Here is a 72,089-nt window from a genome sequence, read left to right on the forward strand (position 1 = left end):
TTAGATTTGAATAAGTGTTGTTATTCGCCAGGAATGGCAAGAAATATTATTTCCTTTCATGCTTTGTACAAACAAGGGTTTACCTTTTCATTTAATAATGAAGTTGGTTCTATAGATGTTTTCTATAATAATGTCTTTTATTTTAAAGCATTACCTTGTGATGGTGTGTATGAAGCTGTATCTGTTGTAGATAACTTGGGAAATAATGTTTTGTGTATTGATTCTACTAATAATAACTTGGATAAAGCATCTTTATGGCATTGTCGTCTTGGACATATAAGCAAGAAACGCATAGGCCAACTCCAAAAGGATGGAGTCTTGGAGTCGTTTGACCTAAAGTCAGATGATAGTTGTGAATCATGCTTACTTGGAAAAATGACAAAGTCACCCTTCACAGGTTCATGTGAGAGGGGTGAAGGTTTGTTGGACCTTATACACACGGATGTGTGTGGACCATTCAAACATGCCACAAGGGATGCTAATCGTTATTATTTGACTTTTACTGATGATTATAGTAGATATGGATATGTCTACTTGATCAAGCATAAGTCAGAGACTTTCGAGAGGTTTAAGGAATTTAAACAGGAAGTCGAGAATCAATTGGGCAGGAATATTAAGATGCTTCGATCCGATCGTGGTGGTGAGTATCTTAGTTCAGAGTTCCTCGACTATCTAAGGGAATGTGGGATAGTCTCACAATTGACACCTCCCAGGACACCACAGTTGAATGGTGTGGCTGAGAGGCGTAATCGAACCTTGTTGAATATGGTTCGTTCCATGATGAGTCGAGCTTCGCTACCAATCTCATTCTGGGGGTATGCCTTAGAGACTGCCGCCCATATTCTTAATCTAGTCCCTACAAAGAAAGTTGCCAAAACTCCTCACGAGATGTGGACTGGTAAAGTACCTAAACTAGACCACATCAAGATTTGGGGTTGCGAGGCTTTCGTGAGACGCGAGACTCATGATAAGCTCGAACCTCGAAGTGAGAGGTGTATTTTCATCGGTTACCCACAACGATCCTTTGGTTACCTCTTCTACAGACCTAGTGACAACCGAGCCCTTGATTCGATGCATCGCAATAGACTACGAAGTCTTCTATTCCTTCGGGGAGGGATAGTATTGGTGCGGTGCATAAGGCTCGCTTGAGCGTTTGGAACACTCTCTCATGTTTCTCTTCCCAGTCGAAGGACATGCCTTTCTGGGTCAGTGTGTAAGAGGTTTCGCAATTCGGGAGAAGTTCTATATGAACATGCGGTAGTAGCCAGGGAGACTAGAAACTGTCGAATTTCTATAGGCGTCTTCGGTGCTGACCAGTTCTCAATGGCCTTAATTTTGGATGGGTCCACGTGGATTCCCTCTTCACATACCACGTGTCCTAAGAATTCGACTCTTCGGATCCAAAATTCACATTTAGAGAACTTTGCATACAGCTTCTCCGCTCGTAAAGTTCCTAGAACTTGTCGCAAATGATTGCCATGCTCTTCCTTACTTCGGGAGTAGATCAGGATGTCATCAATGAATACAATGACGAACTGATCCAAGAAAGGTCGACATACTCTATTCATCAGATCCATGAAGACTGCGGGCGCATTGGTCAATCTGAATGGCATCACTACGAACTCGTAGTGTCCGTAACGAGTTCGGAAGGCTGTCTTCGGAACATCCTCCTCTAGCACTCGTAACTGGTGATATCCGGATCTCAGATCAATTTTGGAAAAGTAGTTCGCCCCTTGCAGTTGGTCAAATAGATCGTCTATGCAAGGCAGAGGGTAACAATTTTTGACCGTTAGTTTGTTGAGTTCTCTGTAGTCGATACACATACGGAATGATCCGTCTTTCTTCTTAACGAACAAGACCGGTGCTCCCCAAGGTGAGAAACTTGGTCTTGTAAAGCCCTTGCTGAGTAGTTTGTTAAGTTAACCAGATAGTTCCTGCATCTCTACTGGTGCTAATCGGTAGGGCGACTTGGCTACTGGGGTAGCTCCTGGGAGTAGGTCGATTCTGAACTCGACCTGTCGTTGCGGAGGTAATCCTGGTAGCTCTTCTAGGAAGATGTCGGGAAAGTCGCTCACTACTGGAATGCTCTTTAGTTCCTTCGTTTCGAGGCTCGTATCGACGACGTGAGAAAGGAATGCGTGGTATTCTTTACGCAGATACTTATGTGCTTGAATACTTGATATAATGCGAAGACTCGCACCGGGTTTGTCACCGTAGACGATAAGAGTTTCGTTAGATGGGAGGTTTAGACGGACTGCTTTCTCGTAGCATATGATGTCGGCGCGATGAAGACTTAACTAATCCATGCCGATGATAACGTCGAAGCTTTTTATTGAGACCGGCATAAGGTCGATTGGGAATGAATGGTTATCTAGAGTTAGGGTACAACCTAAGTATATACTATTCGTGCTTTCAGTTTTTCCATTAGCCATTTCTACTACGAATTGTTCTTTAAGTGTGTGTGGTTGTTGCTTAAGCATGCGAGCAAAATTATGGTTCACAAAGCTTCGCTCCGCTCCACTATCGAACAGAATGCATGCATAGGAGTTATCGAGGAGGAACGTACCAGTCACCACCGTCGGTTCAACAACTGCTTCCCCATGGCCTATTGCTAGTACCCTCCCTGCTCCTCCAACAATCTTTGCTTTGGGGTAGTCCCTCTTATAGTGGCCTACTTCACCACATCCATAGCAGGTCGGGCTCGCGCCAGAGCCGGGGACTTGGGTGATCGTCCTCGCTGGGGATTTACAGAAACGGACGGTGTGTCCTTTCCTGTTGCAGTTAGAGCACTGCATTTCACGGCAGGGGCCGTTGTGGTGGAAGTTGCATTTGTTGCACTTAGGCAAACTTCCAGAATACTGCCTCACCGGAGCAGTAGCAGCAGCAGGGGTTATTGCGGCATGCACAGCCACAACTTGCTACTTTTTGGCAGCTCGTTGTTTCTTCTTCTCTTCCCAAAACTTCCGCTTAGTGTCAGCGGGTTTGGAGGGTTCCGGGATGGCTAGGGTGGTTGTTGTTGTTGCAGGGGTTTTGACTCCATGGTCAATGAGTCGCTGTTCCAGTCGCTTGGCATTGTCAAAGGTAGCGGGGTTTGATGATAGGACATTCCCCTGATACGGAGGCACTATCCCCATACGTACCTTTCAATCTTTTTCCCTTCAATTGGAACCATATTGGGGCAGAGGGCCACCAGTTCGCTGAATCTGGCGGTATAAGCGACTACGTTGGTTCCCTTCATGGTTAGGCTCCAAAGCTCCTGCTCCAATTTCTGGATTTCCCCCCTCGGGCAGTATTCCTCAATCTTGAGGTCCTTCATGGTTTCCCAGCCCATATCATTCGCCACTACAAGAGTCAGCGCTTTAACGTGGCCGTTCCACCACGTCAGGGCCTTTCCTTCAAAGGTGCTTGCGGCATATTTGACTTTGCTCGCAGCAGGGCATGAATAGATTTCGAAGATTGATTCAGTCTTCTCGAACCATTGCGAAAGGGCAATGACTCCGCCGGTGCCATGGAAGGACATCAGCTTACAGTTTGTGAAATCCTTGTAGGAGCACTCTCTCGAGCGCACAGGGGTTTCAACCGGAATGGAGTTAACATGGGTTCCACCTCTGCTGGCATCAGTAGAGTGATATTGTGCAATGGCGGTTGCCACTGCTGCAGCTACGGCAGAATTCAGGGCTGCAATATCGATGACCGGAGGCGGAGGAGGTGGTGGAGGTGCAGGGTTATTCCGGGGAGATTTGCAAGGAGGCATCTTTCAGCTATAAGTTTATGAAGATAAACAAAGTGGTAAGAATCAATTGTAAGTGGGGCGAGAGTGACACATGGACTAACTAACCATAGCCCAACAGTTGAATGAGTGTTTGAGATCGCAACAAAGAATATTAGTAGGAAAATACAAGTGTACAGATTTTTCCCACAGATTAGGTAAATGTCAATAATACTGGTAATACCGATGTAATGAGTTCATGGAAAATCAACCTAACAGTAGGTCTTACATCATACCATACGGAAAAGTTTGACAGTTCCTAGATTCCTAATTAGATTACTGAAAGTTAGGAATATTTTACAGACAAGTGCTACATAGAGCACATATATTAAAGGCTATTCCTTAACCAAAAGACAAAGATGTACTAGACATCTTCTAACGGCGATGGGAAATCCTCGGGCGAACCCTGAGGTCTGCCACTTGACGAAACACCTCTTGAAGGTGCCGCTCCTGAGCCCTCTGACGGGCTCGAAGTTCCAAGGCTTCAGCTCGGGAGGCAGCCAGCTGTTGCTGCAGGGTTTCATTGGTTCTCTAGGTCCGTTTCATGTCTTCTTCAATACGGCGGATGCGGACTGTGTTGACACCAAAGTTGGCATCAATCTCCATGACCAGGTCGATGGCTGCTCGACCCTGCTCAACATTACGAGCTATTCTGCGGATAATGACGGGCAGAGCTTGGTCAGCAGAACCACCTTCGCTGACGTTGTAAAAGCTTTGGTCCCCAAAGTAAGGTAAGGGTTGACCCTGTTCATCACTCCAGCGATTCAAGTTGGTTGCCCACAAGGGTGTAGGACCTGGAAAAGCTGGTCGAGGGTTGTTGTTCGAGGCTTGACCTACTAGCGGTAGGTTGTTGACTTCAGGCTCAGAGTCGGATCCTTCAGAAAAGCCTTCTGCGAGGTGATCATCCAAAGGGATTGGATGCTCATCTTCGGGCTCTTCTTCGATCCACCCGGCATTGCCTTCATTTGGAAAGTACGGGTCGCCGTGATGGAATCCGGCCATTTAAATCTACACGAGAAGAGAGGTATAAGAATATAGTATATATGTAGCTAGTAGTAGTATGACATACACCTATAGTATTTTAAGTTTAGGTTCTACTAATCTCCTTGTGGTATTGTTGGTAAGTTTTTAGACTTGTTAACATATCACAACCATTCTAGGGCATATGCTAATCACTCCTCGGACCAGCATAGTTGATCAGGCTATGCCATTCCCAGGACTGACCATACATCCCCGAGCTCACTTGTGATATTTAACAATCGTAATACTTTTGTTCTTGTCATTGTGACACTGATTTTAGTATGAAAGCAAACTAGTATACTTAATTAAATATTTTAATATTTAAAGTATAGACTCTTGGTCAGAGTGCTTTAATACCAAATGGGTTTATAGTTTAGTATATCTTTTATGGGTTGATATACTCAATTCACTATAAACAATGCTCTGATACCAATCTGTCACACCCCAAAACCAAGAACGGCGGAAATCGTTCTGGGGCGGAGGATGTCATGTAAAGTATCACAACACAATATAACAGTAAATAAGCAAACAACATCATCCATTGCATTAAATATATAGTTTTAATACAAGTGTGTTCTGAACAGTTATAGACACCAAAAATTAAATCAAAATAATTAGATGAGTCTTGGATGCGCTCCATCTTCTCAAAAGTTGGCCTCGGTACCTGTCTACTGTCGACCTGAGACTACAAGTTATTTTGAAAGAGTTTATCAGCATTAAGCTGGTGAGTTCATAAGTATTTAGTGTCGGTGTTTGTTATCAAAACGTTTGAACATGTCTTAAGTATAAGTTTGTAAAATGTATGTAAATGTTTGTAAAAGTTTGAATCTCTCAGAAAAACCTATATTTTCTATTAAAGTAGCCTTCTACCAAGGCTTAAGTGTTTCGTATGTTCGTTTGTTGTAAAAGTGTGTAATTTCCCAAGTGTAACTATCATTAACAAAATATAGTTTGTACATTAATTTTTAAGTGAAATAATCACTAAATATATGTAAGGGGTAAATTATTGTAGTACTGTAGTGTTGTATTATAGGAACTACTGCTGTACTAACTACCTTAAACCGGATTTATATTAAGGTATCATGTGATTAATTGTACCATACTGTCGACTGGATAAACAACGACAAATGTAGGTCGTAAAAAGAAATGACGTTTGGCACCCGCAGACCTGCAGGTCCGGCTGTAGCTAGCAGTAAGGTGTAGGATAGTCAATCCAGTATAGATCTATACGCAAACTCATGCTCTCCCTTCAAGAGACTCTGGCTACAACTCGGGCCATGACATTTAAGTCATGCTCCGATTCATATCACAATAATTAACATATTCATGTATATGTAATGCAATGAACTGTTCTAGTATAGTTGTATGTGTTCTCCTTCTAGTATAGTTGTATATGTTCTCTTTCTAGTATAGTTGTATATGTCCTCTCTCTAGTATAGTTGTATGTGTTCTCCTTCTAGTATAGTTGTATATGTTCTCTTTCTAGTATAGTTGTATATGTTCTCTTTCTAGTATCGTTGTATATGTTCTCTTAGTAATAAGTATTGACTCATGAATGAACTGACTCATTGATCTAGCAATAGTATAAGTATGATCTTGTGTTACCCCGATGGTAACTTTCTAATGATGTAACTAGTACGCAATGAATATGGAAGCACTTTTATGTCGATATATGTACACATGATATATAATCAATATTTAAACGACCTTCGGACGAGTACCCGATATCCTATCAGACCCCATCCAAATCGAGGAAAAGGAAACAAGGTGGATAGCCTTCCTAAGTCTTTTAAACATTGCTAATATAACTATACATATACGGGCATGCAATTTATAATAAGTGTAACAAAGTTTAAGTAAAAGTATTTTGATAAGTAAAAGAGTTTGTAAAATAGTTTGAAGTAAAACAGTTTGAACAGTAATAAAATCATTGGTTTTGTAGTTATTAATCACATGTGATTGATGTAATAACCATAAATATTCAACTTGTATTCCCCCCCCCCCCCTAAAAGCATTTAAAACATTTAGAAGTATTTCAAAGGTTAATTAAAGGGGTATGTGTTGGATAAGGTGTCTAAGTCCATAACTATTTCGGGCTTGTACTTGACCCGACCCGGCATGGTCCATTTGGGTTGCATGGCACCATGCAATTGGATAGACTAAATGAGAGAAATAACACTTGGAGATTATTAATATATTATAAGTTCTAATATATTAATAATATTATTTGATTAGTTGATCAAAGAATTAATTTGGAATTAATTAAGTGATCAAAGGATAACTAATTAAATATATGGGTTGATTATGTAAATCATCCATATCTTGTATAGTGGGCTAAGAGGCTCCATGGATTATCAAGTTGGGCTCTACCCATAGGATACTCCATGGATGCTCCATGGGAGTTACAAACCCATGGGTCATGGAAATGAAGAGTCATGACACATTAGGGTTTATATGGTGTAACCCTAGATGTGTCAACACTATATAAGAAGCATATTCTCCACCAAAAATTGGCACTACTAAGGAACTAGAGGGCTTGGCCGATTTTGAGAAGTGTGTGTTATCTCAAGAGTCTTTCCAAGAGCATTTGGTGTTGTGTGAAGCATTTGAGGCATCACACTTGGGGTGCTAGGCTCACAAGGTTTCAAGGAACACAAGCAACAACAAGGTAAGTTATTCTATCTATGATTCAAGTTAAAATTGTTCCCCATGTATGCTAGATAGGAATATAACCTTGGAATTCAACTTTGCATGATAATTAGACAAACATAGATCCAAGGTTATTAGGGTTGCATGTACACTTAGGAAGTGTTAGAATGCTCAAAACCCTTCAGTGGTATCAGAGCCTAGGCTTGTTTGTTTATTATTTGTGCTTAAAAGTTGAAGAAAGTCGAAAATAATTATAAAAAAAAAAAAAAAAAAAAAAAAAAAAAAAACCGGAATTTCGACTTTCGTTGCTGGAAAATGGATTGGAAACATTATTCTAAACTGTTTTGGTACTTGAAAACTTGTTTTAGATGGAGTAATGTTTTTGCTAATTCATTTACAACAACTAGTTATCAAAATTACAAAGTTTTATGTGATTTTGATTCTTGAAAGTGTTCATATTCATATTCTTGTTCTTATGATGTTTAGATGATCATAGGAATTATTTGTAACCTATGTGGTAATTTAATTCTTGATCATAATGTGTTTTAATGGAGTCCATAACTTGTCCTCAAGTTATGGAAAACCAAAAGTCTCTTGGATTAAAAACCATTAAAAGAACATAAGAGTTAGAAAAATGAAGAGTCTTCATTTTATTACTCTATTAAACTCATAAGTTACAAGAAATGAAAAGTTTTGAAAGTTTACAAAACTTGCCCTCAAGTTTTGGAACAAGTAAAGTTAAGTTAAAACTTTAGTTCCAACCCCTAGAATTTTAAAAGTTAAAATTCAACCCTTATACTTATATTATTATGATTTAATAATTATATATATATATATGTATAAGAACAAAGTCGTCTTACCGCTAGTACGCCTCATTCACGAAGCCGGTCTATAAGGTGGGTATAAGGTTGTTGCCTATAAAATGGTGACTTAATGGGTGTCCACTCTCACCCACCGCTTGCTTGATCGGTGGAGGGTCGTTAGCCGAACGGGTAAGACAAGGACTTATTAATTCTCATTCAAAGTATGATGAATATTATAAAGTAACTAAATGTTTTATTAAATTCCCAATCTTAGTTACTTTAGGAAAAATGTGAATAAGGTGCTATTCCATGAAATTACACTTTACACTTTGATTAAGTCGTTGGTGGAGCGTGTGTGGTTAACCGGCACACTAACTTGGACTTAACAAGGTAGGTAAAGGGTGACTTAGGGTTTATTATAGTATCGATGGAGCGTGTGTGGTTAACCGTCACATCGATTGAGTGATAAACTTTAAGGGTACCAAGTGATTTGCATGGTTACTTCACACCTCGTTTTGTGATCCTCGGTATCCCAGTCACAAAACTTGGAGGGCACACTCGAGATTGAAACATGCCTTTGAAAAGTTCATTGAATCTCAAAGAATCTAGGAATTTCTAAGAACCATTCAAAAAAAAAACCTAATACTAAAATATTGCGGTTTTCGTGGTGGAAATTGGTGAATCGTCATTCACCTACCTTTCAAATATGATATAGCTTAGATTACGGCATACCTCTTCTAAGTTATATTATATTGTGATTGGATCCTAGCCTTAATATTACATTTGGGTGTTTTATTAAGGACTCTCTTATATCTAAACTAATCTTGTTCTCTTCTCTTCAGATGTCTTCCAACAATGCTTCTGGCTCTAATCCTAATGGCTCCTTCACCCTTATGAACTTGTGTGGGAAAGTCACCTTTGATGGATCCAACTTCAATGAGTGGATCAGAAACATCAGGATGATTACCCGCTACGAGGACAAAGAATATGTCCTTGACAAGGAGCTTAAGGAGATTGATGAGTCCACTGCAACTCCTCAGGAGATCGCTGAATTTCGGGCACATGAAAGGGATGCTACGAAAGTGGCTTGCATCATGATGGCCACGATGACAGCGGAACTCCAAAAGTCTTACGAGGATTTCTACCCTTATGAAATGCACCAAGATTTGATGGAAAGATACCATCAAAGTGCAAGACAAGAGAGGTATGAAATCATCTGCTCCATGATAACAACCATGATGAAGGACGGGGAATCCGTCACGAGCCACATGCAGAAAATGCAAAGGTATGTGGATCGTTTGCTGAAGCTTAATGTGAACTTCCCGGAGGATGTTGCAATAGATATTATTTTGCATTCCTTACCATCGTGCTATGATCAATTCCGCATGACATATCACATGAACAAGGAAGAAGTCACCCTCAGCAAACTTCAGGGACTTCTCAAGACCGCAGAAACAGGTCTTAAGGGGAAGTCGGTTGCTATCACTCCTACTCAAAACTCTACTCCGGTTTTGGCAATCGGGAAAAGTCGAGGGAGGAAGAGAAAGAGCTCTTCTAAGGGTACCAAGGTTCGGACCCTTGATGGCTCTTCTTCAAGTGGAACCAAGAAAGGTTTCATTACTCCTTCTTCTGACCCAAAAGAGGCTGAATGCTTCTATTGCCATGAAAAAGCTCATTGGAAGCGGAACTGCCCAAAATACCAGCAAGATGTGAAGGATGGGAAAGTTAAACCCAACCATGCAGGTATTTACACTATCATTTCTAATAACTCACCCCATTCTAATTCTTGGGTCCTTGATACCGGTTGTGGTATTCATATTTGTTGTGACTTGCAGGGACTAAGAAGAAGTGAGGATGTGGAGCAAGGAAGGATAAACTTGATCATGGGGAATAGGAAAGCTATACCTGTTACCAAGATTGGAGTTTATACTTTATCGCTAAGTAGTGGGTTTAGTTTAGATTTGAATAAGTGTTGTTATTCGCCAGGAATGGCAAGAAATATTATTTCCTTTCATGCTTTGTACAAACAAGGGTTTACCTTTTCATTTAATAATGAAGTTGGTTCTATAGATGTTTTCTATAATAATGTCTTTTATTTTAAAGCATTACCTTGTGATGGTGTGTATGAAGCTGTATCTGTTGTAGATAACTTGGGAAATAATGTTTTGTGTATTGATTCTACTAATAATAACTTGGATAAAGCATCTTTATGGCATTGTCGTCTTGGACATATAAGCAAGAAACGCATAGGCCAACTCCAAAAGGATGGAGTCTTGGAGTCGTTTGACCTAAAGTCAGATGATAGTTGTGAATCATGCTTACTTGGAGAAATGACAAAGTCACCCTTCACAGGTTCATGTGAGAGGGGTGAAGGTTTGTTGGACCTTATACACACGGATGTGTGTGGACCATTCAAACATGCCACAAGGGATGCTAATCGTTATTATTTGACTTTTACTGATGATTATAGTAGATATGGATATGTCTACTTGATCAAGCATAAGTCAGAGACTTTCGAGAGGTTTAAGGAATTTAAACAGGAAGTCGAGAATCAATTGGGCAGGAATATTAAGATGCTTCGATCCGATCGTGGTGGTGAGTATCTTAGTTCAGAGTTCCTCGACTATCTAAGGGAATGTGGGATAGTCTCACAATTGACACCTCCCAGGACACCACAGTTGAATGGTGTGGCTGAGAGGCGTAATCGAACCTTGTTGAATATGGTTCGTTCCATGATGAGTCGAGCTTCGCTACCAATCTCATTCTGGGGGTATGCCTTAGAGACTGCCGCCCATATTCTTAATCTAGTCCCTACAAAGAAAGTTGCCAAAACTCCTCACGAGATGTGGACTGGTAAAGTACCTAAACTAGACCACATCAAGATTTGGGGTTGCGAGGCTTTCGTGAGACGCGAGACTCATGATAAGCTCGAACCTCGAAGCGAGAGGTGTATTTTCATCGGTTACCCACAGCGATCCTTTGGTTACCTCTTCTACAGACCTAGTGACAATGTGGTCTTTGTAGCAAGAAGAGGTGTCTTTCGAGAAAGAGAGTTTATAAGCCAAGGAGACAGTGGGAGACAAATTGATCTTGAAGAAATTCAAGAATCAAGCGGTGAAGGAACTTCAAACTCTAGCCCTCAACTTGAGGAGGAAACTCCTGTTGAGCCAATTGACAAATCTGTACCTCTGAGACGTTCCACGAGAGTTAGGAGTGCACCTGAGCATTACTATGGATTCCATATTACTGCAGAAGGTGAGACACTTATTAGTGATGAAACACTAGTAAGTCAAGATGACCCTAACAGCTACGAGGAAGCCATGGCAGGCCCCGAGTCTGCTAAATGGAAAGAGGCTATGGATAGCGAGATACAATCCATGTATGACAATCAAGTTTGGAACTTGGTTGAAAATGTACCAGGTCGTAAGACAGTAGGGTGCAAATGGGTCTTCAAGAAGAAGACTGACATGGATGGTAAAGTACACACTTATAAGGCTAGACTGGTTGCAAAGGGCTTCTCTCAACTTCCTGGAGTGGATTATGATGAGACCTTTTCTCCGGTAGCCAAGATTAAGTCTATTCGGGTTCTGTTAGCCATAGCTGCATTTCATGACTATGAAATATGGCAGATGGATGTCAAAACCGCTTTCCTTAATGGAAAGTTGGCTGAAGATGTTTACATGAGTCAGCCAGAGGGTTTTGTCAGCAACGAGTACCCTAATAGAGTGTGTAAGCTTGAGAAATCCATTTATGGATTGAAGCAAGCACCTCGCAGATGGAATCTTTGCTTTGATGAAAAGGTCAAGGAATTTGGCTTTTCTAGGAGTGAAGATGAATCTTGTGTGTATGTCAAGGCTAGTGGGAGTATAGTTAGCTTTTTGGTATTGTATGTGGATGACATACTACTCATAGGAAACGACATTCCAACTCTGCAGGAAGTAAAGTCCTGGCTTGGGAAGTGTTTCGCTATGAAGGACCTTGGTGAAGCTGCCTATATTTTAGGGATAAGGATCATGAGAGATCGGAGTAAAAGACTAATTGGACTTAGTCAGAGTACCTACTTGGATAAAGTGCTGAAGCGATTCAGCATGCAGGATTCCAAGAAAGGAGAGTTACCCATCCAGAGTAACACCAGATTGAGTAAGACACAAAGCCCTAGCACTGAGGCTGAGATAGCAGAAATGAGTCGAACACCTTACGCTTCGGCTGTAGGATCGATCATGTATGCTATGACGTGTACTCGACCCGATGTAGCTTTTGCCTTGAGCATGGTTAGCAGGTATCAGGCGAACCCTGGCAAGGCACACTGGACTGCGGTAAAGAATATCCTCAAGTACCTACGGAGGACTAAGGACTGGGTTCTTACCCTCGGTGGGAGTGATAACTTGAGAGTTGTAGGGTATAGTGATGCTAGCTTCCAGACTGATAGGGATAATTTCCGCTCTCAGTCGGGCTGGGTCTTTACCCTAAACGGAGGAGCAATTTCTTGGAAGAGTTCCAAGCAAGAGACAGTGGCAGATTCTACTTGTGAATCAGAGTATATTGCAGCTAGCGAAGCAGCAAAGGAAGCGATATGGCTGAAGAACTTCATTGGAGACCTTGGAGTTGTACCAGCTATTAAAGAGCCAATGGAAATTTTCTGTGATAGTGAAAGTGCTGTTGCCTTAGCTAAGGAACCAAGGGATCACGGGAGATCCAGACACATCGACAGAAAATACCATTTCATCAGACATCGGATCGAAGAAGGACTCCTCGTGGCAAAGAGGGTATCATCGGATGAGAACCCAGCAGATCCCCTCACGAAGGGACTGACTCGGGTTGAGCATCTTCAGCATGCTCGGAGCATAAGGCTGAAGGATGATATTAGATTTAGTAGTTAGATAACCCAGAAATTTGTAAAGTGTAATTGACATTAGATGATGAATAAAAGGAGTTTTATTTATGAGTAAAGTGTTGCTATCTCTTGTCGATCGTTTACTATATTTCTTTTGCATGTTTTGACTTCCAGAATAATTTTGTTTGGTATAACATATTATTCAAACCTCCACAGTCGGTCATATGTTGGAAGTAGATATGAATCAAGACTGTCATGTTTGGTTGTAGAGGTCTTGGACAAGGCTACAACAATCATGAGTGCTCATAAGTTCTGAGCATTGGACTCAACCCACGCTCACTGGAATCACTTCATGGAATTCTATCTCGAGTGATCGTGAGACGGTAATATCATATAAGTCTTCAAACCTAGAGATATGATTTGTTACTTACGAGTTGGTTATGCATTGACTGTACGAAACCGCATTGGTAACTCGATGTTATAAAACGTACTTTTGTGTGTAATTCAATAAGTGGTAGAACAAACATATGAGTCAAAGTTTATCTGTTCCTTCTTAGATTAGAAGCTGATATCTGGGCCCCTCGATGATTTTGTTTTGACCCATGTACCGGGCCCGGTCAGAACTAAGTTGATGTGTTCAATTAAGTTCTATGTCAAACAAATCGGAAATCGGGAAACAAATGCTGGACAATAAGCAAGACAATGTTCCATGTATTTGTCCGGCTGATATCTAGAACGGAGGATTATATGATCACTTATCTTAAATGGCGTACTATCATCTTCTCAGTTCCGAGAAACCTTGAAAGAGCTACGATTGCCGGTCGGGTCCTGAAGTACTAGAGATATAGTTATTAGACTTATCCAAGTGGGAGACTGTTGGATAAGGTGTCTAAGTCCATAACTATTTCGGGCTTGTACTTGACCCGACCCGGCATGGTCCATTTGGGTTGCATGGCACCATGCAATTGGATAGACTAAATGAGAGAAATAACACTTGGAGATTATTAATATATTATAAGTTCTAATATATTAATAATATTATTTGATTAGTTGATCAAAGAATTAATTTGGAATTAATTAAGTGATCAAAGGATAACTAATTAAATATATGGGTTGATTATGTAAATCATCCATATCTTGTATAGTGGGCTAAGAGGCTCCATGGATTATCAAGTTGGGCTCTACCCATAGGATACTCCATGGATGCTCCATGGGAGTTACAAACCCATGGGTCATGGAAATGAAGAGTCATGACACATTAGGGTTTACATGGTGTAACCCTAGATGTGTCAACACTATATAAGAAGCATATTCTCCACCAAAAATTGGCACTACTAAGGAACTAGAGGGCTTGGCCGATTTTGAGAAGTGTGTGTTATCTCAAGAGTCTTTCCAAGAGCATTTGGTGTTGTGTGAAGCATTTGAGGCATCACACTTGGGGTGCTAGGCTCACAAGGTTTCAAGGAACACAAGCAACAACAAGGTAAGTTATTCTATCTATGATTCAAGTTAAAATTGTTCCCCATGTATGCTAGATAGGAATATAACCTTGGAATTCAACTTTGCATGATAATTAGACAAACATAGATCCAAGGTTATTAGGGTTGCATGTACACTTAGGAAGTGTTAGAATGCTCAAAACCCTTCAGTATGAACTCACTTGTGGTGAGTGGATTGGATTGAAGTGTCGAATACTGTGCTAGGTGGCAAACGGAGACTTGTTCACACGCACGAGCCTAGTTATCATATAATGAGCATATATATAAATAATTAGCCAAATAATAACTAATAAATTAAGTTGGGACACTTTAGAACATGAAAACACTTTGTATAAGTGTTATAAGTCCTAAGGGTTGCCTCTAAGTTGTTGTGGGACAAGGCTAAAGGGGTTTAGGGTTCCAAAGGCCCTTATATATGTCTTTACTCTTCAATAAACTCCATAGAAGGAGTTTACGGTCGTAAAACCTTGAGTTTACGGCCGTAAGCTCTCAAACATAATGACATTATTTGTTTTGAAGTGTTACTTGATTTCTAGAAGAAGTTCTACTTGGTGGTTTAATCCTTGGACTAGTTTAGGGATTTAAAACACTCCTTTTAGGAGTTTACGGCCCTAAGACCATTTCCTTTTGAGTTTACTGTCGTAAACTCATATGGAAGTGGGTATTTTTATGGTTTCAAGTCCCATACTCATTTAGGATAGGTTCTAGACAATTATATATGGCTAATGAAGGCATTAGGCACACTATTGTACCCTTCCTTGATGTTCACGGCCCATGAACCTTTTCCCTTAGAGATTATGGCCGTAATCTCTCATGGGGATAGGTTTTGATGTTTTAAGGTCCATAAATTAGCTAGGAATAATTCTAGGCTAATGTCCAAGGCTTTAGGAGTGCTTTAGGCACTCTTTAGCCTTTGTTTTTGGAGTTCACGGTCCAAGAACTTCTTGGGCCGTGAACACCCTAATCTTGGTGTTCTTGTTTGTTTTCTAGTCTTAAATACACTTATATACAAGCCTAAGTTCATTACTTAACATGGGGAAAAGACTAGGTAGCATTTAAGTCTCATATAGGAGTTTACTCTCCAAGAACGTTCTTGGGCGGTAAACTCCCGAATCTCACAGATTTGCTATGTAATCTAAGTTATTAAGCACATTATAAGAATTATAAGACAACTAGAGAAGTGTACTCATGATTTGGGATAAAAACCTGAAGATCCGTGAGAGAGAAAATGACTTTTCTCTAGCTGGAAATGTAACTAATGACATAATTTGGTTAAGAATTTTATTTATAGTCCTGGGATTTTTGGCCGAAAATATTATTATTCCTGAAATGAACTCTAATATTATGAAGTTTTGAAATACTCGAGTTTCACGAACCCATGTGCATCCACTCTCCTGATATCTCCTTAAATGTAAACCCTGAAATACTCAAACTTATTCGGAAAAGTCTGAAATTCATTGTAACTGGTCTAGTTTCTATTGACTTGATAATGTTCGTACAAAATGGAAATTTCGGGTTGTCACATCATCCCCTACTTAAAAGGAATTTCGTCCCGAAATTAGAATTTAAGCAAATAAGTATTTACAAACAACTAAGTAAAAAGACGAGGACATTTCAGTTTCATCTGATCCTCACGCTCCCAAGTGAATTCCGGCCCTCGCTTGGTGTTCCAGCGAATGACGGGAGACTCCAAGGTAAAAGTTTCGATGGCTTTTGGAACGAAACTCACACCATCATTGGAGAAACCAGCAGCTAACACAACGCTTTATCGACAGATGATCAGGTCTTTAATGTATCTCACAGCCAGTAGACCTGATATCATGTTCTCTGTCTGTTATTGTGCTCGATTTCAGGCCAACCCACGAGAACCTCATCTTCAAGCAGTGAAGAACATCTTTCGCTATCTAAAGCGAACTTCCTCTCTAGGTTTATGGTATCCAGCCAACTATGGATTCTTCGTGCAAGCATTTTCAGATGCTGATCTGGGTGGCTGTGGATTGGATCGAAAAAGCACCACAGGAGGATGTTAGTTTCTGGATGGCAAATTAGTCAGTTGACAATCAAAGAAACAAACTTGTGTTTCGTTATCCACTGCAGAAGCCGAATACATTGCTGCGGCATCTTGTACATCTCAAGTCGTATGGATACAAAGTCAACTTCGGGATTATGGCTTGAACATGAAGAAAATCCCCCTATACTGTGACTCTAAAAGCGCAATCAGAATTTGTCACAACCCAGTGCAACACTCGAAGACAAAGCATATCGCACTGAGGTACCATTTCATCAAGGATCACGTCGAAGATGGCAACGTTGAAATTCACTTCGTAAGAACAACTGATCAACTAGCAGACATATTCACAAAGGCTTTACCTGAAGCAAGCTTCAATAAGATCTTACAAGACCTAGGAATGATGCAAGCCGAGTCAGTACCGAAATCACCTTCGCTCTCATAAAGGTAACAAGCGAAATAGAGCGAACCTATATGAACCGAAATGAACCGAGCGTTCGGTCTATTTCGGGTTCGGTCCATTTCGGGTTCGGTCTATTTCGGGTGAAGTTGGTCCATGAACCGAAATGAACCGAGCGTTCTGTCTATTTCGAGTTCGGTCCTTCTGAACTTGCTAAATTTTTTAAAGGCGTTTCAAGTGTATTCTTTTGTATATTTTTTATATATATTTTTTTTACTAATAAAATCCCAAAAATGTTTTTTTTGTTTGTTTTCTTTAATTATTCAACTCTCACAAAAACACAAAAATATTTTTCTTTGTTTTATTTATTTCCCTATTTCTAACGTTTTTATGTTTGTCTAAGTGTGATTCTCAATGACGCATCTACGGCAGGTAAATTTTTTTCGTTAGTTAGGTGTCCCTTGAAGCATGCTGTTGTATGTAGACTAAATCCTCAACTGATTCTGAGTGAAGCCTTAATAACATGATCACACCAATCATGTTTTCCCAATCCAGGCTATCAAGATCACTCTAATCATGAGCTACCTTACTCTACTCAAACTGAGTTTAGAGTTGTCTGCTTGGACCCTCTTTTCTTTAATAAGCAGAGGTACATTCAATTCTTACAACATCTCCATCCTCTTTCTCCATTATATTTCGCATCATCAATATAACCCCTAAGACTCTCAGTTTTAACCACTGAGGTTTATGGTTATACAAAATCTGCGTTCATGATCTAAGTTTCATGCCACTATGTACTAAGTGAAACCCAAATTCAACACCACTAATGAATTGACGGTGAATTAAATAATTCAAGATATTACTTGTTACCCACTGAAATCTCTTTTTCTTTTTGAGTAATCTTTATGTGATTGCCTTTCACCAAGGTATCTCTAACCCTAAAAGATTCAGTTTATTTATTTATTTATTTTTGATATTTCTTAAACTCTCTTGTCACTATAAATTATTTCTCACCTACTCGTTCAACAGATCACAATGATCTCACAAGTACTTCATTCTATTTTGATCTTATGTTAAGTATCGAAATTCTGAATTGAAGCGAAAGCCACCCACTTTATCCTTTAAAAGATGCCTTTCAAAACTTCTGAACAAGTTATTGATCGTTATTTCATGGGAAACCAAGAAAGCACTTCAATGTCTCTCTTGACTTTGAAGGAAGTGATTTTTTGTCACACCCCAAAACCAAGAATGGCGGAAATCGTTCTGGGGCGGAGGACGTCATGTAAAGTATCACAACACAGTATAACAGTAAATAAGCAAACAACATCATCCATTGCATTAAATATATAATTTTAATACAAGTGTGTTTTGAACAGTTATAGACACCAAAAAGTAAATCAAAATAATTAGATGAGTCTTGGATGCGCTCCATCTTCTCAAAAGCTTGCCTCGGTACCTGTCTACTGTCGACCTGAGATTACAAGTTATTTTGAAAAAGTTTATCAGCATTAAGCTGGTGAGTTCATAAGTATTTAGTGTTGGTGTTTGTTATCAAAACTTTTGAACATGTCTTAAGTATAAGTTTGTAAAATGTATGTAAATGTTTGTAAGTGTTTGTAAAAGTTTGAATCTCTTAGAAAAACCTATATTTTCTATTAAAGTAGCTTTCTACCAAGGCTTAACTGTTCTGCATGTTCGTTTTTTGTAAAAGTGTGTAATTTCCCAAGTGTAACTATCATTAACAAAATATAGTTTCTACATTAATGTTTAAGTGAAATAATCACTAAATATATGTAAGGGGTAAATTATTGTAGTACTGTAGTGTTGTATTATAGGAACTATTGCTGTACTAACTACCTTAAACCGAATTTATATTAAGGTATCATGTGATTAATTGTACCATACTATCGACTGGATAAACAACGACAAATGTAGTTTGTAAAAAGAAATGACGTTTGGCACCCGCGGACCTGCTGGTCCGGCTGTAGCTAGCAGCAAGGTGTAGGATAGTCAATCCAGTATAGATCTATACGCAAACTCATGCTCTCCCTTCAAGAGACTCTAGCTACAACTCGGGCCATGACATTTAAGTCATGCTCCGATTCATATCACAATAATTAACGTATTTATGTATATGTAATGTAATGAACTGTTCTAGTATAGTTGTATGTGTTCTCCTTCTAGTATAGTTGTATATGTTCTCTTTCTAGTATAGTTGTATATGTTCTCTCTCTAGTATTGTTGTATGTGTTCTCCTTCTAGTATAGTTGTATATGTTCTCTTTCTAGTATACTTGTATATGTTCTCTTTCTAGTATAGTTGTATATGTTCTCTTAGTAATAAGTATTGACTCATGAATGAACTGACTCATTGATCTAGCAATAGTATAAGTATGATCCTGTGTTACTCCGATGGTAACTTTCTAATGATGTAACTAGTACGCAATGAATATGGAAGCACTTTTATGTCGATATATGTACACATGATATATAATCAATATTTAAACGACCTTCGGACAAGTACCCGATATCCTATCAGACCACATCCAAATCGAGGAAAAGGAAACAAGGTGGATAACCTTCCTAAGTCTTTTAAACATTGCTAATATAACTATACATATACGGGCATGCAATTTATAATAAGTGTAACAAAGTTTAAGTAAAAGTATTTTGATAAGTAAAAGAGTTTGTAAAACAGTTTGAACAGTAATAAAATCATTGGTTTTGTACTTATTAATCACATGTGATTGATGTAATAACCATAAATATTCAACTTGTATCCCCCCCCCCCATAAAAGCATTTAAAACATTTAGAAGTATTTCAAAGGTTAATTAAAGGGGTATGAACTCACTTGTGGTGAGTGGATTGGATTGAAGTGTCGAATACTGTGCTAGGTGGCAAACGGAGACTTGTTCACACGCACGAGCCTAGTTATCATATAATGAGCATATATATAACTAATTAGCCAAATAATAACTAATAAATTAAGTTGGGACACTTTAGAACATGAAAACACTTTGTATAAGTGTTATAAGTCCTAAGGGTTGCCTCTAAGTTGTTGTGGGACAAGGCTAAAGGGGTTTATGGTTCCAAAGGCCCTTATATATGTGTTTACTCTTCAATAAACTCCACACAAGGAGTTTACGGTCGTAAACCCTTGAGTTTCCAGCCGTAAGCTCTCAAACATAATGACATTATTTGTTTTGAAGTGTTACTTGATTTCTAGAAGAAGTTCTACTTGGTGGTTTAATCCTTGGACTAGTTTAGGGCTTTAGAACACTCCTTTTAGTAGTTTACAGTCCTAAGGCCATTTCCTTTTGAGTTTACTAACGTAAACTCATATGGAAGTGGGTGTTTTTATGTTTTCAAGTCCCATACTCATTTAGGATAGGTTCTAGACAATTATCTATGGCTAATGAATGCATTAGGAACACTATGGTACCCTTCCTTGATGTTCACGGCCCATGAACCTTTTCCCTTAGAGATTACGGCCGTAATATCTCATGGGGATGGGTTTTTGATGTTTTAAGGTCCAAAAATTAGCTAGGAATAATTCTAGGCTAATGTCCAAGGCTTTAGGAGTGCTTTAGGCACTCTTTAGCCTTTGTTTTTGGAGTTCACGGTCCAAGAACTTATTGGGCCGTGAACACCCTAATCTTGGTGTTCTTGTTTGTTTTGTAGTCTTAAATACACTTATATACAAGCCTAAGTTTGTTACTTGACATGGGGAAAAGACTAGGTAGCATTTAAGCCTCATATAGGAGTTTACTCTCCAAGAACGTTCTTGGGCGGTAAACTCCCGAATCTCACAGATTTGCTATGTAATCTAAGTTATTAAGCACATTATAAGCATTATAAGACAACTAGAGAAGTGTACTCATGATTTGGGATAAAAACCCGAAGATCCGTGAGAGAGAAAATGGCTTTTCTCTAGTTGGAAATGTAACTAATGACATAATTTGGTTAAGAATTTTATTTATAGTCCTGGGATTTTTGGCCGAAAATATTATTATTCCGGAAATGAACTCTAATATTATGAAGTTTTGAAATACTCGAGTTTCACGAACCCATGTACATCCACTCTCCTGATATCTCTTTAAATGTAAACCCTGAAATACTCAAACTTATTCGGAAAAGTCTGAAATTCACTGTAACTGGTGTAGTTTCTATTGACTTGATAATGTTCGTACAAAATGGAAATTTCGGGTTGTCACATTTTTGCCCAGAATCAATTGTTTCATGTCTACATATGATATCACAGAAACTCCCAAAATAATAGTTTTATTTCTTTATCTTTTACACCCTTTGCACGAAAATTTTAATTTTCCAAAACTCTAAGTTTTACACAGATTATCAAGGTACAAACACTCAAGTCTCATCAGGTGAAACGATTGGGTTGAAAAGGTTGCTAACTCAGCAGAAATTCAAACGGTTTGGCGATTTGAAAAAGGGTGATTTTTATCAAAAGGCGTGAAAAAGGGGGAATGTTTTTCTCTCTCCTGCGTCATCTTCGGCATGCCCACTGTTCCCACATCAATTTAGGCGCGATTTTAGAGATAATCCAAGATTTCAGCCGGATTATTCTCTCTCATCCCTGTACGTATAAAAGGGATTGGAACGGTACTCTCTCAACATTTATCACTTCCAAAAAGCTCTCAAAGAAACCCGGGTATTTTTCTGCAACTGTTCATTATCATTCTCAAGCTCCTACAATGGCCGAATCTTCATCTGTTCATGATACCTCAGTTCGTCAACCCCTACTCACCATAAAACCACAACAAAACCTAATCATCGATCTCACTCCCTTGGTTTATGAGTCGTATATGTTATATGTGGTTGAGTGTCTCAAATACTCACCACTTGTCGATGCACTGACAAAGGTTGAAATTGTGCCTATGTCGTTCTTATCCCATGTCTACTCTAAGGCATTCTACGACAAAGCCAATGAGCGTATCCACTTCGAGCTTCACGATCAGAAGGTCTCTATCTCCAAGAGTCGATTATGTGCCCTAATCGGCCTCTCACAAGATCCGTCTCTGGTAAACCCTGACTCCATTACCACTGGCCAACTATTCACCATGTTTTATCAGATGGGGTATACTGAAACCCTAACAACCGTCACGAAGTTCAAGAAGTCTTGCCTTCCTCCTCAATGGAATGGCCTATTCACACTCTTATTCAAGGGTTTATCTGAGCAAAGTGCTAGTTCTGACGGTGCTAGCAAGGCCTTCATGACGGTGCTATATGGGTTGTACAGCGGGCTTAACCTTGACTATGGGTCTATAATTTGGTAGCAGCTGGTTCAAAGTCTACTTTCTTCGTCAAAGCACTGAGAAATTTCATGTGGCGGTTTCTGGACCATTATCACCAAGTGGGCAATGGATTGCAATCGCGTCCCAATAATGGCGGATTCCTTGCTTTCTTCAATCGCCACCTTTCATACGACAAAGATCATCGTCACTGACCCCACAAAGTTTCCGTACATCGGCTCCATTCCTGAAACAATGCTTGGTTCTGTCTCAGCATCAAGCAATCTTCTTCAGTAGTACAGGAAACGCAAGTCCGTTGGTCCGCGTGAGCTTACTCCTACAATGCTTCGTTCTATTGAAGAAGCTGATAAACCAGCCAAAAGGGGCAAGAAACCTGAATCGCAGACTTAGCTATAGAGAATGGGATTATGGAGAATGGGACTTAGCTATGGAGAATGGGATTATGGATGAGCTTGCCAGATGCACAAATCAGCTTAAATTGCAGACAAACAAGCTGCGATCTGCTCATGCTGAGATTGATCACCTTAAATCAAAGAGGGAAGTTATAAGGAGTTTTGTTGCAGACGTTCACTCCATTCTTCTTCATCTCATTGAAGGTCATGATCCTCTTGTCACTATCACCACCCGAAGGCATTTGGCAGACAAGCTCCGACCGGCACTAGACGTCCTCAGCCGTATCGAGGGTGTTCCGGTGACTGGGTTCCAACTGCAACAAGGGGGAGAGAAAGAGTTCAAGCAATAGAAACAAGAAACGAACCAACCTCCTCCATCTAGCTCCAAGCCAGTTGCTGAACCGAAGGGTAATGAAGCTTCGGTCAGTAACAAGGAAAAGAAAAAGAAGAAAATCGGTGAAGATGATACCGATAACGAAGATGATGTCTACGTTGAAGATTCCAGAAAACCTGTCCCAAATGTTGATTCTTCACAAAAACAAACTGAAGAAATTTCCATGAAGGAGCGAGCCAAGCTAGAACAGAAGCGAAAAGAGGCGGAGCTCCTAGAAAAGAAAAAGGCCATGTTCCCTGAATGGACTAAAAATTCGCTTCAGAGGTGTGCGATTGACGAGCCAGCTGTTCTATGGCTCGAGCCGATAATGTCATTCAGCCTTGAGAACTCCAAGGATGCACAGTTCGACATTCCAATCACTAGAAAGGCATTCGTCTTCCATTGTTTCAACTCAACCGCTGCCATTCCATCTCCAGACCCAAAGGTAGATAGGGATCTGTTAGAATTTTATTTGGAGTTTGCTCAACCTCAATACCAGACATGGAGTTTGAAGAAGATAACCACCGTCAAGGTGATGAAGCCCTATTCAGCAGGGAAATTCATCAATGTCAAGTTCATAGTGACTAGGGGAACCGAAGGCTCGGTTCACCACTTTTCCCTTGCTGATCTACCGAACCTCAACCCCCATGATTGGATACTCCTCAACAACATTCTTCTGTCAAATCCTCAGGAGTATCAGCCGATTATTGATCATGTCAAGCGTATGCTTGTTTGCTACATACACGAGGTAGCGAAGATGGACCAGGAAATTGCATCTTCCATACACAAGCGACCAACGATCAAACCGATGGGCAGAGTAGGAAATGTTAATTCCATGATCAAGGGGAAGATTGATTCCAAGTATCACACAGTAATGTTTCTCAGGGGCGAAGATCAAAAGTGCATGTTCGCTCTTATTGACAAACACCTTTTCTCGACGACTTGTCTCGAGCATATCTTGGAGATCATACAAAGGTGCGACCAGAACAGTGCTACTGATAAAAAGCTGTTCGTCGACATGCTGAGGTGGTACATTCTATTCCTACAGACTCTTCTCGCCATCATTCCTAAACTGTTTAAAGTTATAAAGACGGTGAGACCTGCTCAGAAGAAATAATCTCTCGCCTCATTTGACGCAAAGGGGGAGATTGTTGAGTCTAATGGATTGCGTCTTGGGCTCAGTCTATAGCCTAGTTTAGTTGCCGGTATTGGTCCTGTCCAGCCGTGAATTATTTTGCATTAGGGTTTAGTATATAAGCTGCATGCATGCAGACTTAGAAAGAGGCGCTTTCATTATTTTTGTATTCACTGTTTTGTAAACCCTAGCTCACCTCTATAGCGGAAGTTCTTCATCGAGCTCTGCTGAGGCGTGACTCAGTTTTGAATCATAAGCTCTTATTTGATTATGTTCTGTGTTCGTTCTTAAATTATTCTTAACTGTTAGAATTCTTTTATCGTACTTGTGAAAGATCTAAACGATCTAAGAGTTTTGAACTCATCACTCCCCCTAAATTTGTGCATAGGTGAGAATGAAAATAAAGGAAATAAGATGCGCAAATTTAAACTAACCTACCTACAAAAACAAAAATAAATTTAAAAATTAAGGAGAATTAAGAAAACTAAAGAATAAAATAAAAAAACTTAATCCTCAAAACGAATCATTTTCAGAAATCCCACAAGCACATCAAAGAGAGCTTTGTTAAAAGGCTTAGTGAACAGATCCGCCACATTATTAGCAGTGGGAACCTGTTCCAGCTGGATTAGTGAACGTTCATAACAATCTCTGATGAAACAAATTTTAATATCGATGTGCTTGGTTTTAGAATGTTGTACAGGATTTTTGGCAATTTGAATTGCGACCTCATTATCACAGTAAATGGGGGTTTCTAAGTAATTCAAACCATAATCCAACAGCTGATGTTGGATCCAGATAACTTGAGAACAACAAGCAGATGCATCAACGTATTCTTCCTTCGTTGTTGAGGTTGAGACAATGTGTTGCTTCTTGGACTGACATGACACTAGCCTGTCACCAAGATATTGACACCCTCCTGAAGTAGATTTCCTGGCAAGCTCACAGCCTCCATAATTACTATCAGCAAAAGCATATAAATCAAATTCAAAATTCTTTGGATACTAAAGACCAAATTTTGGGCTACCTTTTATATACCGAAAAATTCTTTTTACAGCAATAAGATGTGAAAGTTTAGGATTAGCCTGTTAACGTGCGCATTGACAAACTGCAAACATAATGTCTGGACGACTTGCAGTAAGATGCATCAACGATCCGATCATCGATTTGTAGAGAGTCTGATCTACGGAATCGCCATCAACATCTGGAGTCAGAAGAGCTCTTTCAGCCATTGGCGTCGATGCAGATTTAGCGTCGTGAAACCTGAACTTCTCAAGAATATCCTCCACATACTTGGCTTGATGTAGCAAGATTCCGGTTGAATTTTGTTTGACCTAAAGCCCCAAAAACATGGTCATTTCCCCCAACGAACTCATCTTGAACCTCTTTTTCATAATACCTTCGAATTCCCTGCAAAGCTGCGGACTGGTCGACCCAAAAATAATGTCGTCAACATAGATTTTAACTAGAATCTGATCGTTATCGACATGCTTGATAAACAAAGTTTGATTGATAGTGCCACGAGAGTATCCATGCTCGAGAAAGTGCTTTGTTAGAGTCACATACCACACTCGAGGAGCTTGATGTAACCCATACAATGCCTTGTCCAACTTGTAGGCATGATTAGGAAACTTCAAGTCAACGAACTCAAGGGGCTGATCAACGTAGATTTCTTCCTTCACCTTGCCATACAAGAAGGTTGTCTTGACGTCCATTTGGTAAACGGTGAAGTTCATGTAAGAGGCATATGCAAGGAAGATACGAATAGCCTCCAAGCGAGCTACTGGAGCATAAACTTCAGTGTAATCAAGACCCTCGACTTGGCGAAACTCGCGAACCACCGATCTAGCTTTATTTCGCACTATAACCCTTAAATCATCCTGCTTGTTTCGATAGACCCATCGTGTGTCAAGAGACTTTTTTTCCCTTTGGCAACTCAACCATCTTCCAAACCCCAAGTTTTTCAAATTGATGTAATTCATCATGCATTGCATCTACCCAGCTGGATTCATTCAGAGCCATTTCAACATTCTTGGGCTCTATTTGAGAGATAAAGCAAGAGTAAAGACAGGTATTGACATCTCCACTCTAACTTCTAGTTTTAACGCCATCGCCCGGCTGACCAATGATGTTTTCGATCGGATGATCATGTTGAATACTTGAGGGTATCTCTTGGCTGATATCATTAAGAGAGACAGGAAGATTGTGAATATTGACACCTCCTTCATTTGCTGATTGAGCTGTGCCAGACGACTCTGCTACAAACTCATTTGAAATGTTTTCAAGAAAGAGTAGTTCCATAAAGGTTGAAGTAACAGCGGAAGCATCTTTAGACATGAACTCTCTTTCTATAGGAGTGAGTGGTGTAATTTTAGCATCAAGAGTATCATTCTGAGCTGTAGATTTTGGACTATCAAGTTGTACAAATGACTCCCCCTCAGGCGAAGCAGAGGACTCCCCCTCTGGATACGAAGAGGATACAGTTGGGGGTCTGTAGACAACTTCTTCGTCTTCGTCTTCAAAAACATTATTCGAACCAGAGACAGATCCAGATGAGCTACCCAAAAACACATTTATGGATTTGAAAAGCAATGTGTAATCAAACAACCAATCCGGACCCACTCGAGCATCCGTCTCATTTTCTTACAACCAGCGCACGTCATAAGATTCCACAACCTGCTTTGACTTCTTATTGTGGACCCTATAAGCGGTGTGAGCAGCATACCCTACAAAGTAACAATCATCGGCTTTGGCAGTAAACTTTGGGTTGGTCTCTAGGTGAAGAACGGTGCAAGGGCAACGAAATACATGGAAATGACTGACTGAAGGCTTGTGACCATATAGAATCTCATACAGGATCTTCATCTGAGCTTTGTTGATCAACACATGATTCTGAACATAGAAAGCAGTGTTTATCGCCTCGGCCCAAAAGAAAACTGGTAGTTTGGAGTCACACAGCATCGTCCTTGCAACATCTTTTAAAGTCCTGTTTCTCCTCTCAGCAACACCATTTTGTTGAGGGGTGTGAGCGGAGCTGTATTGACGTATCATACCCTTTTCTATGCAAAAATGATCAAGAACATAATTCTTGAACTCCGTTTCGTTGTCGGTACGAAGCGCCTTCACCCGGTTGTTAGTTTGGTTCTCAATCAACACAATCAATTTCTTAATTAGATCAACAACTCCAACTTTGTCGGATAGAAAGAAAACCCACATAAAATGAGAGAAATCATCAATCACAACCAGATAGTATGAATTTATGTTAATACTGAGAACGTTGACTGGTCCAAATAGATCCATATGTAGCAATTGAAGCACCTGACTGATTGAGTTAACATGTTTTGGCAGGTGTGGTTTTCTATGATGCTTACCTTGGGCACATGACACACACTTTTCAAAAGTTATAAAGTCTTTGACAGGCAAACCATGGACCATCTCATTCTTTGCAAGACGATTCAAGTTCTTGGCATTAGCATGACCGAGTCTTCGGTGCCATAGCATTGCATTTTGTTCTGAAATCTTTGAAAAGAGGTACGTAACTTGTTGTGGAAGATTGCTATTCATATCAATGATGTAAGCATTCCCATGCCTTTTAGATTTTACAAGAATCCACTCTTCTGGGATGACAAATCCTGTCTTCAGTATCATGCATTCCTTATTAGTGAAATGTGTAGAATAGCCTTTGTTGCATATCTGAGACACACTCAACAAACTATGCTTCAATTCCGGAGCAAAGTTGACATTCTCGAAACTTAACACCCCATTTGTGACAGTTCCTCTTTGAGTGATCTTGCTACCTTCTCCACCCGCAAAGGAAATACATCCCCCATTAAAAAGATTGAATGTTATTCAGTTGGGCGATATCTCCTGTCATATGTCGGGAGCAGCCGTTATCGACGAACCAAGGTCTGACGACATTCCCCTGCGACTGTCCGTGCAAAATGTGCGGGTTCATTTAGATTTGGGAACCCAGGTCATTACTTTCTTGGGTTGTCCTGATGCCTTTTTAGATTTATCATTATTCAATAACTTTTCAGAGGACACAGATGATAGATTGGAGGCTATTTTGGGCAACCATTGATAATTAGGTTTTCTAACAGTCCTAGGTGGTTTTGAAATAGGATTTTTATCAGTTTGCTTGGAGCACTTGGGTTTCTACCAGAATTGGTTGAAGACCCATTGCTGCTTTTTGACAAAACCAACCTTGGCTTGGCCATGTTCGGTTCTGGCAAACTTCTTGGGACTTTGTTATGAATGACCTTTTTATGCTTTTGAAAAACAACCCGTTTTCTACTCCGATCGTCCTTCCAATCATCATTCCGAGAACGAGTTCTAGAGGACTTTCTAGTTAAAGACCTTCCTCTGAATTCGTTCTCTCCTCTTGGTGACTCAAAATGTACAAACATTCTATTAAGACATTTCCTAGCTATATTACCACCAATACCACAATTGTAACGAATCTGTTTGTTATTGTTAGAACTTGTACTGCATTTTTCAGATTTGTTTTCCATACCAACACCCTTGCTTTTCTCACATGAGCATGGACAATAATTAGGTTGTAAGACAAGTGAGGGTACATCGGATGGAGAAACTTGTGAAACAGGTGGTTTTTCATTATTATCATCACAAACATTAGAATTGCCAACCACATCATCAAACACTTTAAAACCATTTAAAACAGTATCAGAAGGTGCGGAAACATAACAAAAAACATTGTCACTTGCAACATCAGAAAAATTAAAATCTTTATTTAAAACTAAAACTTCAGGTTCGGACTCAGTTTTATTTTCAAAAACAGATCCTTCAACTTCGTGATTTGACTGATTTAAGGATTCATCTGCAGGAGAAGTAGAAATGTTAGTACTTTCAACATTAATAAATCCTCCTGAAACAAAACCAGATGGCTTTCCATAAACCATGGATGGTTCATTGACAATCTCCTCCTTGGACAAAGGTTGAAACTGATATGAATGATTGAAAGGAGGAGGCACTTTATTATACCCTAGACCCTTTGACTGATTATGTTTAAATTGCATGCAGTGGTCTATCATATTGGCAACTACCTCACTTGATACATCAAATTTGCGAAAATCAAAATCAGCAGTTTCAAATTTGACCTTTAATGTTTCAATTTCAGCCACTAACTCAGCGTTCTGTCTCTTTAAGTAGTCATAATTTTCACATTTATTACTATAGTCTTCCTGAAGTCTTCTAAATTCCTTTATTTTAGATTCTAACTGGGCCCTAAGATGTTTTTGTCATTTTCTAAGTTGGTAGCCCTCATACCTAAGGTCCTCTACTTCTCTACGTAGTGTTTCAATTTCCTCATGGAGAATTTTTAACATAATCAATACAAGCTTGAGAGCATGAGGGTAGACTTACCTCGTTTTTCTTTGGTTCAGGAGAAGAAGAGACCATCAGCGCAAACTGCAGCTCCATCATTTGATCTTCAGCTGCAACAATCTAAGCGGGAGCATCATCACCAACCTGAGCCAAATGAGCATTTTCAGGTCATGATATGTTTAGGGCCTGCATCTGATCCTCCCAGTCAAATGATTGCGCAACCATAACCTTCTCGCTGTTGACTTGAGCACCGCTCCGATTGTTTCCTACTGCAACTATTGTCCGATCATTGTTTAATCTTCTGTCTGGCTTCAGGCACTCACGATCAAAATGACCTGGCTCGTGGCAGTTGAAACAACATAGTTTTCCCTTGCTGAACCCTACCTTCTTGTTAGCACTCATCCCCCAATTGTTCTTCCCGGTCTTCTTTGCAAACTGTTTCGCCCTGAAAACCACCGTGGCAATTTGCCATGTGATATCCATTTCTTTTACGTCTTCAGGGTGAATTTGATCGAGATCAGCAAATGACAATTGGGGCGGAAGATCTCCAGCTACAAGTGCATTGTAGCAGTTAACAAGCCCTATAGCAAGAGCAAGATTTTCATCACCCTTCATTCCATTTGATGAGGAAGCCACATTAGAGGGAGAAGTAGCTTGAGTAGCCACGAATGATTGGTTCTGAGAGAATGGCATGGCTGATGCAGCAGGAAGTAAATAAGTTGATGGAGAGAAAAGAGACTAAATTTGAGCTTGTTGAGCAGCAAAGGGTTGACCTGTATAAGGAAAGGTAAAAGATGAAAGAGCATTGTTAGAAGAGATCCTAAGGTTTGTAGCTGAGTATGAATACACATGATTTATCTCCCGCTGTTTGTCATCAATATCACAAGCCTTGATGACCACCATCACTTCAGCAAGAGAGAGCCGGCTTAGATCCTTAGTTTTCTTAATAACACCTATATTCATGTCCCATGACTTTGGGAGAGCATTCAGTAGCTTCTTGTTTATTTCAGACTTGTTGTAAAAGATCCCGACTACAGTCATCTCAGTGGTAAGAGTTGTGAATCGCTCCAGCTGTGCTTCCAAAGTTTCTCCAGGAATGTAGTTAAACATGTTAAACCATTGTCGCAGCATATCTTGGTGACTCTCCTTCATGTCGTCATTCCCTTCATAAACCTCGATTAGGGCTTCCCACAAAGCCTTAGCAAAAGTGTACTCCATAAAACCCTGAGCTATATCAGGAGACAGAGCCATAGTCAGAGTGGCCAAAGCCCGTTCCTGATCCTCAACCTTTTCAAAGTCCTCATCAATGTAGTTTTCAACTGATTTATCAACCACTTGCCCTGCAACAATGGTGGTTATTCTAACAAGATCTTTGATGATACTTCTCCAGATTTTAAAGTCCTTCATTTTGATGTACTTCTCAATCCTGTACTTCCATTCAGGGAAACCTTCAGCTAACAGCAATCTTAGAATTCGAGTGGTTGTGCCCATTACAGAATCCAGCTCGTGGTGGTGTGTTTGACTTTGTGAATCCATTTAATATTAAATAGAAATTAGATTATTTAAAAAAAAAAGTTAGTTTCCGGTCAAACAATAGTTCACGGTCAAGGAGCTGTTTACGGCCATAAACTCAGTTTACGGTCATAAAAGTTTATAGTCGATGAATACTGTCAATGAGTTCAAGTTTTCGGTTGTTGACGATGCTTTATTTATGGCCTAAGAACCAAGCTTACGGTTCAAGAACAGACAAGAGTTTGCGGCCGTAATCTGTGTTTACGGTCGTAAGCTCTGGCCGTAATCTCCCAGAAGTTCGAGAAAAATGTGATTTTTGAGTTATTCTTGAAACCCTTTCGCAACAGAAACCAACTTCAATCATAAACAGTGAAGAATATGCTCAAAAACTCGATTGTATTCTGCTTTGACACCGTTCTTGCTCTGATACCAATTCTAAGGTCCTGAAACGGATCTTACCAGTGATCAAACAATAAACACAATTGATAATAATAAATAACAAAGTAAAAAACAAGAATCTAAACAAGCTTGCACACGCTTCTATTAGCAAAAACGTCTGGTACAACTTGTGGAATAGCAGCCGAAACTTTGTGGCATCAACAACCATTAAACGACCTATCACACCTCTATTTATAATGGACCTAGATCGGCCTTGGGTTTATGGCCATAAACAGGCTTACAGCCGTAAACTCACGGCTAGACTACTAAAAATGTGTATTTAAACAAAAGAACCTATTATAGTGAAAGCCTAGACCAAACCATTAATTAGACCCTTCAGTCAGACTTACATACGCTCAATGTACTAGAGTACGCAAAGCATACTCACGCGGAGCTCATTACGCTAAGTGTACAAGGATGTACGCTCCACATACATGAACAATGCCAAATTTCAAGATTTTAACTCCGGGGACCTAATTTGCAACAAAATCAAAACTCAGGTGTTCAAAAGCAAACCTGCTAATTTTAGATGTTACATATCAACATCCAATAGGATCTAAACCTTATATACTTAAAGTATGAGGCCTTTACTTGATCCATTTATTTTCCACAATACTTAAATAAGAAACTTCTCGAAAGAGGATGTTACAACTTACTTACTACTTTCGCCCGAAATATAAAAACGTTATACTATACCCGACTTCCAGATGGACAAAACCACTCGAACAACACCCATGATGACCACAATCCACAATCTGAGTCGATCAAAACCTCCATGACCTTACCATCCATATCGTCATCTTACAACACACCTACAACTGTCATGGGCCCACCCCATGATCCTGCTAACTGTCCACAAGAATACCCAACCAAAATCAACACGATCTGGAACCCTTTCCTACTCGACCCTTTCAGGTGTTCTTGTCGTGCTTCGAACCCAAAATCCTTTATCATACAAGAACAGTCACGGAGGCCCTCACACAACCCTGAACCTGAACCTAGTCATGAACCAAAAATGTGGCGCTGTCGATGCTTCATGTCTTCAGACGAGATGACTTTGACTCCTCAACTTCTACGTACCTAATTACATCTGGTTGATAAACATCCTTCCTTAAATAAGCTTCAATTCATGCCATAAGTAGAACTAGCTATCCCCTTATCCTTGATATGAAACTCTAGGTTGATTCGTTCATGGAAATATTTCCATTACTCTCAAGTGATTCTCTCCCACTTGAATTCAGCTCCACTCTGACATCTTCATAACTACTCAATTTCCAAGCCAACCCAAAACTTCACCACTTAGTTCATAACATCCACACTTGACATTACTGGGCATAAGAGAATCTAATGTCACCCTTGCTCAATGTCGCAGCAGCATCCGAACTTCATTATTCAAGACCACCACCAACCTAAGCTTGCAAGAACAAATATTCCCTGACCAGACAACCAAGATATGCACCGCACGTAACTTGACGAAAGATTGACACATCCATAACACCTACCGTTGATACAACTCAAAATCCTCGAACAATTTCAACTGATGACAATGAACGGATTAACCATTATAAAGAATGGATAGATAAGCAATCCAATGATCCACTCACTACTGTTCGACGTGTACATAAAAAGGACATTGCTTTTTTTACATCAAACGTTGACCACCTGAACATATAGCGACCTAAGCATGTAATTTTTTTAAAGTCAACGAACGAAAATTATTATATGTGACTCAACTCATAAATAGGAAACATACATAAGATTAAGCACGAAAAACGTAAAAAAAAATGTGTCAAAACATAGACAAACTCAAATATAATAAAGAAAATTTTAAGTTAACGAACGAAACTTATTATATGTGACCCGAATCATATGTAGGAAACTTATATAAAATTAAGTACGAAAACATTAAAAGAAATATATCGAAACATAGATAAACTCAAATTTAAACAAACACGTTCATAAAGAAAAAGCAAGTAAGTTTAAAAAAAAATTAACGGACGAAAGTTTTAAATTTACATCAAAACGTTGGTCATCTGGAATTTATACCGACACAATATAAAAATAAGCACGTGAAAATAGTTTTTTTTTGTCAACAAACGAAAGTTATTACAAAAAAAAAATTATAAATACTTTGGAAGATAAACACGAAAGTTTAAAAAATGAAGAATTAAAGTAATATTTTATAATGTTGAAAATGAATAGGGGTCAAAGTAACATTTTAAAAAGTAAAAGGTTGGAAAAGCCAAAAACTCATAAATATAAAATCTAAACAAAATTGCCTAAATGGCATGTATGGTTAGCAATGATCACAAACTCAGACCCTACCATCTAAAAAAGAAAAAAAAAAAAAAAGTAACGGTTTTATTAAAAAGAACAATTCATGCAGGTTTTGAAAACCACAAGGATGATGTTTGTCAAAAAAAAAAAAAATAACAAATACTCAATTTGTGACCTTTGATAGACCACAAAAACCATTTATGTAATTTTGTTTTACTTAATCTATACTAATAAAATTAATTAATATGAATTCACAAATGAAGATTACTATTTATATAAATATACATCAGTTAATATATATATATATATATATATATATATATATATATATATATATATATATATATATATATATATATATATATATATATATATATATATATGTTAATATACATTAAATAATATAATAGTAAATAATTAATATGAGCTGTCATTTAATAAGTAGAATTTAATTAAAAAATATATATATAAATGACACGTAAAAAAAGTAATTCTTTTTCGGAAGATAACATATATCAAATTCAATAAAAAAATTCACATTCGGCAAAAACAATATTTATTTATTAGGTTAGAAATTATATTAGGTTTGATTATAACGATTTGTATACTATTCAATGGATATAATGTTTTTTATTTTGGAAATGGCAACTTACATGAATTAGCAACGTTTGTTTAATTTTTATTACTAATATAAGTATTAAATAAATGTTTTATTATTACAGAAAAGTTGTTTTGGCACAAGTGTTGTGGACGAAGTTATAGCATATGGTCCAATCAAGTTTTGGTTTCTTGAGAGGACATTATTTTCATTTTGTAATTTCTAAACTCAATCGGCATCTTCTAGACTATGTTATGGTTTTCTTGAACTCTAACTCTAACTAATAATATGAAAATTGGTATATACTATAATGTTAAATTTTGTACAAAATATGAATTAAAACAAACATATATATATATATATATATATATATATATATATATATATATATATATATATATATATATATATATATATATATATATATATATATATATATATATATATATATATATATATAAAAGCTCAATCGGTATATGACGATGTGCAAGGCCGACCAAATAGGGGGCAGTCTGGGTGACTCCTAGGGATGGTAAAAAGCCTCATATCCAATGGGGAACCCGAAACCCGCACCCGTTTTGACTGGAGAATTCCCAAGTTGACCGAGGATAGGGAATACCCGAATAAAAAAGTGGGGATAGGGATGGGGATGGGGATACCCTTAATCCCCAACCCGGACCCGCCCCCGACATATATTAATATATAAAAATAATACATAACGTATATTTATAGTATAGTTTATCATACATAAAATTTGATCTAAGTAATCTAACTTATTTGTAATTACTTGGTTGAAATTATATCTTTTGCTTTTTCTTTTATCTAATTTAAACTCGTGTGTGTGTGTATATATATATATATATATATATATATATATATATATATATATATATATATATTATATATATATATATATATATATATATATATGTTTTTCTCTTTGGTTGATCTATTTTACCTTAAATATGAATCTGATAATTTTTTTTCTACTTGATTTTTCATGTATATATTTAAATTTAGTAGAAAACTTATTTATATTTTTATGCAATTTATGGATACTTATATATTTTATAAAATCTTTAAACTTATGTTGGTAAAACTAAAATATATAGTTTTTTTCTTACGTAAAAGTTTGCATGTTAAAAGAGATAAAGAAATCCTCATTTCCCCGTTGGGGATCCCCAGTCCCCGTTGGGGGTGGAGATGAGGGTTTATTTATATTCCCCGATGGGGATGGGGATGGGGATTGAAATGAGGATTTAAGGATGAGGATGGAGATTAGGGTCCCCTGTGTTCCCCGCCCTCGTTACCATCTCTAGTGACTCCCCAAGTCCTAAAGTTTCAATGGACCCCAAAAATTTTCTAACAAGTTTATTAGAAAACACACAAACGGAAGCAACATAGCATGAGAGGGAACTGTATATTAATCTTGAATCGACATCAAATTAGAAGAATAAAATCATTTTATGGTCCATACAAGTTTTGACACTCGTTTTACTATAATAAAAAGTTTTGTACAAAAATTATATAGAAAAAACTAATTATCTAGTTATTTATGTTATCACATTTTTATTTTGTAAAATTTATATTTTTCAACCTTTTTTAATCAATTTAACCCCCCATCGATTTTGAACTCTACAAAAGATAAAATATAGAAAAATATTACCATTTATCTACCAGCATTCAAAAAAAACCTTTATATTTTTTTATATAGATAAAAACCCTTATACTTTCATATTTATACAAATAACTATTTTTTTTTAAAATAAATTATGGGTTGGTTTGTGACATTGCATTCGTCTTGCTCAGTTTTTGATTGACATGGAAAACAACAAACAATGTCATTTATTTTTGTTTGAGTAAATGGTCGTTGAGTAAATGATCCGTTTCTTACGTTTTACTTTAGACAAGAGCAACGCCCTTTATTTTTGTTTCCATTTTAACCTAAAACTGAAAATGATAAATGTATGGTTACAAAACCACCAGTAATTTCTTTAAACAACCAAGATATTTGGGTTAATACGAAAGTTAATTGAAAATATAACGATTTATGTACATATAAACAAAATTTAAGGGTTTTTTTAAATGTTGATAAATAAATGGTTGTGTTTTTCTATATTTTGCGTCTTTATAAGATATCACTTTCACCATCTATATTTTCTATACTTCCGTATTTATGTATATAGAATTTGATATTCTTACTAACATAAATAAATGTTGCCAAAAACATTTGACAGGCATATATGTATGCATGTAGACATATATAGGTGAGACACATACAAGTTTAGAGTTATACTATTACTGTATATCAATCTTGAATCTACATCAAATTAAAAAAAAAATTAAATAATTTATTTGTCCATCCTGAAACGTTGTTTCCGATTATATAGAATTTTTAAAACTTACAAACGAAATACAAAAAGTCTAGCAAACCCGATCCCAATCCTTAATGGTATAATCGGCCCAATCTTAAATAGAGCCTGATGGGCTACCCTTATTTGATCCTGACAGGAAAAGCGCAATTCACTTGAGCCCATAAAAGTAATTTTTTAATACGAAAATTTTGATAAAGTAACGATACTTAGTGTCACTTTACTATTTAATTAGATTATAATCCGCTTTAAACGCATTAAATATATAAAAAAACATATAATCATCTATAATTATTCTATAATGATTATAAAAAAAAATATATGGTTATTATTATTAATTGAAATGTGTAGAAAATACATTAAAAACTATAAATATCTATAATCATTAAATGACCTCTTTGTAGACAACATTTTTTGTTTTATTAGTTAAACGACTTTCCTCGTCTCATATAGTTATGATATTGTTATATAATTATAAGCATTTTAATTAGACGTTCCTTACATAATAAGGTTACCTAATTTAAACATATATTGACAACCAATATACCGTTTTTTACAATGCATTAATTATTGACAACTATTTCATTTATTCAAATAAAGGTATATAATATAATTTATAGAATGTTAAATGTTATATAGATTTAATTTTAGTATATAATCAATAAAGATTCTTTTCTAAATCATGATTGATTTATTTTAAATTGATTATGAATATAAATGTTAGCTTTTATGTTAGTTCTTATTTATTTTGTGTTCGCAAGAACTTTGTATTAATTTTGTTGCAACTTTAAATAATTTTAGTATGTCATCAATGTAATTTGCTATATCTTTCAGTTATATGAAATATCAAATAATGACATTTCATTACTATTGTGATAATTTAGTTTATATATTGTATTTTTACTAATATTAACGGTCTTATTTTTTCTAATAACCGTAACGCTTTTACTAATTGTATTTTTTTTAAATCTCCTAATATATTATAATTTTTATTTTACTTTATAATTTCTTCATAACTATATATGTTATTTTCAAGATTAACTGCCTTAATAGTTTTTTTTTCTCAGTCTATTCAATTTTATATTCCATTATACAACATCATTGTTTGTATGTATTCTGAAATTTCACTTTAAAAATGCTTAATGTTTACACCTTAATATTATTTTTTTTAATAAACCCGTGTAATTATTATGGAATATATATATATATATATATATATATATATATATATATATATATATATATTATTTTAATTAACATTTACTTCCTCCATTATATAAAATTCCTCATTAAACATATATATTTTTGGAAAGTAATAGTTCTAATGGGACAACATTATCTAAAACGTAAATGTTTGATATATTTTTGGAGGAAAAAAATCAGGATCATTAAAAAAAATTATATAAAAAAAAATACAAATTTATATTTGGTGAAATTATGAATGAAATTACTGGCAAAAATTATTTTGGAAGGAGTTGTATTTTGTAAGGTATAATGATATTACAAAATTCAAAATATGTATATTTGTTGTGTAAATTTATAAAATTTATTGTTATTATATAAAAATAAAAAAGTAGGTTGATACCATATACAAAAACATAATAATTTCAATGATTTTTTAAAATCATGACAAAATTTACCGAATTCTTATGATATAAAAATTTTAAAAAAATCATAATCATCTCTAATATATAAAAGTAATATTTTCGTAATTAATATCAGTTCCCAAGATAGTTAATTTCGGTTTTGCTAAAGGTACATAATACCTTTTCTTATTTATTTGAAAAGTGTCAGAAAAGTAGTTAATCGACTTCATATAATTTGTGACAAAGAAAATCGAAATATATGAATACATATATTTGATATAGGAACAAAAAAATAATCGAAAAAAATATAAAAACCGAAAGAAGATACTGACCTTCTAGTGCACAAGAGCGAATGTTTGAAGCAGAGAATGATGATGCAAGTTATAAGCAATAATAATGATGTTGTAGGAGAAGGTTTGAAGAAAAGAAACGATTAAAAATAAGTGTGAGCCGCTGATTCAATGATGAATCGTATATGTATGTGATAATTTGAATATAATTTTTCGGTATTAATGATTTCCTAATAAAAATAGAGTTTATTAATATAAACGGATTTATATTAATGGTTGATATTAATTTCTTGATTGAAATTGTTTGTTAGTAATATGCTTTTAAAATTGACCATATTAAAATCTTCATAACCGGAAATTCAAGATTTAAAATATGGAAAGCTTTTATTGGAAATGAATACATACATTTCAACGAATGTAAGTTATTGTTTGACGATTGGAAAACATTTATTGGAATTAAATACATTCCATATGGGGAAGATGGTGTTAGCAATTTGATCTAAGAGTGAAATAAATAAGATTGAAATACAATCAAGGGTCCAGATTATTTAAGATGATGTCATAAGGTTTCTTTTTTAATAATATTTAGAGATTTTAAATTAAGGAGAATTTTATATATGTCATTTTTAAATATTAAAATATTATATTTATTTTTTATAAACCTTTAAAATATCATATTTTCTTAAAAAAATGCAATGCTTTTAATAGTTTATAATTATTAAAATAATTAAAAAATTTAACCATATTTATCCCTACGTCTATAATAATAAAACACTCACATTTAAATTTTTTAATGTCGCTCTCTTAAAAAACAAAACGCTTCATATTTTGTATGCATTGATTGTTTAGTTCTTAACTTTTTATTGTTATTGAATATTGTCATGTTATGGATGAAGGATATTTTAGATATTATCATTGATATTTTGATGTTTAAGGACATATATGATAGTTTGATATTTAAGATGAACATATATGATATTTTGATGTTTAAAAAAAGTATATATCATATTTTAAAGTTTTATGAGGGTAAATATGATATTTAGAAACTAAGTTGGACAAATATGTTATTTTGATGTTTAATAAGGGTATATACAAAATTCTCCCTTAAAATTAATTTTTGTTTGTAAAAAATGACAAAATACCGATTAAAACTTCAACATAATCATTTTTGCCGGTTTCGCAGATTTAGTCAGTATCCTTTTTTTTTATTGTTAATTTGGTCAAAAGATGAGGACTTTTCTGAAGATTACATTATTTTTAACCAATAACCAAATTATTGGGACTTTGTGAAGATTACCCTTGAACTAATGTATATTGTTATTAATAAATTATTTATAAACAAAACATATTTTTTATTATAAACAAAAGAAATACAATTGTTGCTAATTTCTAGGAATAGAAATGTAGACTACGTAAACCGTATCCCCATATTACTTCAAATTCTCTATGTTTCTCTTATTCATCGTTCTAGGTGTCATGGTAAGATGCACTTTATAAGTGTTCCTCTAATCTTCTTTAGCCTGACTACCACCCAATCTTCATACATTACCAAGTAGCAACCATCAAATAACACATATGCACCGAGTGAAAAGTCAACCTCAAATGAAAGTTTAAATGGAAACGAGTATATTATGATTATTTACTAGAAATGTCATTCAAGTTTCACTTTTCAATCTCGATAGATCTGTGTTAGATGATGGTAAGGTATGTGTAACACCCGACTATTCAACATAAATGACACCTAAAAAAATCACCACTTTAAAACATAACATGGTGTACATTTACATTAAGCCAAAAGTACAAGTAGTTATCATAAATCCAAACATACAAACAAGCATAAGGATCAAGTCGAGTTTACAGCGTCTTACAACCAAAAGCATAAATTCTAGTCTTAATCGTTGTCACTCCAAGTCACATTTCCCTTTATCAACATTACTAGGTCCTATAACTTGCTACTTCTTGTATTTAGCCCACTAATCTCATATCGGGTTATCAGCCCAAAGTAGAAAAGAACAAAATACAATAAATATTTATCATAACTCAAGGAGATTAAATATATAACCAACAATATTTTTGAAAGGGCATAAGTCCTGATGTGAGCAAGAGAACTCTTAAGTCAAACATGTCCATCAAGGTCATCAACATAACAAGACACTTTCTCCATGTTCAAAAGTTTCCACCAAAACCACAGGATGAACAAGTGGATACATAGGTTTTTGGAAAAGAAACATTTTTCCAACTCCTAAAATTATATATAAATCTACTCAAATGAGCAGCTTCCCTTACACGAACAACTTGGGACATAATAAAAACCGCATTTCATCCAATCTCAACCAATTAAGTGTAGGAATAAACTTCAACATCTTTGCAACCACATTTATAATCTCAAAATATATTCTAACTGATTCACCAACCCCCGAATGTCTAACTTTAACTGTAACTAATAAACGCTTGATAGGTTTCCCTTGGTATTTATATTTTAAAAAAGCTCGATGGATTTGTGCAATACTTCTTGATACAATTGGGATTTCCTCAAAATCATCAAAACCTTTGGAAATTTTATGACCAAGCGCTTTTTGAATTGTCTATTTTGTGTATGCAAAACTATGTTTAGGAGCCTTGATGTGAAGCTTAGAGAGCTCGGTGCATAAATTTGTGCGAAAAAGGTTGGGTCTTGTAGCTACCCATTGTCCCCATATTATAAACGTAGGACCTACAATTTCCAATGTACGGCGTACAAGGTGAAGCCATTTTTGTCTATTCGAAGCCCCAAAATGGTTTGTAAATTACGCCATTGCCATACTTGGTGAGAAAAAGATTGCAAGATATATAGCTCTGAAGAGAAGTATTAAACCTTCGAACACTAAAAGGAAAGATGAAACCAAAATGGCATGTCCGTTTTCAGCATGTGTGTAATGGGTGTTTCTTAGATGATGGTAATGAAGATTTAGCGACCCTTTATCGGCTAATGCTCTGTCCATATGCCTAGGTGAATATTCCAGGAAGAACAATATATGAATGTGTTAATGTAAAAACTAAATGCTTTAGCAGTTTTATTTACAAAGGAGATTTACAAATCTTGATATGAATTCTTGGAAAGCATTTTCCAAGAGATTTGGGGATGATGTGTTATCGTGTTATTGGATAGGATAATGGAATAGTTTCAAGAAAAAGTTTTCTTGATGGAAGCAAACCCTCTATTATAGAGCATGTTATGAGAGTATATCATGTGTTTGAAGTTGTGAAAACTAGATTTAATGATTGACCCATGTTTCCCATCTTCTGAATGAATTACTCGGTTGCTTGTTCGAAGTAATTGTGTTGTTCTTTTAATATTTTTTTTTATCTTGATACTCTGATTATTGTTTTGAAAAAATTGATTTTTATTAGATTTTTAGGATTAAATCGGAACAAATTCTTTTTATTTAATGAAAATTTTATTTTAAAAATTCGGATGTTACATAGGAAAATCCAGAGCATGATCTGATGTCATTTAATACATATATAAAATAGACTAAGTAACCTAACTGAATGTTTATTGTGAAATTATAAGATACATATAAAACTCACATCACATTCCAACCATCCGTTGTCAAATTCCCCATATATATGTATCTAAAACTCCATCATTAGTTTATAAATCAGACATATGTGATACAAAATTAGTGAAGCATAATGGTTTATATATAGACTATTAATGCTATTGTCTATATAATCATCTAACGTTGGTGGAGATATGTGTGTGGTGTCTTTCCTTTTCATATGTATCAACAAAGTCTTCAATCATATCGCACGATGTGTTGCTCGTTGCATATGCCTAAGTGCCTTGGGTGGCGTTTGGTAATCAGACGTAGGCACCTTAATGATATGCAGTGCCTATGTAGATGTGTGTATATATATATATATATATATATATATATATATATATATATATATATATATATATATATATGTATACTATCTATATATATTGCATATAATCAAATCCATCGTCTTGTAATAGGCTCTCATATCATGGTGTAGGCTGCTTTATAGGATTAATAGTGACACCTTACGTAAAGATAACATAAAATACAATTAATTATTCAACAATACAACAATTGGTAATAACACACACACACACACACACACATATATATATATATATATATATATATATATATATATATATATATATATATATATATATATATATAATTATGTACCTTAAATCCATGTGACCAAAATTCATCACATGATGTATCACGGTCATTTATGATAATCTTGTCTACGAAGGTAACCTTGTCACACTACAATAATATAACAGTTTCATACTAATAAATATCCATAACTAGTATATCATAATTTATAATATAAATGTACCTCAACCCTCGGTAAGGTACTGTCATTGTGTCTAGTACCCTTATTAGTGGCTTTACCATGTAGCCTATGACATCCCCAATTTTATCGGGCAACTAAAACTTTTTCTTTATGCTTATTTAAAACAAATTATCCTTTTAAAGAATATAATAATGCATAATTTATCCAAAAATATTTTCTTTTAAGATAAATCAGATTCAAAACTTCTTTAAAGAAATATAAAAATATTAAAAACTTTGTATGTCAACTTTGATATACAGACATAAGCATAAACTAGATATTATAGGCCATAACACTGTTTATTTCACTAATGGCCTTAAACTCCTAAAATCTATCGGCGGATATCACTATCCTTGTACCTTTGTATCGTTACCTATGATATAAAGAAACTGAGTAGGTCAGGCTTGGGAGCCTGGGGAGCACATAGGGTTTTCAACCCACAATAATATACTTAAATCTTTATATATATATATATATATATATATATATATATATATATATATATATATATATATATATATATATATATATATATATATATATATATATATATATAACTCCTGGATCTTGAGGTGCTCTATTCGTAATTACATTATCATTTTAAGGATTGCCATGATGTGGTGGGGGCACGCCCACGATGTGGCGTGACGAGAAGGGTTCGCATGTTTTATTTAAGCAACCACAACGTGACAATATTGGCCACAACATGGTGAACGATTGATGTGAAAACCCTGTTTTTCTGGGTTTGCTCCCTAATTAAAGGAATAAGTAGGCTAGGGTTTGCTCATCCTCAGCCTCCATCATCTCCCTCAAGCCCTAAAGAAAACCCTTATCAATTTCCTCCACTATTGAGCTAGTTTTGGTGTTCCTTGAAGCTAAAGAATGAAGAAGAAGGAAGAAGGAAGCGAAAATCAAGCAAGCAAGTCTCCATTCTTCACCATAACACTGTTTTCAACCTTTGTAAGTGTCCAAAAACATAATTTTTTTTTCATGCTAGGTTTCTAGATCTTGAGTTTTGTCCCACAAACTTCTTGTTTTTGCCTGTTGGGATGGTGAGATCTCTTAAAGTTTGCAATTTTATGAATCTCTAGGGAATTTGGTGTAATTTGTGCCTTGGATCTGGAGTTTGGCTGGGTTTTCAATCCATGCATGTGAATTAGATCATAAACCCTCATTTTCACCTAATATGTGTTCAAGACATGCATTGGACAGGCATATCTACAAAGCACGAACTATTAGGTTAGTTTTGGTGCTAGAATCACTTCTAGAAAGGATGGACTTCGAAATTTATGGAATAAGTGCTTATTGCTAAGTTCTTGAAATGTTAAGCGTTTTGGGACTTAGAGATTTCGGGTTTGGACCTTTTGGGTGCTGCTAATGGATAAATTTAGAATCTTTATCCTTCTAGATCACATGTTGGACCAGATCTAAGCTTTAGAGCTCTTGGAATCGAAGAAAACAACTTAATATATTAATCTGTTGGAACCTCGATTACCACGGCATGGTCATAGGTCACCACAACATGGCGGCTGGGAATTTCCTGACTGTTTGTTCATATGTGGGCCACGACGTGGCCATAGAAGACCACGTCGTCGCAGTCGGTTGGAGTCAAGATTGACTGTTGACTTTTACTATTGACCTTAAGGGTTGACTTTTGACTTGCAGATTTTTGTTCAACTATCAATGTCCTACTATGTAGATTAAGGTCTTGCCTTGTGTGATTATCTTAGTGGCGTTTAGCACCTGTTGTGAGATTTTGAGGGCATGTTGACTTTTGAGCTACTTTGCAAGGTGAGTCACCTCACAGTACTTGCGGGTCGAAGGCACCGATGTCGACCCATTAGATTATGTTATATTATACTAGCTATATTTTTTACTCGTGCATATATTGTATGTGTTTTTATGTATACCGAGCGGGGGTCAATGTCAGGCGGGGCCTGATGAGTGTGTTGGGTGAGGCCTGTCACAACTTACTGACACATATATTCTGGGCGGAGCCCAATGGTTTTTGGGCAAGGTCCATTGTGTGTAAGGTATTAGGTGTTTTGGGGAGCTCACTAAGCTTTGTGCTTACGGTTTTCAGTTTATGTTTTAGATACTTCCGGTTCGAAGGGGAAGAGCTCAGGATGATCGCATTGCACACACCATGATTTACTGCTTTATTGACTCTAATGTACTTTTGGGATTTTATTGATATACACCAAATACTTTATGGTTTTGGAAAACGTGTTTGGTTGATGGATTATTCAATATAAAAACAAATTTTTGGTTCTGAGTTTAGGGATGTTACAAGTTGGTATCAGAGCCTTGGTTTGAGGGATTCGAGCACACTTTCGGGTGTGTCAGAACTTAAACTGAGGGTGTGGTAGATATTTTTGGATTAGGTGTCTAAGCCCATAACTATAATTTATATATATATATATATATATATATATATATATATACTTGAACTGATAGTACCACAGCCCTTTTAGGTTGCCCTCAAAACTAGCAACTGGAGAGAGAAGTTGAATTTATTATTTGATTAATAATGAAATAAATAATTTATTAATGTATTATGAGAATAATAAATTAATAAGAAATTGTAATATTTAATTATATTTAATCAGAAATTAATTGGAATTAATTTTGGGATTAAAAGAATTAATTAAAAGTTCAGGTGCTAAAGTGAAATCGTTCAATAGTTGAGCAAGATGTTCTAGAACCTTCCTAGGGAAGGAGGTGGACGGTTTTATGGAATAATTATAGAGTTTGTAGAATATCCCATATGGATAATTAAGGAGGTGGATAAATACCAAATTTGAAATAATATTGTTATATTCAGATTAGGGTTATCCAGAGCATCGTTGGTTCACTATATAAATGCCTCTCCACCCTAGGATTTTCGTCCATTATAAACCCTCAAGTGATAGCCGAAAAATCTCATCTCCCCTCTCCTCTTTCTTCTCTCATCCTATTTCTAGTGTTGGGTGTGATCTATTAGAGACATGGCATTTATGGCGTTTGCTCTCTAAGCTTCAACAACACAAGGGCTACTTGTTATTCATCAATAACAATCAAAGGTATGTATTTTAACCCTAGTTACTATTTTCGAAATTATTATAGGTTTCGTAGGGTTTTACATTTGATGTTCAAAAGTTGTATGTTCAATTAGAGAAAACATAGATCAAGAAATTAGGGTTGCATGCACACATATGTTTTGTTTGTTATGCTCAAACCCATCAGTGGTATCAAAGCCTTGGTTTGTTTTCTATTTAATGGATCATAATTGTTCCATTTGATTAATTAGGGTTTATGGAACTTAAACCCTTTTGGACTAAGGGATTTTCAATTTAAGGGTTTCTTGAGCCCTAAGTTTCGAAAATAAGGAAAAGGTTTTAACCCTTTCCCTTACCATACATTTTCGAATTTAGGGTATCCTTAACCCTTAAGGTTTCGAAAATGGCAAGGATTGATATCCTTGCCTTCCTCCCCAAGATAAGGCTATTTCGAAAATCCAAGGGTTTTGGTAGGGTTTTCTTATTTTTGGTAATTATATGTTTACTTGATAAATTGCATAATTATAAAATTTGTTTTATCCCTCCCATGATTTTTGAAAATTAGACGAAGAGCATTAGGATTAAATCATATTGATTAATTTAATTAGATAATCCTCAATAGATTTAATAATTGATTAAATGTTTAATTAATAGATAATTATTAAATCATTTGGTTTAATTTTAAATTTGTATTAAATGTTTTTAATTTTGGAAGTATTTTGAAAAGTTTAAAATACACTATCACACCCCAAACCGAGACGGCAGAAACATTCGGGAATGGAGGACGTCATGTATAATATCACAAAAATTGCTTCATAGTAATCAAAGTAATCACAATAATTACATTGAATATATATATATATATATATATATATATATATATATATATATATATATATATATATATATATATATATATATATAAGGTATTTACATCTGTTCGATACTTAACTTCTGTAACAGTAAAAGTGTAACAAAAGTATAAAAGACACGACTCTATATGCTCTGTCTTCTCAAAAGCCTACGGGTGCACCTGTCTATTGGTTCCCAGAGAATACAAGCAATTTTGAAAGTGTATCAAAATTTAAGTTGGTGAGTTCATAAGAATGTCTTTGTAATGAAAATTTGTGTTTGAATCTATAAAAATGTTTGTATGTTTCTTAAGAAAATCCAGTAATTTCTTTAGTATTGAAAAGTAGTCTTAAACCCTATGACCAAAATGTATGTTCGTTATTGTGTTCTGTAGTAGTATATGAAAATGTTAGTTTGTATGCTTGGTTACCACCAGCTGTATTGTATAATGTTGTTTTATATGAAAAACCTTTGTATGAAAACCGTGGATACCACCAGTAATGTATAGTAGTTTTATTACTTAAAATAAAACCACATGTTGTATCCCCTGGAATCCTCCAGTGGTAGTGAATAGTAGTTCTATTAATTAAAATAAAACTAATGAAGAATGAAATCGAGTAAACAAATGGTTAGTTTATATTGTTGTGATTTTGGTATAACCATGCTTGATATGACCTATTAATTAAAGTTAATTTTAGGGTTGTTTGAAATCTAAATTAAAATGTTTAATATTTGAAATTTAAAATGTAAACCCTAAATTACATTCTCATGGATTTTGATGATAATTTAATTAAATGATTAATTAAAGGATAATTAATAAATCCATATATGGCTTAAATTTAAGTATATTAAAAGTTTAATTTATTAAAAGATTAAACCCTTGAAATTTTAAAATGTTTAAAATTCATCCTACACTATATATATATATATATATATATATATATATATATATATATATATATATATATATATATATATATATATATATATATATAATCAAGAATTTAATATATATTATATATGTATAAGAAAAGTCAGTCGAACCGTTAGTACGCCTCATTCATGAAGCCATATTGTAAGGGTAGTTTAAGGAAGTGACCTATAAAACGACTGTCATTAGGTATCCATTCTTACCCACCGCTCTCTTGTATGGTGGAGGGTCGTTAGCCGAACGGGTTCGATACGACAATTAATCCTCATTAGAAGTATAATGATAAAAGTAACTAAACCATTTTATAAAACCGCACTCTTAGTTACTTTAGGAAAAATATGAAGTTGATGCCAACCCATAAAATTGCACAATGCACCTTATTGGTCATTAGTGGGGCGTGTGTGGTTAATCGGCACACTAATGTGGGCCCAATATTGTTGGAAACATTATCATTGATTAATGGAACATCTGTGGTTAACCGACACATTAATTAGATGATAAACGACATCGATGGTACCAAGCTAATTTGCATGGTTATACATATCTCGTTTGTGAACCTCGACATCCCGGTCACAAAGTGAGAGCATAATCGATATTAAACATGTCACTGAATAGCTCAATGAATCTCAAAAGTTCTAGGAGTTTCACAAGATTGAAATTGGTAAATGCTTTACCTGCCTAAAATAGTTTTGAATTTGATTACGACATCCCTCTTCAGAATTCGAATAAAAAATATGGATCCTAGCCTTAATTTAAATTTTGGGTTAATAATTAAAGATTAAATAAATCAACTAACTTGAATACTTTTCTCCCTTTATAGATGTCAAGTTCAGACAACAATGGTCTTCCTCATCCTTCTGGAAATGTTTTTCCTTCTGAATATGATCTTCCACATGTACATCAAGGGGAAAGAATATTCCTTTCTTCAAATGGTGGAACTGGAAATCATGCTTCCCCAACTCTTCCTCCACCTCCTCCAATAATTCTCTCTGACCCACGTTTTCTTCAAGCTGAAAAGTACGAAGTCACTCAAGCCTTGTTGGCATGAAAACATCAAGAAAGAAAGTCTGTGTGTGCGCATGTTCTGAAAATAAAATTTCACATTGACAGATTGGAGATGTTTGGTGTCGTTTTCCTAAGGAAGCTAGCCATTGACTTGGTTCTAGTTTCGCTTCATGAATCATATAGTCAGTTCATAAAAGACTACTATGAAAGGGACCACGATGTGACCTTAATCGATCTGACATATATGTTGATTGTTGCTGAAGCAAAAATGCTTAAGAGCTCAAGTCAAGCAAATATTTTCGAAGGATTTGTCTCCCAAACTTCCAAGGACATTTACAATGACAATATTGGTAGTCCAGAAAAGTTTCTCTTCCCAATGGAAATGGATTGTCCAAGGTCAAACCATTTGACCATATGGTAAAGAGAAAGGCTAAATTTTAAGATAGTTCCATGCACTAATCCCAAAAGGTCCATATGTTTCTATTGCCAATTGAAGAGGCATTGGATGCAAAGCTACCCAGACTACCTAAAAGATCTTGAAGATAGTAAATTCAAGTTGTGTGACTCTACTTCAAGTACATCCACTATATAACTCCATTAAGTTCCTATTCATAGATTCTTAATACATGATTTGATCGTCACATTTTGATGTTTTTGCAGGATCTAAGAGAATGAAGGAAGCTTGAGAAGAGTAAGTTGAACTGATCGTGAGAGATGGATTCCGGTCTCATGCTTCGATGATCAGATTTTGGAAGCTGATGCACAGGAGTTATGATAGATTAATAGATTGCTTAGGAAATATCTAGAAACATAGTTTTCATATTTTTTACATTGTAAGGACAAATTTTTCCGCATATAATTAATAAAGAGATTTTTTGATTACTTTGTATTTCATTGCAATCGCATATATGAGAATTGGTGGTTATATTTCTATTATTAGCAATGTTAAATGTGGATTGATTCTTAATTATATGTTTATGGTAATGTCATGATTAATCACGTGAAAAGGAATTCTCATCACCCAAGTTTCAGTTGGATAGAAACTTGGAGTCATACAATTCGAATTGTGTGATGTATGATAATCTTGATCATTGAAAGATCATGACTAATTCATTGATCACATGTTTATGTGAGTCAAAGTGAAGGACTAAAGGATCTAGTACACATTGATGTGGACTATTTAGATCCACCACAAGGGATGATAAATCTATTCGTCATGGTTTACTGATGGTTCAGTAAAAATGGTTGTGTTTATAAGATTAAGCATAATTCTAACACCTTTGAAAAGTTTCAAAGAGTAGCTGAACGAATATGAAGAATCTATTAGGCAGAAAGATAAAAGTTTCTCAATCAGAAAGGAAAGGAGAGTACCTTAGTATCATGTTTTACGATCATCTTACTGATTATGGAACTATATCACAATTGATCCTCAAAAAATATCTTAGTGCAATTGTTTGACTAAGAAGAGGAATCAGATATTGGTGAAATGGTTTAATCGATATATGAGTCATACTTCGTTTCCAATCACGTTTTAGAGTTATACTCTAGTAACTACAAATCATATCTTGAAGCTTATTTCAAACTAAGTATGTTTACAACACCTCATGAAATGTGGAGTATAAATGTTTTCTTACTCTAGCACATTTGAAATTGGTAGTTGTGATGCTTTGGTTAAAACAACGGATAAACTAAGACCAATTATGTGAAGTGTTCTCTTGCCATTAATCCACACTAAATTTTGAATATTTATTTTTCTCGTCAAAGAATGTTCCTTGAAGAGATAAAACTTATATGTCAAGAATTCAGTAGGAGCCTTATTGATCTTGAAATGTTTCAAGAATCAATCAAGAATAATGTAACATCCTAAAAATACAAACGAAAATTTTCATTTTTGATATATCAATTTATAAAACAGTTTATAAAAAAACATAATCAAGTTATTTCATTTCATAAAAATCCATAGATCATATGTCTCAAAATCATGTCATAACATGGTAACAATGTCAGAGTATAAATCCCAAGAATCTCATATGCAGAAATCGTGTGTGTGATGCGCTGCTACCGTACCGACTCCTTTCCCTTCGAAGAAGAAGGGCCTGAAACAAAAACTGAAACTGTAAGCACAAAGCTTAGTGAGTTCCCCCATCATACCACATACCATACAACATATATACTTGTTAGGTCCAGTTTTGTGTTGCATCTTTGGGCTCGTTAGCTAGTCCAAGTTTTGTGTTGCGTCTTTAGGCTCGTTAGCTAGTCCAAGTTTTGTGTTGCATCTTTAGGCTCGTTAGCTAGTCCAAGTTTTGTCTCCGGTATGGGCCTGTCCATCCGTGAGTTTTATGTAGGGTTTATTATAAATAGATGCTTGCATGCATCCTAGAACGTAACGATTAGATAAGAATTGATAGAGATTTTCAAGCGTATTCATCGTTCTTATTTTTGTAACCCTAGAATCCTCTACAGCGGAAGTTCTTAATCGAGCTCTGCTGAGGATTGAGTTGATCTAATCATTCGACTCATTCAGATCCATACTTGTGTTTTATCTCACTGTTTTTTACGTTCTTTATTTACCTGTTACAAAGATCTAATCGATCAAAGAGTTTTCATAACTCATCAATTGGTATCAGAGTAGGAGGCTATGTAATTCATACGCATCTCTTCTGTGAAAGAAGCGATTATGGTTATTCCGCATTAACTGATATTTATTGAGCCGTCATTCCATAATTGACGTAACTCAGCATTTATTGATTTTTCCCTAATATTACATATTACAAGTCTGATCTTTCAAACAGGTTAAACGATCAAGCATGGACGATTCACAAACTAATCCTATCAACATCTCAAACAACATTGGATCGACAACAAAGATTCCTATTCTTTACACCCAGGATTACGAAGTTTGGGCGCATCATTTTGAAGATTATGTCATCGGATCTGAAGATAATGGGTATCTTATTTGGGAAGCCATTGTGTCTGGACCATTTGCTCACTCAGGAACATCCAAGATCATTATAACTCTGAAAGAATATAATGATCTGTTAAAAGATGTAAAAGACGTTGCTCAAGACGAAAAGGAGAAGTTTCAGTGCAATAAAAAAGCATTGAGACTGATCCGATTCGCTCTTCAATCTAATACATTTAGGTTGGTGAGTTCCTGCAGTACCGCTAAAGAAATCTAGGATAGGTTGCGAGAGCTATATTCCATAGATGAAGATTTGGAGCATTCCATTCAGACGTTGCTTTTGTCTAAGTTTGGTGAATTTAAGCAGAATTCTGATGAAACTGTCACTCAGACATTTGATTGCTTCAATCATCTTCATAGCAAGATGATCAAACATGATATAAAAAGGAAGTTGATTGAACAGAAGGTAACCTTTTTGAATGGCCTAAGATCTGAATGGAGAGCTGTCGTGTCTACAGTTAAAGCTCATGAGCAGTTCAAGTCATATTCATTGGCAAAGCTGGTGGGAATTCTGAAATCCCAAGAAAAGATTGTCATGCAAGAAAAGAATATGGTCTCAAGTTTGGGGTCCTTGGCCCTCCTATCAAAAGGCAAGAATGCAGTGGAAGATAAAGATCTAAACCTAGAGGACTATGATCTTACGTCAGAAGATTGTGCTATGATGGTATCCAATCCCAAGAGGTTCATCAAGAAGAGGCTTCCTATCAATAAAAACAGAAATTGGCAGGGGAGCTATAGTTCTGAAAAGGTAAGGGAGGAGCCGAAGACAGAGGAACCAAAGAAAGAGGTGAAAGTTGAAGGAGATTCTGGCGTTAGCTGCTATTACTGTGGAGGAAAGAACCAGTATGCTAAAGATTGTGTTCTGAAGAAAATGGCAGAGAAAGATGAGGAAAAAGATGAAGAGGCTGTCTTGATGAAAAAGCTGGAAGAGATCAAGAGGAAGAAAGCTGCTACTAACCCTTCTATGAATGCTCTTATTGTACAGGGTTCGGCAGAAGATTACGAGTTCGGTGGCGTGCAGGTATGGTCAACCAACTTAGAGGATGATGAGGTGAGAAAGCCTTCGCATGGAAAGGCGTATGTGGCAAGAGGTGGTGAAAGCGGCGGAAAGTGTTTGATGGTGACTGACATATCTCACATGAGGGGATACAATACTGATGGTGGAAAAGAGGACACCAAGGAGCGAGAGGACTTATGCTTCACAGGAAATACTCTCAGTGTGCAGATCAATGCTTGATGAATTGATCAAGAAGGTACAATCTCTTTTTATGTCATTCAAAGTCCCACAGAAATCATATGAAAAAGAATTAAATAGCTTAAATTCAAGAATCTCAAATCTGGATAGTTGTTTAACTCAAACACGGGTCACCAATTCTAACCTAACTGACCAAATAAGCAGGGTGTCATCCAAGAGTGAGGAGCGAAGGATGTGGATAGAGCAAAAAGAGTCGGAGTTGATAAAGTCTAAGGATGAAAACATTTATTTACAAAGAGACAATTTAAAACTTTTAAAACAGAGAAATGTTTTTTGTTTGATTGCTAAACGACTTTATGCTAACATCACTCAATTGCATCTGAATTGTGAAATAGGGCAGAAAATTCATCGCATGATTTTGCCCTTCCTTGAGTTTAAGGAGGATGAAATCGATGCTGAAGCATATAACTGCGAGAGTGTTGTATCGTCTGATGATGTGAATCCCACTTACATGTATGGTCTGGACACAATAGAATCTTTCATAAAGTCCGAGGACCATAAGGACATGCTGAAAAACCTTTTGGATGAAAATGATAAGCTGAAACTAAGGACCGAAACCATACATAAATTTAACTCATTGAATGCCAATTTTGATGGGTTTTGGTCATAAGACATCCTATGTGCTCATACAAACCCTAAAGCTTGGATCTAGGTTTCTCTATTGTACATACTTTGAATCCAAGACTTTGAACCCTAATTCTAGCATATGGAAATCAGAATACACATGTAATTAGGTTTAAGAACATACCTTGATTGTTATATAGCAATAACAATCCAATTCCTCCTTGAATTGACCTTGGAAGGCTTAGAGTCACAAGTGTCACTCCTCTAATGGTTCACAAACACCATAAGCAAGAGGATGAAGAAGAGAGAGGATGGAGGCTGCCCTAAAACGTGTGAAACCCTAGAAGGTTGCTTGTCCATGTTTTTGAGGCATAAGGGGTCTTTATATAGTAAGGCTATTAGGGTTATCTAAAAAGGAAACCCTAATTTGGTTGCTTAAGCCCTAAGCAACCCATGGAGCCCTTTTCTTAAAGCCTTGGACGACTTCATATGGGCTTCCCCCATAGAATTCGTCCACCTTATAATAAAAGGCAATCCATGGCCCTAATTGCAATTATCTTATAATTACAATTCCAGTCCCTTAAGTTTAATTAATCTCTTTTAGTCACAAAACTAATTACCAATTAATTATTGACTAATATTAATTAAACAATATGATTTCTCCTTTAATATATTATTCTCATAATATATTAATAAATCATATTTAATCCTTTCTCTCCATAATTCATCCTATCAAGTTGCTTTGATGAAGGCAACCCAAAAGGACCATGCACCATCGGTCAAGTACATACCAAAATAGTTATGGACTTAGACACTAATCCAACAGTCTTCCACTTGGATAAGTCTAATAACTATTCTGCGTATGACTTCAGATCCCAATCTGCAATCGTAGCTTTCCAAAGCCGCTGTCAACTCTGATCATATCAAATATGCGTGTCCTTAGATAAGGGATCATATATTCCTCCATTCTAGATATCATATGAGATATGATTTCAAATCATTCTCTTTGTACTATATCTCGATTCCCGATTTATGATGACTGACTAATTGAACAAATCAAATTAGCCCTAGCCCGGCCGAGCATTTACGTTTGTCATCACTAAATCATCGAGGGGCCCAAAAGATATCGCTTTTATTCTACTTTGAATAAAAGGAATGGATAAACTTTGATACAATGCTTGCTTGCACTCACGCACCGAATTACACACAACAATATGTTTTATAACACCAAGTTACTAGTGCGTTTACATATTATCAATGTGCAACCGATTCGCAAGATACAACTCACACATCTCGGTTTCAAGAATATAAGATGTTATCGTCTTACCAATCACTCGTGATACAATTCATGGAGTGATCGAAGTGAGCGTGGGTCTAATCCAATGCTCAAATCACATTCATAAGCACTCATGAACGTTGCAGCAAACATTTGCTGATGTCTAATACTCTTTTAGACAATCCACACACCAATTCACGACAGTCTTCATTCATATCTACTTCCAAAATATGAATGACTGTGGCCCATTTGAATAATTCGATTATTCTTAATAAACTCAATTATTCTGGAAGTCAAAACATGCAAATGTGAAACACAAGAATAATACTAATCCCATATGGCCTCAAACCTTTGAGTATAAATTAAACACCTTTTATTTATCACCATATCGATTACTCATTATTTGTCGTTTCGGTTAATCAACTTCTTACTTGAATTCCAACACTTGTCTCATGTTCCCAGCATGCACACAATGTTTACCTATGGTTCTTACTTTGTGAAATAGATCATATTGAACACATTTCCAATCATTCTCATTTCTCAACTCCAAATCCTTTTTCCATAAGTTAAAGAATATCAAATTCTTGCTACTTACAGAATATGCTAGATTCTAACATTCTATGCAACTTATCCTTTCGTAATGTCACTGCACCAATGTCACAAAGACTATTGCCAATGATATTGCAAAGTACTCTATAGGAGATTGTTACAAGACAATTCCATAGACGTGATGTCTCTCACTCAAAGTACATTCTTTGAACATCCTTTTGTATAGAAGTTTCTAATCTAGTCATAGATTTCTCAATATTCAATTCCCAATATGGACACACTTCCATATGTTCCATATGACAACTCATTCTTAATAGAATCTTATCTATTCGTAATGATGTCGATATGGTCCATCCAATATGGAAACATTTCCATATTTTCCAATACTATACTTCCAACTACTCACAAGCGACCAATCCTCGTCGAACTTGGATTGTCCTTTGATAGTTATTTAATTATTTTAGTCAAAACCAATTCTAGTCCCTTTTCCCTCTAAATGCGCTCGACATTTGGAAAATTTTAGAATGGTCAAACATTAAAGCATTTGCAATCGATCCTATACCCGAAGCGTATGGGACACGACGCATAATGTTTTATTTGCTATGTTCTCAAAATTCGAATTGTGAAGAGGGATGCCGTAATCATAATCGAAATTTTAAGAACACACTATGAACCTTTGACTAAATTTATTAACATTTCTCAACCTAATCCTTTAGATTTGAAATGAAGCATAATATTCTCTCCCTTAATTATAGCAAAACAACCTTTCAACTCTTACAACTTTGCAAAGTATGACTTTTGTTTTCTATAATTAATATTGCTAACCTTGCAATACTTTTCTTAATAATCATACAATCATAACTTTTATGCTCCCACTATCTTGATGATTATTATAAAACATAACACTTATGCTCCCACTAGCTTCGATATGTATTCATAAACATCTTAACTTTCAGAAAAACAATGCTTATTGAATTTCTTAAGTTCATGTTTCTAATACTTAGTGCTTTGATAATCTTTTATCAAGGTTTCTTGAACTTATACACATTTGCCTTCGATAGTTCATATGTGTGTCTAAACAATTAAGACTAATTGCCAAACCTCGCAATTCAAATTATGGAAAGGGATGCCGTAACCATGATTGAATTTGAGAATGCAATTTTACAATCACTATCTTCTTAAAATCTCTCTTAGTGAAAGCATTTCTTCACAATCATTTTCATGAAGGAGGAAATCTTATGACACTTAGATTTGAGCGGTGTATGTGTTCTTATCCATGTGAATTTGTTAAAACTAAAGTTTACGACAAATTCAAACTCATATGGACCGAGCTTTCTTAATCTTGGTTTCTTGCCTTATGGTAGCACAGCTGCCCACCATGTCTTCCAAGTAGTTAAACAGCTCACCTTTTCTTATCAATGTACCTTTCCTTGATTAAGGTGCTTTGCCTTTTATGCGTTCAAAATGAGAACTCATAGAACTCTCATGCATAATTAACTCGATTGGATTGGAACAGAATCAAAATAATGTCATCACGATAGGTTGTAAACCTTAACTCGTGTGCTAGGGATGATCGATAAGATTTATTTGATTTGTTCTTGAAACCTTTCAAGACCATTAAGACTCCCACTAACTCCTTGACATATACGATTCTCTTATCAAAACATTTCTTGACAAACAAATATTCAAGAGTTAGTGTAGCTTTTATCAAAACGAAACACTTCATAATTTTGGTCTTAGTTGGTCTTTGTCTTATCCAAGACATCACAACTTTCCACAATTGATGAATGTTATAAACCTTCTTAATACTATTCACTCAATGTCACAATCTTAACTCTAAGACTTGTTATTGGAACGAAGTATGATAGACTTCTTGATTTAACCATTTCTTCAATCCTTGATTCCTCTTCTTAAACATACAATTGTACTAAGACTTACTTAGAGGATCAATTGAGACGTGGTTCTTAATCATTAAGACCTATCATTAAGCATAAAAGGTACTCTCCCTTCTTCTTAGAATGGAGAAACTTTTATCTTTCTGCCTACTTGATTCTTCTTATTCGTTCTGCTATTGATTTAAACATTTTCAATCAATTCAGAATTACACTTAATCTTATAAGCGTAATCATATTTACTAAACCTTTAGTAAATCATGACGAATGTCTTTGTTACTCTTATGGTGGACTTGATCAACACGCAACTTTGTGTATTCGATCTCCAAGTCCTTCACTTGACACTTTGTCAATGAATTAGTCTAATTTCCAAATATGAAATTTCTCATTCATCGTGCATCCACGTTGCATGATTCCAAGTTTCTGTCCAATTGAAACTTGGGCGATGAGAAACTCTCCCTATTTGGTAAATTCTCAACTTTCCATAAATAACACAATAAGAACCAAATCCATTATTGCTAATAATAGAAACATTTTAACATCAATTTTTCATACACGCCATTGCAAGGATAAATAAATAAAATTTAAAATCAAAATTTATTTTATTGCGGAAAAATTTGTCCTTACAATGCAATTCATTGAAAAACTGATGCTAATACATCTTTCTTAGCAATCTAATTCTAACTCTAAGTAGTAGCTCAAGAATCTAATCTTCGAGAAACGCGATCGAAATCCATTCCTTCACGGTTAGATTCTGCTCACTTCTTCCCTTAAGCTCCCTTTCTTTTCTTCGATCCTACAAAACATCAATTGTAATCTTATTACATTATGTATTAAGAATCTAGAATAGAAGCTTAAAAGAGTTAGTAAATGGATTTTACCTATATTAGAGCCATACGTTTCGACTCTCCCATCTCTTAGATCTCTTAGGTAAATGGGGCAGCTTCGTCTCCAATGCCCCTTCTCTTGGCAGTAAAAGCAAATCGACTCTTTTGGAACAGGACATGGAACTACTTCAGACATCGCCTTTCTCTTATGATCAAACTTTTCGATCATAGCATGTCTTTCGTTGCCATTGTCTATATCCATAGAGGTCTCGAAGGCAGATTCACCAATTAACTTTGCTTTTCTATTGCGCCAAATCATTGCAGATTCAGCAGCAACAAGCATATAGGTGAGATCTATAAGGGTCACGTCGTAGTTCATCATATAGTACTCTCTTACGAACTCACTATATGAGTTGGGAAGTGACTGAAGAACCCAATCAACAGCCATTTCCTCACAGACAACGGATCCCAACATTCTTAACTTATCAATGTGTGACTTCATCCCTAGGACGTGTGCACACACGGACTTTCCTTCTTTATGTTTACTTGCCAAAAGGGCTTGAGTGATCTTGAACTTTTCAAGCCTTTGAACTTGTGGGTTAGGGAGAATAATTGGAGGAGGTAGAGGAAGTGAAGCATGATTTCTTGTTCCTCGATCGAATCGTGGAATATCATCTTCATGTGGAATGCTTGTTCCACGGGATTTGAGAAGACCATAGTTGTCGAACTTTGACATCTAAAAAATGGGAGAAAAACGAATTCAAGTTAGTTGATAGATTGAGTCCTTGGTAGATCACCCAAATGAAATTCCAAGGCTAGGACCCAACACAATATGCTACAACCTAGAAAAGGGATGCCGTAATCTAGTTGCAGAATATTTGAAGGTAAGTGAATGACGATTCACTAATTTCCACCATGAAAAACGAAAAAGAAATTTAAGTTTTAAATCTATGAAAACTCCTAGATCCTTTGAGATACATTGAACTTTCAATGGCATGTTTATATCTCGATATGCCCCTCTTGTTTGTGACTGGGATGCCGACGATCACAAAGCGGGTGTGAATAACCATGCAAACTTACATGGTGCCCTCACATGTTACAATCACCTATTCGATGTGCCGGTAAACCACACACGCTCCACCGAACTATGACAAACATTGAGTCACCCTTTGCTACCTTTGCTTAGAACCATTTAGTGTGCCGGTTAACCACACGCGCTCTACTAACGCCTTAGCAATGGCACAAAGTGTAATTTCATGGAATTGCATCAATTCACTTTCGCCTAAGTAACTAAGATTGGGAATTTTATGAAAACATTTAGTTACTTTTATATTTCATTATACATATAATGGAAGGTTTCGTCCTATCCTACCCGTTCGGCTAACGACCCTCCACTAGTCAAGAGTGCGGTGGGTAAGAGTGGATACCCATTCAATCGCCATTTTATAGGCAATTTCCTTAAACACCCCTTATAGACCAGCTTCGTGAATGAGGCCTACTAACGGTAAGACTAACTTTTACTCATACATATATATAATGTTAGACTTTTAATGTTATATATAGTATAGGGTGTATTTTATACTTTCAAAATAGTGGGTGGTTAAATTTAACAATTATACTTTTAATTCAATTAAATTTTAAACCAAAAAAAAAACTTTTATGGATTTATTAAACCTCTTTTAATTATACACCTTAATTAATTAATAAAACCATAAGGGTGTGATTTGAACTTTTTCAAAACTATACTAAGTTTTTAGAATTTAACATTCCTAATCAACTTTTAAATTCCAAAACTTGAGGGCAAGTTTTGAAACCCTTTTCAAAACATTAGGGTTTCAACTATTTAAATTTCAAAACAACAAAGCTTTTGGGGTTCAAATTTAAACTATAAAACCTAAAGGACCAAATATGAAACTTTTCACAACAACAAGAATCAAATAACAAATAATTCAAATTAACATTTAATCACATAATTATCCATATTTGATGATTTCTTGCAAAATAATTTATCAATTTACTCAAAATAATTAATCAATTATCTTATAAGGAAACAATTATCTTATTAATTGATAAATATCTTCAATTAGATCAAAATTATAGTCAAATATATCATATAATCGGATTAATAATGATCTAACATGATAAGGTAACTATCCATAAGCAAAAACAACAAGAAATCCCGAAGTACCCTCCATCTGACGAGCTGACTCGTCGAGTCAGGCTTGGACTCGTCGAGTCACTTTGGACTTGGCGAGTTCAGCTATGGACTCGGCGAGTCCAGCCTCCAAAACACCAAAAAACGAACTTTTTTAGATATATCAAGCATCAATACAATAGAAACCAATCAAGGCTCTGATACCACTGATGGGTTTTGGTCATAAGACATCCTATGTGCTCATACAAACCCTAAAGCTTGGATCTAGGTTTCTCTATTGTACATACTTTGAATCCAAGACTTTGAACCCTAATTCTAGCATATGGAAATCAGAATATACATGTAATTAGGTTTAAGAACATACCTTGATTGTTATATAGCAATAACAATCCAATTCCTCCTTGAATTGACCTTGGAAGGCTTAGAGTCACAAGTGTCACTCCTCTAATGGTTCACAAACACCATAAGCAAGAGGATGAAGAGGAGAGAGGATGGAGGCTGCCCTAAAACGTGTGAAACCCTAGAAGGTTGCTTGTCCACGTTTTTGAGGCATAAGGGGTCTTTATATAGTAAGGCTATTAGGGTTATCTAATAAGGAAACCCTAATTTGGTTGCTTAAGCCCTAAGCAACCCATGGACTCCTTTTCTTAAAGCCTTGGACGACTTCATATGGGCTTCCCCCATAGAATTCGTCCACCTTATAATAAAAGGCAATCCATGGCCCTAATTGCAATTATCTTATAATTACAATTCCAGTCCCTTAAGTTTAATTAATCTCTTTTAGTCACAAAACTAATTACCAATTAATTATTGACTAATATTAATTAAACAATATGATTTCTCCTTTAATATATTATTCTCATAATATATTAATAAATCATATTTAATCCTTTCTCTCCATAATTCATCCTATCAAGTTGCTTTGGTGAAGGCAACCCAAAAGGACCATGCACCATCGGGTCAAGTACATACCAAAATAGTTATGGACTTAGACACTAATCCAACAAATTTAAGTTCAGAAAATAAAATTGATGTTGAAAACACATCTGAACTTAATGAGGACGATGATATGAGTGTAATTTCTATAGAGGATGAAGTCAACTGTTTTGAGTTTGTCAAGAGCGAACCCGAAAACCTCAAAAATCTAATTTCTGAAAATTCTGTGGAGTTTGCTCGTTTGTCCCAAAATAAGTCCCCGATTCTTGAAGTAAAAGCAGTTGTGTACCAAAAGGTGAGAACAACGCCAAATCAGGTATACAAAGTCACAGGAGTAACCGAACATCAAACAGCCGAACTCACTGCCATAGTGAATGAAGATAACGCAGATGGCTGTGATGAGTTTTTCTGGTCTGCTCCTATAGATAATGTCGACGAAACTGTTGGTCTCTCAGAGCGGACGTCCTGGTAAACCAAAGGCAGATATGTACCAGAGCCACTGAACAAGCCTGACAACTTCGACGTGCCAAGAACTAGTGGTACAAAAGAAGTTCCTGTAGAAGAAGTCACTTCCACAAGTGAAACATCATCTGTGAAAAGTGAACCGGCTGACAAGAAGCAGAAGCAAAAGGCTAACATCCACAAACAGCCGAAACAAGTGAAGGATCAAAAGCAGCAAAGGAATCAAAGATACAAAAAGAATCTCTCTGAGCGAAAGCAGTTTTGGCGCTCTCAAAACAATCATTTCTCTTATCATGATAGAAATTCAAAGTCAGAGAACAAGGCTTTCGGGCCACATGAGGAACCTAACTGAAAGGACAGGTTCGGTTTAGAGAGCAATAACAACCGAAAGGACAGGTTCGGTTCAGAGAGCAACAACAACCTAAAGGATAGGTTCGGTTCAGAGAGCAACATCAACCGAAAGGACAGGTTCGGTCCCGAAAGCAATAGCTACCGAACGTCCAGGTTCAGTCCATCCAATGACCAAAAACAAAAAGGTCATATCGAACCGCAAGTCAGAAGAAATTCTCATTCTAATTCTTATAGTTCTCAATTCTCTTTTAAACCCAATTCCGTTCGTGCACAAAATTCTAAATCGTCAACGAACCTGAAAGGAAAATCGAAGATTTCCTCTGTCCAGGAAGACCGAAAGCAGTCTAAAGCCCAAACATCAAAACCTGAAACCAAACCCACTATCGCTAATCCTAACAAAATCAAAGTGTTTACCATTAAAAGAAAAGATGAAACAACATTAATAAAAAGAACATATCTTGTTGATGTTTCTCTTACTATTCCTGTTTCTGTGAAAGGATCATGTGGACCCAAGAAACTTTGGGTTCCTAAATCTACTTAATTTTTGCAGGTTATTAGTGACGAGCAGTTCGACGAAGAATGGTATATTGACAGTGGCAGCTCACGTCACATGACAGGGAGGAAGGAGGAGCTAAGGGAGTTTTGATCTCTTCAGAATGGTGGGAATGTCAAGTTCGGGAACAACTCATATGGAACGATAAAGGGTTATGGGATGATAACCAATGGAGACTTCACAATAAGAAAGGTGGCGTACGTTGAAGGGCTACAACATAATCTCATCAGTGTATCTCAACTGGTAGGAGGTACCGGTCTCAAAGTTTCATTTGACGATGAGGGTTCAGAAATCATAGAAAAGAAAACAAAAAGAGTGATTCTCAAATCAGAACGCAAAGGTGAAATGTTTCCTCTCAATCTCAAAACCTATCAAAGGAAATCCAGCTATATGTCTTTTATCCAAAGCACATTCTGACGAAAGCTGGTTGTGGCACCGAAGGCTCTCACATCTCAACTTCAAAGACATCAACAAGCTTGTCATAGGAGGTCATGTTAGGGGTCTCCCATTTCTCAAGTTTGATCGAGAACATTTGTGCGCTGCATGTGAAATGGGGAAGCAAAGTCATCAAAGTCATCCATCCATTATAAACACAAAAGTTGTTGAACCACTTGAGTTGCTTCACATCGACTTATGCGGTCCATCATCAATAGAAAGCATTGGTGGTAGCAAGTATATTCTTGTTATTGTTGATGATTTCTCACGTTTTACATGCGTGTTCTTTCTGAAGCACAAATCTGAGGCTACTCTTAAGCTAAAGATGTTTATTAAGCAGGTTGAATTGCAACTGAGAAAAGTCGTTCGCAACATCAGGAGCGATAATGGACTGGAGTTCAAGAACAAAGAATTTGAAGACTTTTTGGCAGAAAAAGGAACCAGTCACAACTTCTCAGCTCCCTACACACCTCAACAGAACGGAATTGTCGAAAGACGAAACCGATCCCTGTGTGAGGCGGCCCGAACGATGCTAAGTTTCGCTTCTCTTCCTTTATATTTCTGGGCTAACGCTATTGCTGCAGCATGTTTCACGCAGAATAGGTCTTATCTCAACAAGCGCTTTTCTCTTACTCCCTATGAGATCATCAGTAACAGGAAGCCGAACGTAAAATTCTTCCATGTGTTCGGCTCACGATGCTTCATCTTCAACTCCAAAGAACATCGTAACAAGTTTGACGTTAAAGCTGATGAAGGAATTTTTCTGGGATATTCTCTTACTTCAAAAGCTTACCGGGTCTTAAATAAGCGCTCTAGGAAGATCGAAGAAACATATTATGTGACTTTCGATGATAACTACATCAAAAAGCTAAAAGCTACTGAAGAAGCAATTGGAGAGATTTTTACTCAAACTGGTCAAGTCACGACCTCAATTGCTAATCTGTTTGATCAGTTTGTAGAATTATTCGATGAACCTGAGAAAGCTACTCTCTCGGAAGTCAAGGCAGCAGACAACAAAGTCGACCATCTGAAGCAAATTGTCGAAGATGCCGCCAAACGAATGGGTGAAGGAGAACAAGTTACAAATGAACCTCCTGAGCAAGGTGCTTCAGTTGAGGGGGAGAATCCACCTTCTTCAAAACAACCGAGCTCACAAATTGAGGGGGAGGATTCTATTCTTGTTCCACCCGAAATCTCTACAGCACCCGAAAGCTCATCAATACCCGAAAGTCATGTAGCACCAGAAAGTCCACCTACACCGGAAAGCTCATCTGTCGAGGGGGAGAATGCCGATATGTTCTACGACGACGATAGTCAACCTGAATTGGAAGAAATGGTGAATGCTGAATTGGATCCATCCTATGATCCAAATTACCCTCCTCTTGTTAAGTGGACCAGAGATCATCCTGTATCCCAGGTAGTGGGTAATGTCTCTGAAAAGGTCCTGACCCGATCTCAACTGAAGGCAAAGCAAACATCTCTATTCTCCAAAGTAGAGTTCTGCATGTATAATTCTTTCGTCTCAAAAGTTGAACCGAAGACAGTTAATACTTCTCTTGATCACTCTGATTGGGTTCAAGCTATGCAACATGAACTCAACGAGTTCGAAAGAAATAAGGTTTGGCGCCTCATTCCAACTCCTAAAGACGCCTCAGTTGTTGGTCTCAAATGGGTATTCAGAAATAAAATGGACAAGGAAGGAAATGTGATTCGAAACAAAGCTTGTCTAGTGGTGAAAGGATACTGCCAAGAGGAAGGAATTGATTATGAGGAAACTTTTGCTCCGGTAGCGAGGCTGGAATCTGTTCGAATATTTCTGGCCTATGCTGCACACAAGAACTTTGAGGTCTACCAAATGGACGTGAAATGCGCCTTTCTGAATGGAGAACTTGAAGAAAAAGTTTACATGGAGCAACCTCCTTGATTTGTTAATGAAACGTACCCCAATCATTGTTATATTCTGGAAAAAGCAGTTTACGGTCTGAAACAAGCACCTAGGGCATGGTATGAAACGCTAACCAAGTTTTTAAAGATGTCAAAATTCAAACAAGGTTCGGTGACCCAACCTTCTTTCGTAAGAAGGAAGGTAACCACCTTATGATCGTTCAAATCTATGTCGATGATATCATCTTTGGCTCAACGAATCCTAGCTTAACAGCTGAATTCAGAAAGCTGATGGAGACTAAATTTGAAATGAGCTCAATGGGTCCGATTAACTTTTTCCTTGGTTTAAATATTAGACAGGGACCTAAAGGCATCTTTATCAACCAGGAAGCTTACACCAAGACTCTTCTTGCAAAATTTGGCATGATGGGAGACTCAAAGGTTAAAGTTCCAATGGCATTTGGCACCAAGCTCACACCATCCTTGGAGAAACCGGTAGTCGATATTACGTTATATCGCCAGATGATTGGTTCTTTAATGTACCTTACTGCCAGCAAGCCTGATATAATGTTTTTTGTATGTTACTGTGCCAGATTTCAGGCGAATCCTCATGGACCCCATATGCTTGCTGTGAAAAACATACTTCGGTATCTGAAACGAACCACCTCTCTCGGTTTATGGTATCCATCAAACTCAGGTTTCTTCGTTCAAGCCTACTCAGATGCAGACCTTGGAGGTTGTGGTTTAGACAGGAAAAGCACCATTGGAGGCTGCCAATTCCTAGACGGGAAGTTGGTTAGCTGGCAATCAAAGAAATAGACATGTGTCTCTCTGTCTACAGCCGAAGCAGAGTACATCGCAGCAGCCTCCTGTACATCTCAAGTGATTTGGATCCAAAGCCAGCTCCGGGACTATGGACTTAATATGAAAAAGATCCCACTATATTGCGATTCAGAAAGTGCAATTAGGATCTGTCATAACCCAGTGCAACATTCCAAGACAAAGCATATAGCACTAAGGTATCACTTTATTAAAGATCATGTGGAAGATGGGAACGTCGAAATTCACTTTGTTCGAACCACTGATCAACTGGCTGTCATCTTCACCAAAGCTCCTCCTGAAGCATCTTTCAACAAAATTCTACAAGGGCTAGGAATGATGGAATCGGAGTCAGTACCAAAGACTACCTCTCAAATTTAAAAGTTGGTAGCGAAATAGACCGAACGTTCGGGTTCGGGTCTCATGTGTGCCGAAATGAACCGAACGCTCGGGTTCAGGTCTTGTTCTGGTATACCGAAATGAACCAAATGCTCGGGTTCGATCGTATCATCTGATCTTCACTTATCACTCAAAGGTAGTTTCTTTGATTGTAAACCTTCTGTATTATTTTCTCAAATTCAGTTCTCTTATTTTCAAAGTTCTGTTCTTTTTCAAAAAAAAATTAAAAAACCGAAATAGACCGAACGCTTGAGTTCGGTTCCAAAAATTTTTTAACCGAAATAGACCGAACGCTCGGGTTCGGTTCCAAATTTTTTTTTGTGTCTCATTTTTTTTTAAATTTTTTTAAATCAAAAATTCCAAAAATTTTTTTTACTCTTTTTCTTAGTTTCTTTTCGTGAATTCAAAAACTCCAAAAATATTTTTTTTATTATTTTGTTTTGTTTTGTGTCTTATCTTTTTGTGTGTCTATTTGTGGGGAAATCATTTCACTAGTTAAGTGTCCCTAGAAGCATGCTGCTGTATGTGTCCAAAGCCTCACCTGATTCTGAATAATAGCTTTACTGACTTGGTACAAACAAACCTTGTCTTCCCAATTAGGCTTTCATATTTATTCTAATCATGAGCTACCTAACTCTCTTCTCACATGAGATAAGAGTTTTCTGCTTGGTCCCTATTTTAACAGCAGAGGTACTTTGGTTTCTTTACACCATCTACACTACTTTTCTCCATCTCATTCGCTTCATAAACGTAACCCTTGAGACTCTCAGAAATTACCACTGAGGTTTTTATGGTTACACAATTTCTGTGTTTATGATCTTAGCTTCGTGTCACTACATACTAAGTGAAACCCACAATTCAATACCTACTATGCATTGACGGTGAACAATCAATTTTGCTCTAAGCTTTCACTAACGAATTGACGGATGACTCAATGAGGATGGAAAGTCAAATCTCTAATTCTCTTTTGTGCGATTCCTATGAAATTGTTAAGTCCTATAACATTTCTTCCCTTGGAATCCAGTTTTAATTTTTTTTTTTGAGATTTTACATAAACTATTTTATCTAGCCACTTATATTCTTTCAAACCTACTTGTTCAACAGACTACATTGGTCTCACAAGTACTTGGTTCGATTTCTGTCTTATATCAAGATCAGGAATTCCGAATTGAAGCGAAAGCCACCCAAATAAGCCTAACTAAAAGAAGCCTTTCAACACTTCTCAATAAGTGTTTGATCGTTATTTAACGGGAAACCACACAAACACTTTAAAGTCTCTCTTAAATTTGAAGGAAGAGATTCGTGCCCGGGATCCTTTGTTTCGTGTCTTTAATGACATCACAAAATCCCTCATATGTGTTGCTTTATTTCTTTTTCTTTTACACACTAAGCACGAAAATCTTTTTGATTTTCCAAATTTATGGTTTCATTAATTACACGGCATAATTTTTACATGGGATTTGCAGTTATAAGGGAATTGTGGTTAATATTGATCCACATGGTCACTTTTGCTTTAAGATGTCGTTTAATCTAAAAGGATAAGATGCTGACTCAGGCAGGAGTCCAATCGATTAGATTTTCAAACGGCGCTTGACAGCCAGGCGTGTGAAGTGGAACCGTTTCGCTTAAAAAACGGCACCTGATGGGAAGGCGTGTGAATCGGGACTGACACTCTCTCTCATGCGTGATCATCGACGCTCATAACTGTCACGCATCCATCACTTCCGAAAAAACCTTCGTATTTCCCTCGAAGATTTGGGACAGATTCTTCTCTCTCCTCTACCCACAGTATAAAAGGTAACGTAAACCATTGTTTACCTCTTTACTGCACCCATATTTCAGAGAGCAAGAAAACCTTCAAGCATTCTACTTTTCATCATCTCTCCCATCTTCTTCGCAACAATGGCGGATTCTTCATCAGTTCATGCTACTTCCCACATCCTCCCGATTCGTCCCCAATAGAGTTTGATCATCAATCTTACTCCTCAGGTCTATGATGCATTCATGTTCCCGATAATCGAATGCCTCAAGTACTCTCCGATTGCTCCTGCTCTCACCAAAGTTGAAGCAGTTCCTATGGAGTTCTTATCTCAGATTTTCACTACTGCTCATTACGACAAGGCAGTCGACAGGATCTTCTTCGACGTGCTCGATCACAAGGCGTCAATCTCCAAGCAGAGGTTTTGCTCAATTTTAGGGTTTGAACCTGATTCAACTAGGGTTAAACCTGAATCGATTCTGGTGGGTCACATGTTCTCTATGTTCTACAACATAGGGTATATTGAGGTGCTGACAACGGTCACGAAGTTCAAGAAATCGTGCCTGCCTCCTCAGTGGAATGGGTTGTTTATAGTGTTGTTCAAGGGGCTGTCTGAACGCAGTGCTGGATCAGACGGGGCAAGTCGTCTGTTCATCTCGATTCTCTACGGGATCTACAACGGTATCAACTTGGAGTACGGGTCAGTCCTTTGGCAACAGTTGATTCAGAGTCTGTCTTCTACATCTTGGCATTCCGAGATTTCCTACGCTCGTTTTTGGACTCTTATTACAAAATGGGTGATGGACAAGTACCACATCCCCATTGTTGCAGGTTCTCCAATGTCTTCGATTGGTACTTTCCATACCACGAAGATTCAATGGCTCAATCCCAGAGTCGATGTATGGAGATGTTCCTGCTGACAGCCGGATTATTAAAACATACAAGGAGTTTCGACGCTCTGGTCCGAGAGAGCTTACTCCTGAAATGCTCAAGTCCATCCATGAAGCTGACAAGCCTGCGTCAAGGGGAAAGAAAACTGACAAAGGCAAAGACAAGCAAGTTGGTAAGGGAGCGAAAGGCCCATCTCCCAAGAAAAGAAAAACCACCAAGGCTGTCCAATCCCCTCCGCTGAAGAAGAGAAAACCCCAACCAAGGCGAAAGCTGGTTATCGCTTCCTCCTTAAGCGAATCTGAGGCAGAGAGTTCTGACTCTGACGTATCTCCTCGTGGTAACACTCCACCACGATCGCCTACTCTAGAAGTTCACTTTTCTACTTCTCCAATCTCTTCTCCACCAGTTACCATTCCCATTTCCATTCCCCCCATAACCTCCACCACTCAAATACCATCCACCTCCATCCCAGTACCCCCACCCATCTTTACAGAAGCAACCACAACAACCGCTGAAGTAAGAACCAATGTATCTGATACGGGGGTTCATACTGACGCACCCAAACCCCCACCAACTATCGAACATACAACCCAACCCGAACCTACTACAACTACCGAGCCTCCACCCTCACCACCACCCTCATCTCCTGCTCATGCAGCAGAGAGTGAAGAACCATTCCTCGGCGGGGAGGGCATGACCTTTGATTCAGTCTATTACAGTCCGTTTCAAGTTCAGAGTGATGACGATGATGATGCTCCTGTCACAAAGAGGCATCTCAAGGAGCTTCATGATAAAATCGATTCGCTCATCGCCTCCTCTTCTTCATCCCAGTCTACCATCTCTGAAGCTGCCATTCAGAAGATTGTTAATGCTTTTTCCAAAGCTCAACAAGTCTCTCTAGACTCCACCACTACAGCCATTGATGCCTCAACCAAAGCCTGTGAGGCAGCGACCGAAAAAGTCGATAAACTATTCATTGCTGCATCTTCTTTGTTACAGTCATTACAGGAAAATGCTGAAGCCACCAAAACAACGCTGGAACCCATTGTCAACCAGCTGGCTACATCCGTTGCATCAGAACTAAAGTCTTTTGCTTCTCTTCTTCAGACTCTCTCAGACGACCACTCAACGTTTAAAGTGACGATTGAGGAACGATTGACTAAGCTCCATGAGGATCTTGCTGCTGAAAACTCAGTCATGAACGCTCTTGCCAGAAAGACCACCGCTCTGAAGGTCAAGACTCTTCAACTCTCTAATTCTCAAAAGGAGATTGAGTCTCTCCAATCTGAAAGAGACGTGATTCCATCGTGTGTTTCGGATGTCCACGCATCCATTTCAAACATCCTGGAAGCACATGACCCGATACTCAACTATTCTGTGAGGCGTGATCTTGCAGAAAAATTTGCTCCTGCCCTCTCTCTCCTGAGCAAGATTGAAGGGCTCCTTGATTTCGTGTCCATTCTGAAACAAGGGGGAGAAAAAAAAGGTGTCTCAACCGCCTCCTACTTCAATAGCAACACACACAACCGAACCTCCTCCTACAGGCCAAGCCTCAGGTTCGGGTGTAAAAGACAAGGGCAAGAAAATTGCTGAGGAGAGCGATGATGAAGATAAGGAGACCATTACCAACCTTCTAAAAAGGCAAGGTCGAGATAGAGATGATGACATCAGCGATCGTGTAGCTAGAGAGGCTGAAGAAGCCGAAAGAAGACAGAAAGAAGCTCACGACCTTCTCGAGAGCAGGAAAACTCTTTTTCCTCCTTGGACTCTTGAGAAGCTGCTAAAAGAAGCCATCGAAAAACCCAGCATCTTGTGGCTAGAACCGGTGATCTCTTTAGATCGTTCTAATACTATCGATTCTCAGTTCGATATGCCACTGACCCGAAAGGCGTTTGTATTACATGCCTTTGATAGCATAGCTAAGTTACCTCATCCTCATCCAAAGGTTGATAGGGACTTAGTTGATTTCTATCTGAGGGCCGCTCAACCACAGTACCAAACATGGAGCGCTCAGAAGATTATCAATGTTTGGGTTCTAAAGCCGTACAGGGAAGGAAACTTCACCAACGTTCGGTTTAAGGTGTTGAGAGGATCTGCCAAGACCGAACATGCCATCTCGCTTGCTGATCTTCCCAACTTGAATCCACACGACTGGATCATCTTGCACAACATCCTTCTTACTAATGAAGCAGAATATGGTCCGATCATTGACCACTTCAAGAGGATGCTTGTTTGTTATATCATGGAAGTTGCCAAGATGGATCAGGAGATAGCGAGCGTATTCAAGAAAAAGCCTACCATATCTCCTGTTGGCTCAGCAAGTGACCTAAACATGATGCAGATGGGGAAGATAGACCCGAAGAGAAACTCCATTATGTTTACCAGAAACGAAGGCTAGAAATGTCTTTTCGCTTTGGCAGACAAACATCTCCATACCACTGCATGTCTGGAACATGTCTTAGGGATCATTCATCGGTGCAAGCAGAACTCGGCGGATGAAAAAAAGTACTTTGATGATATGATTCAATGGTACATTCGCTTCAGACAGACAATCATCGCCCTGATCTCACGTCTGTTTGATACAACCAAGAAGGTTCCAGCAGCTGGTCCAAGCAAGAAGAAATGATAGTCTCGCTCCAAATTGATGCAAAGGGGGAGATTGTTAGGTCCAGTTTTGTGTTGCGTCTTTGGGCTCATTAGCTAGTCCAAGTTTTGTGTTGCGTCTTTAGGCTAGTTAGCTAGTCCAAGTTTTGTCTCCGGTATGGGCCTGTCCATCCGTGAGTTTTATGTAGGGTTTATTATAAATAGATTCTTGCATGCATCCTAGAACGTAACGATTAGACAAGTTGATAGAGATTTTCAAGCGTATTCATCGTTCTTATTTTTGTAACCCTAGAATCATCTACAGCGGAAGTTCTTAATCGAGCTCTGCTGAGGATTGAGTTAATCTAATCATTCGATTCATTCAGATCCATACTTGTGTTTTATCTCACTGTTTTTTTACGTTCTTTATTTACCTGTTACAAAGATCTAATCGATCAAAGAGTTTTCATAACTCATCAGTACTGTCTAACATATCCAGGTAATGGACTACCCCTTCTGTCTCTTTCAACCGGTAACTGCCTAGCATATCAGGGTGCTGGCCAACCCCTTCGCTCCTGTGGACCAGTACCTAGCCTAGCATATCGGGGTGATAGCCTACCCATTCGGTCCTTTCGACCGGTACCTAGCCTAGCATATCAGGGTGCTGGCCTACCCCTTCGGTACCTTCGACTGGTATCGGGGAATATTTCACCCCTACTCTAACACATCTTATCCTAGTGCATAAACATATAAATCATATACTGCCTAGCTTATCCTGGTGCTGGCA

General features: G+C 36.9%; 1 pseudogene; it reads right to left on the reverse strand.

The window, feature by feature from the left end:
• Positions 1-36,615: 36,615 nt before the first annotated feature.
• LOC111876959 (uncharacterized) lies at positions 36,616-41,620 on the reverse strand (annotated as a pseudogene).
• Positions 41,621-72,089: the final 30,469 nt, after the last annotated feature.

This window comes from Lactuca sativa, chromosome 1 (genome assembly GCF_002870075.4).
Source record: "Lactuca sativa cultivar Salinas chromosome 1, Lsat_Salinas_v11, whole genome shotgun sequence".
Classification (NCBI taxonomy): domain Eukaryota; kingdom Viridiplantae; phylum Streptophyta; class Magnoliopsida; order Asterales; family Asteraceae; genus Lactuca; species Lactuca sativa.